The sequence below is a fragment of the Melanostigma gelatinosum genome (assembly GCF_949748355.1).
Source record: "Melanostigma gelatinosum genome assembly, chromosome: 19".
Classification (NCBI taxonomy): domain Eukaryota; kingdom Metazoa; phylum Chordata; class Actinopteri; order Perciformes; family Zoarcidae; genus Melanostigma; species Melanostigma gelatinosum.
This window is the reverse complement of record NC_136652.1, coordinates 5,074,277-5,143,853: the sequence shown is the minus strand read 5'-3', so window position 1 is coordinate 5,143,853 and position 69,577 is coordinate 5,074,277. Positions and strand designations below refer to the sequence as shown.

The 69,577-nt window shown below is 43.8% G+C and overlaps 4 protein-coding genes across 5 annotated transcripts in view; 2 read left to right on the top strand and 2 right to left on the bottom strand.

The window, feature by feature from the left end:
- Nucleotides 1-4,101: 4,101 nt before the first annotated feature.
- Nucleotides 4,102-7,020, top strand: tcf23 (transcription factor 23; the record flags this gene model as incomplete). The annotated part of the gene is made up of 4 exons (XM_079291132.1): nt 4,102-4,278; nt 4,978-5,124; nt 5,973-6,125; nt 6,883-7,020. The coding sequence occupies 4 exons, from the start codon at nt 4,102-4,104 to the stop codon at nt 7,018-7,020; spliced, it is 615 nt and encodes a 204-aa protein (XP_079147258.1).
- A 7,360-nt stretch (nt 7,021-14,380) lies between these two features.
- On the bottom strand, nt 14,381-32,284 carry slc5a6a (solute carrier family 5 member 6a). The gene is made up of 18 exons (XM_079291382.1): nt 32,233-32,284; nt 25,794-25,895; nt 24,504-24,756; nt 24,193-24,414; nt 23,287-23,352; nt 21,793-21,844; nt 21,579-21,646; nt 21,133-21,287; nt 20,890-21,030; nt 20,336-20,465; nt 20,137-20,225; nt 19,862-19,974; nt 19,711-19,778; nt 19,537-19,623; nt 19,270-19,454; nt 19,032-19,135; nt 17,912-18,039; nt 14,381-17,800 (listed from the first exon to the last, which is right to left on the bottom strand). Exons 3-18 carry the CDS (start codon nt 24,627-24,629, stop codon nt 17,603-17,605), a joined length of 1,932 nt encoding a protein of 643 aa, XP_079147508.1. The 5' UTR covers nt 24,630-24,756; nt 25,794-25,895; nt 32,233-32,284; the 3' UTR covers nt 14,381-17,602.
- A 1,017-nt stretch (nt 32,285-33,301) lies between these two features.
- On the bottom strand, nt 33,302-37,910 carry rpl7l1 (ribosomal protein L7-like 1). The gene is made up of 6 exons (XM_079290903.1): nt 37,846-37,910; nt 37,279-37,387; nt 37,014-37,177; nt 35,641-35,778; nt 35,457-35,566; nt 33,302-34,223 (listed from the first exon to the last, which is right to left on the bottom strand). Exons 1-6 carry the CDS (start codon nt 37,863-37,865, stop codon nt 34,015-34,017), a joined length of 750 nt encoding a protein of 249 aa, XP_079147029.1. The 5' UTR covers nt 37,866-37,910; the 3' UTR covers nt 33,302-34,014.
- Nucleotides 37,911-63,721: 25,811 nt separating this feature from the next.
- Nucleotides 63,722-69,577, top strand: part of LOC306793725 (uncharacterized protein) — a 6,688-nt gene continuing 832 nt past the window's right edge. Inside the window, exons 1-8 of one of the 2 annotated variants that reach the window (XM_079291460.1) lie at nt 63,722-63,950; nt 65,958-66,002; nt 66,144-66,332; nt 66,477-66,661; nt 66,762-67,018; nt 68,740-68,860; nt 69,066-69,201; nt 69,328-69,577. The exon at nt 69,328-69,577 is cut by the window's right edge and continues 832 nt beyond it. In XM_079291460.1, the coding sequence (XP_079147586.1) occupies nt 65,963-66,002; nt 66,144-66,332; nt 66,477-66,661; nt 66,762-67,018; nt 68,740-68,860; nt 69,066-69,201; nt 69,328-69,518 (1,119 nt within the window). In that variant the 5' untranslated portion in view covers nt 63,722-63,950; nt 65,958-65,962 and the 3' untranslated portion in view covers nt 69,519-69,577. The remainder of the gene's footprint in view (nt 63,951-65,957; nt 66,003-66,143; nt 66,333-66,476; nt 66,662-66,761; nt 67,019-68,739; nt 68,861-69,065; nt 69,202-69,327) is intronic. The other variant, XM_079291461.1, reaches the window with a different exon arrangement.

The window sequence follows — 69,577 nt, the reverse complement described above, 5'->3', positions numbered from 1 at the left end:
TTTTTTAATCTATAAATATTGCAAATGATTTTAAACTTGAAAATTGCTAAAAATCCAGTTATAAAATAATAGATAAACCTGGTAGAGAATTTATTTCTGTTTCATTTTGTGTTTCTGCTGCTTAGAATTAATAACAGAATCCAATCAAAGTTCAGAACGCTCTATCAGTTCATAAATCTATAAGTTTATTCTGATAAGAAATGTTGTTATTCGTGGAACATATCATGTTCTGCTCTTTGTGGTGTAACTGCTCATAGTCACATCAGATAAGGAGTCAGTTATTAGGACATTTGCAGAGACATTCAGAATCTTCCCTATTGCAGCATTAGAGGTCAAAGGTGAACTTCTGTTCCCCTCATTTCATGAAAATGTGACTGGTAGATATATTATACAATTTGTTTTACAATGACATATGACTCCATGATATTCTCTGTAGGTTACCCTCTTTTTCTACTTTATGTTTGAAATGGTGACGAATTGTGACGATGCAGAGATGAAAGAAGAAGTGACAGCATTGTTTCCAGTAACCAACAATTCTTTATGAGTGAATGAGAAATGAAATGGAGACAATTTATTTGAACAACCTAATTAACACCAATGACTGCTTTCACAAAAATAGACTATGTACGGGAGATTTAATGGTTGTATGGGCTCATAATTCATATTCATATTCAATATTTTGGCAGTGACAATACCCGAATAACCTTAAAAAAAACCGAGGCCTACTTACGAAATGATTCAAAGTGATAATAATGACTATAATAGCAGTAATATAGCAATAGTAATAATACAAATGATTAGAAATATAATTATTATTATAATAACACACAGTTTAAAGTTACACTTGGAACAGAAATTACTTTCAGGCAAATGAAAATCAGAACACAATGAATCATAATTTGCACAATTTGTTTTATTTATTTAAGATGTGATTTATTGTCAGATTTCTGAATCATGTATGAAATATGATATTGAGTATGATACAAAGGCATACATAGAAAGTTTGTCTGCATTGTAGTATCCATGAGATAAACAGTGAACATGCTGTACATAGTTCACACTGTCACACTATTCTGTGTGACAAACGGAATACATTTGAACCTTTTAGAATTAATTCTCGTGTGGGATCAACCTGTGGATTATTTGTATAGCTTACTACTGAATGCACAATAAAGAGGTATACACGGCACGAATTCTGTTTAATATAAAACACAATTTTATACAATATATATAGTCGGGGGTCCCTGCTCCGTCTCTCTATCAGTTTGGGGGTCCTTGGCCTGAAAAACGTTGAAGACCCCTGCTCTAAATGATGTTTCATATTTGTTCACAAATAAATGACAGCACTTCTCAGCGCCCCTGCCTGGAAGATAGAAGAAGAGATAATCTGGAACTAGTGACGCTCTGTTGAGCCATTCTTTCATGCTATTTGACGTCATCTTGGATTTCTACAACCGATGGTGATCCTCTCATCAGCCTGTAGTCCTGACCTGACTCTTGGCTGACTGACTCTTCAACGGTCCTGTGAGGACCAAATGTATATCGTTCATTTTGTGCATAATCGCGGTTGTTAAACAGCAGATACAGACGCTCTTATTCGATTTCCTGATTGGTTCGGAGTTTAGAGTTGTCTTTCTTTTTCAATTCTACTGGAATGGACTGAATTGTTCTGAGTTGTATAAAAAACAACAGCCAAACAGAATGTTGAGCGAGTGGACTGAACTGTAAGACTGTGAGACACTCAACTCACACACACACCAACTGTTGAGCTCCCTTGGTTGAGTTCACTTCTTGAGAGTTGACCTGAGTCGTTGTCCATTTGTTTTTTGCGATATATTTCGTTGCTACTGTGTATTTGCTTTGTTGCATCGTGTGGTTTGACTGAAATATTTTCGTTCTATTTTATCATTATTATTTGACAGACGCCCCCCTCTTCACTTAAAAGGGTCAAACCCGCTACAAGCTGATCCACAGCTGACCGTGAGTGTCCATAGCAGACGTTTGATTCTTTATATGTGTCCCCACCAATGTTGAAACCAAACCTATAGGCCCTTGCTCAGAACGTCTCTCAGCCTTGTAGTATTGAACAGCTTAAAAGCAGCTGCAGATGGTGGAGGTCGGGGGGGGGGGGGGGGGGCACTCGTTATTGTGTTGACAGCCTGGACAAGGTGCCAGACATTCCTCTAACTGATAACACCAAACCTCTGAGCGTGAAGATGCTGCCACGTTATCGCCTTAAACCTCTGAGTCATGCTTGATTTTACTCTATTCATGTCAGACGTGTTCCAAACTCATTTTAGTTGTTTAAGAGCGTTGATGTCTTTAATGTGTTCCACTATCTTATTGATTTATTTACGATGACTAGACAGACTGGAAGCGCTGCTTACTGTGTATTCAAGGATCATTTATTGTCATTATGCTACACAGGGTTGCTCAACGATGTAAATGTGTTTATATTATACATATATACATATATATCTATATTGATGTAAGCCTCCGTCAAAGTTCTGACGTTGAACATTGCTGTTTTACATTCAAACTAGAATTGCCGCCTCATGGTTGGTTGCCTTCGCCAACCGGTCAAGTTGCAGTTTACGTCCATAGTCTGTCCAAAAATGTCTTCACGTCATCATTTTATCATATCAGACATTTGGGCGAATTTGTCGTTATTTCGGACAGACGTACCGAATGCGACGCCTCAGAAGAACAACAATGGCAGATTGTCAAACTGGCCAGCATCTTGGTTGAGAGTTAAAAACTAAAGTGAACCTGTCTTATAGCAAGTTAGCTTTGGGGCATCAGTTGCCATAGAGACATAGACTTCCATTGAACCTGACTTGTGGAACAGGGGCAGGTGATCTTGGATTTCACAGATGGGGTTCTCTGTTATTTGTTCTCCTTTCTGGAATATGACTCTGAAGTTATTCTACATTTGCCCAGAACGCTTTTTAGCAAGTTCTGATTCACATAATGGAGTTCATGACGTTCAAAGTTGCTGCTCAAGTGAATGCGATTTTGTGTGGGAATTCAGTTTTTTGTTTTTGTTTTTTTTACAGTTGTGCATCCGTCCCTTCTGAGAAAAGCTTTGAGAGAATTTCTTCAAATTTGTCCACTTGGACTCAAGGGTGAGCTGAAGATCACTGTGACCTCACAAAACACGTTTTTTGGCCATAACTCAAGAATGAATACGCTGATTATATCAATTTCACACAAACGTCAAAAGGGATGAAATGATGAATGACATGTTGGACAGACATGGATGTAAAACTGCAACTGTAGTTCTACTTTCTGTCCTCCTCATCCTCATCATCACAACGAGGCTGATAAGATGCCCCGACTGTCCTGAACCAACCAAAGGACTCTTCCTTCTCTCTTTGGTAATGTTCAATGTCGCACTGCCCCCGAGCTTCCAGTCCCACCCCTGTCCAGTTGTTACCAGAGCTTTTCAGTTTCCCAAGACCCCCCCCCCCCCTCCCCCAGTGCCCTGGCTCGGGACACCCTTTCCCAGTGCTGCACTCCCCCGGGCCTGACTGCCTGCCCGCCTGCTCCTCTTGGCAGCCAAACAGCCAGGGGAGGATCAGGATGACCGGGGCGGCTGAGATAAGGACCACATGAAGTTCCCCACGTTACCTCACCCGATAAGGAAACAAGCAGAGGCAGAGAGAGAGGGAGAGAGAGAGAGAGAGGGAGAGAGAGAGAGGGAGGGGGGTCAGACTTGGAGGACGGTGATGCGCATTGAGGCAGACGGGGATTGTGGGTTTTTTTGTGGGTTTTTTAGGGGAACCCACAGAGGAGAGGAGCTTGGAGATGCTTGAGCAGAGTAGTCGGGACAAAATGAGAATAGAATGTCTGAGATCAGATGAGTGATTTGATGTTCAGCCAGTATTTATATCTCCATTTACAATGCTTCGATGGAAAGATGACCTCAGGCTGTGTGTCCTGTAGTGTAGGCTCCTACTTCCCAAAAGCACTGAGTGGATGATATTTTCACGACCATCTCCAACGCGGGAAAGCAAACTTCCATCCAGCCAATGAAAACAGACGAGACAGAAGTGAATTAAGGTCTTCGGGAGAGTCCTCTACAGCGCCCCGGTGGCACCCATGGCGCTGAGTCCCCTGCAAGGTCTGATGGCGGTGGCGGCCAACCATCAGCTGGTCTCCAGCTCCGCAGCCGAGCCACAGAGGCAGCAGCAGCAGGAGGCCCGTGCGGCCGGCGCTCCGGCATCCCTGCACGGACACAGGCAGAGCACACGCATCAGCCGGGCGCCCAGGAAGTGGGTGAGTCTCACAGCAATGAATAGTGCTGTACTTAATTCATAATGAATCAGGGAAAATGCCATGGGTGCCACCTTGTATTGTTCTTCTATTCTATGTTTAGGTTTCTATATTTTTGCAAGACTATTTTTTAATTCAAAATATCTTCAAAATATTCTTAAAAACCTTGTTTATGTTGTGCACCAATACGGCAAAGTAATTGCCTTGTATGTGAAAACCTACTTGGCAATGAAGCTAATTTGGATTCTGATAATCTCACACAGATTAATTCCAAACACTAATGCACCTAATAGTTAGTAAAAAAAACAAGTTATCTAGTTTCTTCATAATTCCAAATCATTTCTCTCAATAACAGCTAGTAGATGTCCTTTTGGTAAATGTGTGTGTGGTATTAATAACTATCTCTGTCCTAAGACTCAAATGAAAAAGTAATATAATCTGATAATCTTAAATAGAAAATGACAGATTTTCACATTGAAATTGTCAAATGAACCATTTAACAGAATCTAACAATTTAATTTGATCAAAGTAAGTAGAAGGAGCATTTTAAAATTGCTACAGTGTAAAATCCATTTAATTCATTCGAATGTCTCAATGTTTCAATATTGTCGAACTTCCCCATTTGGACAAAACAATCCAAGCCTGTTGAATGTAATATGATTTGATTGCAGTGCCAGGCTCTAAACACGTCCTCTGCTGCAGATGCAGTCGGTGTGTGGGTCCAGGTCTGGTTCCGGTTGTGAGTCTGTGGTCCAGTGCAGTACACTGAGGGGTCAGCACTCCCCAGAAAATGCAGCGCGGGAGAGGAGCCGCGTACGCAACCTACGACAGGCCTTCCACAGCCTGCAGGTATACCTTCGTCAGTTCCCCACCTGATCAGTGCAAAACATTTATTTGGTAGAAAAGAAAACGCCTGCATGAAGAGGTACAGTACAACCTTGTAACCGCTAACAACATGTAAACATGCCACATTCCAAATGTTTAGAATCTGTGAATTTAGAAGCTTTTACATGTCTAAAAAGAGGCGGTTGCTTATTGAGACGACAGAGGGTGTCGAGGACATTTGACATCATCACGCCGAACACATCCGGCTTAGCGGAAGTCACGTGACCATGGTGTGGTTTGTTTTATAGCCTAACGTTAGCTTTTTTGCTTCTGCCGATTGCGTTCACGCTTCAAAAAGTGTTTCGATTGTCGTGCTGGACAAAATGTGTAAGTATCATAAACGTGTGTTTGCCCCAGAGCTTATTGATAATATGTGAATTTACCAACTTACATTTTTTGAACTGACTGAAGTGGATAAAAGAATACTGCTGTATGTGCTGTTTTGGACCTGACCGCGTCACACTGACAAATCATGTGAGCAAGAGTCCGTGGTCTTGTTAAATACCCAGTTTCCAAAAGCTGCAAATTACTCAGTTACTCAGTTCTCATCTCGTTTGCTCTTGTCAGGCAGCGTGGACAATGGACGTGCCTTTTTCTCCCAGCAAAGGCCTTCTGAATGTCTGAAGTGCGTCCTGTAGCCTACCCCTACCTCTGTCAAAAAAATCTATCTGAAATAAAATAATCTCTTTCAAACTGAATCCATCTTGCCACCCCTCCATTTTCAGCTCATTCAGTTAAAGATGGAACTACAAAGTTAAAGGTCTCACTCTCAGATTTGATAAGCTCGTCCGTCCTCCTTCCTCTGTCCTCAGGCCGCTCTGCCCTCAGTCCCACCAGACACCAAGCTGTCCAAGCTGGATGTTCTGGTTCTGGCCACCAACTACATCTCTCACCTGACAGAGACACTGGACCAGGGAGCGACGCTGGCCGAGCGCAGGCCGGGCGGATACCTGCATCCTGTTAAGGTGAGGACAGGAAACGACAACGCACTGCTTGTCATGCTGACAGTCTGGAGTTCCAGGACATTGATCTGCTGTCCTCTCCCCCGGCGGTTCCTGAACTTGGTTTATTTTGTGTTCCCAGCTTCGATGCCTTTGTCTGGCTTGCAGTCTATCTTATGCGACCAAGAAGCTTCCTTTGGTTTGTTTTTAGTTTGCAGACAAAAAGAAAAGGTCAGGGTCAAGGGTTAGAGTTCCTCTTCTTCTTTTTACCGCCACCTTCTGGATTGTAGGGGGTTTGAAGTCCACAACATGACGTCGCACTAAATGGGCCATTTACGTGACACTCCCACGCTGCAGCACAACCCTGCCCTGAGCGCTGCAACGCCCCATTCTGGTGTGAACGCAGCCTACGGTTGGGCAGCCAGCGTGCAGCCTGAGAGGTTTAACTCGGGCCTGAATAGCATATTTTTGAATTCATCCAGATGAGTTTTGACCACTAAACTAACGGCTAATCGTTATCATGAACGGGGAAACTAGCCACCAAAACCGTCTTTGTACTAGTTGTTGTAAACATGGTTATTTCCACTGTAAAGTTGTGCATTTTAATATGAGTGTTTATGGGGATTGGCTCGAGTATGGAGCCACTGAAGAACTGCAGTTTTCAGCAGTTCCGCGTGGGCTTCATTCCTCCGTTTTGACTGGTTTTGCAGGTTCGCCACATATCACGGTGCTAATCACGTTAGCATGAGGAGCTAACCCAGTGTGCTGTCTCCCTCCTCAGAAGTGGCCCATGCGTTCCCTCCTCTACTGCGGCAGCGTGGGAGAGCTGCTGTCAGGAGTCCAAGCCAATCAGACGCCTCCACCTGGACGGGACGTGACACAGCTGCTGACCCCCACCTTGGAAGCAGAAAAAGAGTGATAGCGTGGGACATAACTTTCCGCCTGTTAGCCAATGTTAGCTAGCCATGTGGCTGCCATGGACAGCAGGAGAAGAATCTTCATCTGGAGACAGTGATCGGTTACGAGAAGAAGCTGTTTTCAAAGTTACGGCTCGGTGACATAGTTGCTGAAGTTTAATTTCAGCGAAGCAGAAACTTCAAATTTTTGCCCGCCAAAAGTAAAAAGTGAGGCAAACATTTTAATATTTTGGATCTAGATGAAAACAATGAAGTTGCAGTTTTTGGTTTATCTAACACTGAAGGACAGGGTTTAAATCAACATGCAGCTACAAAGACAGCTACAATTTGTATCTCTAGCAGTCAAGACGTTTTGAAAGTCAAGTTGCCTGCGTTTGTTTTTTTCATTTCATTTTTTCCTCCAGAAACCAGTTGCATATCATAGTAAAAACAGCTTCTTTGGTTACTGTGACTAGTTTGTTGTGTATATCCACAAAGGCCTTGAAAGTTGTTTTTTCCACCAGGGATCACGTGCACACACGCACACGCACGCGCGCGCGCACGCACACACACACACACACACACACACACACACACACACACACAGGTACACATATTAATGCACAAAGCACAGAGAGGTTTAGATTCACTCTTGTTGATAATATTCCTTATTAATTAATCATTATCTGAGCTTCAGACAGGAACGGATTTAATGCGAGGAAATGAAAAAGCTGCTTCACTTGACTAACAACGCCACAAATCACCATGCGGAGGAACGGCGTGTAGCCTGTTATCTTGATTTAAAGGTTGTACAGTGTTTTATTTTTTTCAGATATTACTTTTGCTGCCAGGAAGAGGTCGGTCAGTTAAGGAAATATAAAATGTATTTTTGTGAGGGTCTAGCCCTTTTTTATTTCGATGTTTGCGGTATCTCGTGAAGTCTGTGAGCGTGTGTGTGTGTGTGTGTGCGTGTGCGTGCGTGCGTGTGTGTGTGTGTGTGTGTGTGGGAGTGAAAGGATGGACAGACAGATGGGCAGTGAGGGAGGGATTGTTGTGGGAACACAGCTGCTGTCTGATCACTTCATATCTCGGCAGTAATGACCACTTAGTTCTCATTACAACCCTGCCACAGAATGTAACCTTCTACTTTTGAGTAAAACACCATCTACAATAACAAGCTTGTGTGCATTTGTTATTTCTGACAAAGTGACAAACGTTTTAAACCGCAGTGGACAGAGTGAAAACATTACAGCTAGAAATGAGAATGAACATCAGAAATGCCACAGAGCCCAGATCGTTTTAGATCAAAGCTTCGTGGACTGATAGATCATTAAAATGGTTGGCTACTCATTTGAACTACATTCTGGTTTCTTAAGTAGTTGCGAAACCATTTTTTTCTTTTCTTCAAAGAACCTCCTCTAGTTTTGTCTTGTTTTCTTTGGCTGCATGCACCTGGCACTGTTTACTTATGAAAGAACCCAGTACACATAAAACCCACCAGACACCATGTATCTCAGTATGGTATAGTATAGTGTATAGTAGTATTTGTAAAATGTAAAGAAAGATAAAAGTAAATAAATATATCCAACTGAAATCATTTAAAAAAGCTATATATTAACACAGTTTAGCTGGACAGTTAGTGATAAAAACGAGGAAAGGTTTGTGGTTCTTCACAGTACTTGTACTTTCTGTATTTCAACTTTTTCTGCTGTATGATTACACAGTAATTGCAGAAATGAGAGCTCAGAGCTGAAATCCAGTCTGATAACTCATGTAGATATGTTTGTAGCGTTGACAGAAGAGACCAGAGCAACTGAAATCCTCTCCTCCTTGAACAAGATGGGCTCAGCTCCACGAGCAACAGCCCAGCGTTCAAGGCTATCTCTATAAATCTGTCCAGAGGGGGCCGAGGGTGGCGGTGACTAATTTGGAGCTGCTGGATTCTAAATACTAAGGCGGAGGTTAGAGAAGGACGCTTTGGTAAAGCAGCTCTGCAACAGAGACAGACGGACATAAGCAGAGAAAATGTGTATTAAATGATAAAATATACGAGGCGACCGTGGCGCACTGGGTTAAGAGGTCGTCTGGGAACCGGAAGGTCAACGGTTCGATCCCCGAACTGGGACGTGTCACGTGTCGAAGTGTACCTGAACACACTGAACCCCTAACTGCTCCCTGGGTGCCTGTCATTGGCAGCCCACTGCTCCCTATATACAGGGATGGGTCAAATGCAGAGAAGAATTTCCCCTTTAAAGGGATAAAGAAAAGTATAAATTCTGTTCTAAAAGGTTTCTCAATTACAGACAGCTCAATCATTTCAACTCCTTTCAGTGCTTCAACCTCAGTTGAATCTACAACTTCACTCAGCGCACGTTACATTGACACGTCAATGTAACTTCATCTACAACATTTTTGCAGAACTCCCACTCTAAATGTTGCTTCGTTCAACTTCTTTCACTCTTTCAACTATTTCCAATGTCAAACTGCACATTTTGTTTCGAAAAATGACTTCAGAACTTCCGACAACTTCATCTGAAACATCTTCCTTCTCTTTATACATTGAAGTGGAACACATTTATTCGAGGACACCTCAACCTCAATTTATCACCTTTATCAAAACAAATTCGACTTCTTTCAGCACTTTCACCTCAACAGACACTTCAGCTTCACTCAGCACCTCCACTAGACTGAAGCTTAAGATTATTTCAGCACCTCCACTCAACTGCCACTTCAGCTTCTGTCATTTCAACTCAGTACTGACTCCTCAAGGCCTTCACTTAAAAAACAAAAAATATAACCAAAATGCAGCTTTTCTAACTCCCATAATGTCCCCTGTTCGTTCACAATTCGACTCCAGGTACTCCACTTCAACCATTGCAGCTCTATTCAACTTCAACTCCTTTCAGCGCTTTCCCTTCAGTTGAATCCTAAACTCCTTTCAGCGCTTTCCCTTCAGTTGAATCCTAAACTCCTTTCAGCGCTTTCCCTTCAGTTGAATCCTAAACTCCTTTCAGCGCTTTTCCTTCAGTTGAATCCTAAACTCCTTTCAGCGCTTTCCCTTCAGTTGAATCCTAAACTCCTTTCAGCGCTTTCCCTCTAGTTGAATCCTAAACTCCTTTCAGCGCTTTCCCTTCAGTTGAATCCTAAACTCCTTTCAGCGCTTTCCCTTCAGTTGAATCCTAAACTCCTTTCAGTGCTTTCCCTTCAGTTGAATCCTAAACTCCTTTCAGTGCTTTCCCTTCAGTTGAATCCTAAACTCCTTTCAGCGCTTTCCCTTCAGTTGAATCCTAAACTCCTTTCAGTGCTTTCCCTTCAGTTGAATCCTAAACTCCTTTCAGTGCTTTCCCTTCAGTTGAATCCTAAACTCCTTTCAGTGCTTTTCCTTCAGTTGAATCCTAAACTCCTTTCAGTGCTTTCCCTTCAGTTGAATCCTAAACTCCTTTCAGTGCTTTCCCTTCAGTTGAATCCTAAACTCCTTTCAGTGCTTTTCCTTCAGTTGAATCCTAAACTCCTTTCAGCGCTTTCCCTTCAGTTGAATCCTAAACTCCTTTCAGTGCTTTTCCTTCAGTTGAATCCTAAACTCCTTTCAGTGCTTTCCCTTCAGTTGAATCCTAAACTCCTTTCAGCGCTTTCCCTTCAGTTGAATCCTAAACTCCTTTCAGCGCTTTCCCTTCAGTTGAATCCTAAACTCCTTTCAGCGCTTTCCCTTCAGTTGAATCCTAAACTCCTTTCAGCGCTTTTGCTTGAACTTCACGTGGTGCCGTCGCTTTAATTGACGTGTGTGTGTGTGTGTGTGTGTTATTGCTCATGTCATGCTTCCATGTAAAGACAGCTATTTATGCCACTGGAACACATTCAAGAAAGCGTGTATCCAAAGCGCCTGCCCCCTCATCCCCGTCGTGATGGCAGATCATCAGCATATTTCCTCTATCTCCTGCTCATTATGGCCGGGACACGCTGATTACAGGCTGGATTTATGGAGCTCTGAGGCCGACTCTCTCCCCCCCCCCCCCGCTTTGGCCCGCGGGCCTCTGCTGGAACTGTAGAAATCAAGACAGAGGATGACAGCGGGGAGGAGGATGAAGAGGGGAGGGTGGAGGAGAAGAGCGAGAGAGAGACAGGAGTTGGACTGTGGAGAAAATAAATATTGAGAGAATAGGAACGAATGAAAGGAGATGACAGGAGAACGAAGGCGAACAGGCGGAAGATGAGGGAGGAAGAGTCAGTGGAGTAAAGGAAAAATGTGTGTGTGTGTGGGGGGGCTTTCATTTGTTATTGATAAATCATATTTGATCAGTCTGAGATAAAAAATGATGCTTGTAAGAGTACGCTTGGCTAAACATTCTAACACATTTCAAACAACATTTATCCACTTGTATTCTTTTTTATTGAGGTTGCCTTGTTGGCAAAAGGTCAGCGCTGGCTCAGTGTGACATTTCAGTCAGTAAGAGGAGCATTCGAGGTGCACTGTGTAATGCAGAAAGCCACATCCAAAGAAACAGGGGGCAGCATTTCATCTCTCCAACTGGATCCATAGAATCTACATTCACAGTCATCAGTCACAGCAGGGAATGACTCATGTTGTGGTTTGGTCCTCCCTGCTGACGGGCGACTGCTTTGCCAGGAGGAGTATGATGCCTCTGGGGAAACGGAGCTTCAGGTGCCGGCTGTGGTGGTACAGCCCGTATATGAGAAGCGGGCGTAGTCATGGTGACGTCACTCATTGGTTTGTGGACTGACACTTTGAAGCCTCGAGTTTGGCGAGTTCGACGTCGCCAACTTGCATTACGGACGTTGCCATGTTGGTTTTTTATGCAATCAATGAACAGATGTTACCATTTTTGGAATGCGGAGGAGTGACGTAGACACACCGTATACGTCTCTAGCGACAGAGACCTGTCAATCACACTAAGCCCGCCCTAAAGCATCCCCTGCTTTATGGTCTGTTTGACTCTAAATGGACCATCATGTACCAAATGAACATCATGCTGTATTGAAGAAGACTTGAAACTAGAGATTGAGACCATAAACTCATGTTTACAATGTTTACTGAGGGAATAAATCAAGAGAGAAGTAGAGTCATTTTCTCATAGACTTCTATACAACCAGAGGAGTCGCCCCCTGCTGGTCAGTAGAGAGAATGCAGGTTTAAGACGCTTCCGCATCGGCTTCACTCTTCAGAACAGGAGGTTGCTGCCTGGTGGCGGGTCAGAGTTGGTTTGTAATAAAACCCAATGGCGGGAGACACAGTGGGCTGGTGGAGCAGTGGTTTAACCTGTGTAACGGCAAATACAGCTGATCTGGCAGGTTGATCAGACCTCTGGAGCTGGAAGTCTCATACATACGTCATCACGTATGGAAGTTTTTATCGGAGACGATCCACAAATGTGCACCATGATCAACAAATATTTCACTGATCCAAGTGTTTGTATTCGTTATTTCTGTGGTGTAAAGTCACATCTACAAAAATACAGAGCGGTTTGAAGCAGTGACAATTGTGGAACTGACAAATAGATGTCGAACTCCATTAAGTTGTTGAAAAGTGGAAACAACAGCGAATGCAGTATGTTTCACAGATTCATTGTTTGTATTAATATCTGTTGACTATCGAAATGTTGAGGGAGACATTTCTGCAGCAATGGTGACTTTATGTTCATGACAATACATAAAAGGTATGGAAGGGACAGAAACATGTCACATTGTCTTCAGACTAGTTGGTCGGTTTATTTTATGCTCCTTTCTTCAGATGTATTTAGTAGTTTTGTGCATACATTTATTTCTAAGGTGTCTCTCCTGTGTACATAATAACCTCTGTAAAAATAAACTAATGCTCTTTAGCAAGGATTCATTTCATCCTCTGGGTTTCACTTTCACCAGCGCAGTGAATGATAATATGAGTTTGATTTACTGGTGAATCATGCTGCTGTGTGTAAACATCCTCTGAGAGATCATCTCTCCCACAACAGTCAGCAGCCATGAATATGTTACAAACATGACTATTGGTGCTGAGAGCTTTCTGTCTCCAGCTGCAGCACGAGACACACTTTGTAACAACATGGCTGTACCTCTGGAGCCACCCTCAGGCCTGGTGTGTAATAGCTTTCTCTCCTCAAATCATTTCAAAATCTTCTAAATGAATGTGTAAGCTATTTATAGTCTCGAAAACATCTGTAAGTTTCATCTTTTTCTTTTTGGACTGTTCAAAAAGTTACTTTCTAAGAATTCTCTTTTGCTTAAGACTTTATTGTTTGGGTGTGGTACAGGTGGACACAAGCGATGGATGACAGAATATGACTTAAGTTAAATAAATATATAAATAAATGCATTAAAACATATATAAATACAGAACTAAATGTATTTATTTATGTTATTTTTCGTCCTCATAACAAACAGGACACTGCTGCTGAGGTCAATTGGTCAAAATATAGTACGTTCAAAAACAGAAGTCATTGTATAATACCTAGGAAAATATATTAAAAAGTAATCCTATAGGTTATAGATTATGACATGTTAATGACGTACTGTACGGTGACATTCTTAGGGCAGGATGCTAGGATGTTTTGTGACATAAGAGCTTTTTACTCTGACTTCAGTCATTCTGTCCCTGATCTTTATACAGCACAGACGTACAGCTTGACTTTTACCTCACAGGATACTTTGACTTTTCTGAGGAACTAGACTACGTTTTTCATGTCTTTTGTTGTTACTTTTGGACTTTTTAGACTTACTATAGTTTGTATATTACGTTGAAAGTTATAAAAACATCGTTGTATAGTAAGTCAAAAGAAAGGTCACGAAAGAGATGTGTAACTTTTTGACATCCTGTTTATTCCTTTTATCACACTAGTATGACTTCTGTTTCACTGTTTAGACATCATGTACTATGACTTTTTCATGACTTTTTCTAAAGATACTGTAGTTTGGATTATGTGACTGTGATGTATACACGACTCTTTTCGGCAGACGATACTTTGAAGTTATTTTTTTAACTGTGCGAACCACGAAACTAATACTTTTGACGAAGACTTGTGGTACTGTGACTATTGTGTAACTTTTCAACCAACTATACTACTACGTCTCTAGGATTTTTTCAACATACTATCCTTTTTTTAATATACAAAATGACTTTTCTTTGAGAACGTTTTTGAAAAACTATACTTTTCTGACACTACATACTGTGACTTGTGCCATTTGTTTCAAATTCTGACTTGGCTGACATACTATAGGATTGTAGAAGTTGAGCAGAGCTGCAGAGCTGCAGCGCTACAGAGAACAAATCACACGTCTGTTTTAAAAAGAAACAACAAAGGCAAACATCACTCTTTTACAGACACAAAAAACAGCTATCGTATTTGTCATCGTATATTTTTTAATATCATCTCGATCCAAGTACATCTAATTCATAAATCTAATAGTCGTAGATCCAAACAACAGTGAAACATGTCAACAGATTAAAATGCAGTCGGTTCATCTTTTCACCGGATGAACAGGAGCACGAGCCCGTTCTGGCTTCATGCTCCTCCATCCTCCACCGGACACAGGACTCTTCTGAGAGACAGACGCACAGCCGAGGATGATTCACTGCTATTCCTTCATACATCTGGAGTCGGCACACTCCTGGACAGATGTTTGGGACTGGGCTTATGTTCACGTCAATATCCTTTTATGAATCATCAGGATACAGAAAAAACAACAACACATCACAAAATGAAGGCACAGCCAAAGCAGAGTCATCATCTCGCTGAGTGCCGAGTTGTTTTTGGAATGCTAACAGGAAGAATTCTTGTGGATGAGAGAACAAATATAAAAAATATTGTTTTAAAAAAACAATATTTATTGTTGCTGGAAATTACTAAGTGCCATGCTATTTCTTTCACAAACTGTATTCTGAGCTCTGGTTACTGTGCAACCCAAACTGATTTAAAAAGGCCACTAATGAATCGAATAAGCACGTATCAGACATATTAATATCAACATGATTGTGCTTTATTACGTGTTGGTGTTCACTAGGATCACAGTGCTCCACTGGGTCTATAAAAGGACATCTTTAACAACATATGTCAGCACTTGAATTATGTTCCCTCACATTATAAAAAGGGGGCGGGGTCTATCTGAGTATCATTAAGGTGACATTACAGGCACACACTTCAAGTAATTTCAAGTATGACGGTATCATGAATCATAAATAAAAGTGCACAATGTCACGTCATTTCAAAGTAGTTCAAAACATTCGAGGAAGCGTTCAAATGTCTTGAGACGTGATTGTGGAGGCCAGCATATGGGATGTAGCACGAGAAGAAGAATTAAAAGCTCCCCGTGTGAAAGGCAGTCTCAGGCAGAGGACGCTGCGTCCCAATGCTGCCGGACGGTCACCACAGAGAGGAAACACTTCATGGTTCTTGCATATAGAATTCCACATTTCAACAAATGAAATGTGGCTTTTTATGAGAATTTACAAAAATATACACAATCTCAAATATATCTTCTGTTGGTAAAAAAAAAAAACGAAAACAAATGAAAATATGAAATAAATTCATATTCTATATGCTTTGGATAAGTCGAAGTATTTGAGTGTGATGGCACAGACACGATGGGCCGGTGCTCAGCAGACGGGGGAGCTCGTGGTCCGGACCGTTCAGCGGCTTCTTATCGGACACTACGCTGGGTCTACCTTGATTCTCTGACAAGTACCTCAAAATACAACTCCAGGAAACTCTTAACCCTAAGCAGAGATGCCTCGACTGTGTAAATGAGATGTAGGTAAACATCTGGATCAATGCACTTCATATGGACTCTCCCTAAACTGTAGGAAGCTCTTTGGAAACATGTCAGACTGGGTGTAGCCGTTACCAGCTTTAAGTAATAACAATAAGTTCATCTAAATGACTCTAAGTCACGTGTCTGTCGCCGAGGTTAGTGAATATTCTCACCATCACCAGCAGGCGGCGCTAACGAGCGGCTATTCGTGGTCTCTGCTCGTGTTGCTCGTTAACGGTTTTCTGTGTCTGAACAGAGAAAAGAGCGACGACTACAGACACGACACTGAGCTAACACAGAGAACACACCTGTGACTGCTCCCGGCCACAGGGCCCACTCATGAGTAGGAGATCCTGACTAACTAATGCAGAACAAACGCAGTGAGTCACGCGGGTCCATCGTCAAGAGCACAGACGGCACTGATGCAGAAACACTGTACACACACACACACACACACACACACAACACCTCTCTTCTTACAGTGACGATGGATGACTTCAAACGTTAAAATGAAGATGATCAAGAATTCTGGGATTCCAAAACACAGGACGACGACGATAATATTCAAACATACACACTATTAAGCAAATCAATCACATACTGGCACTGACGACAACCTGAATTAGAGAAAAACAAAAAAACCCACAAAAACACCAGCGATGACTGAATGATGTTTACCTTGAACCAGATCAAGTTCCTGCCTCATGGAGCTAAAGGTGGTCTGTGCCTCAGGCCCAACATGGCTCCTCTGTGTGCTTCAGAGCAGTCACATCAGATGGCAGCAGGTAGACCTGTGGGCTGCTGGTGCACCGCTGACTCCATCGGTTAGTCCGTGTGTCTGAATCTGAATTAACCTTTAAAAACATCAAAGTCGCACAAAACCACAAGCTAACCGATGGAGGCAGAGGTAACTATGTTGGTCTCTTCAATGGAGTGTGGGGCGAACATCGATGGATACAACGGCCTTAGTTCCCTGTGAGAAAGGGCCGGCTGATGGCATGATATTTTAAACACGAATATTTCTGCTGCTGCTGCCTGCGTCCCCAGCAGGTCATCACTTTGTGGTAACTCCTGTCTGCTTCTCTAGTCCGGGGGCATGCAGTCGTCACCAACTGGAGGCACGACGCGTTTTAAGAATGACTGCACTTCATCTGATTTAACTGCCACTGCAAGACACCATCTTTGCTCTCATCTGAACACACACACACACACACACACACACACAAACACACACACACGACTTTGCTTTCGTATTTAGACATCTATAGTAGCAGCTAGAAGGCGACTATGACTACGAACCGAGGCCATGTGGGGACACTACGCCATGCCTCCCCTTCCGTCCCTCTTTTCTTTTTATATTATATTCTTTTCAAACATATTCTGGGATTTTATGGCTCCGTCTTCTCTACAAAAATAACACATTTTTGTTCAAATCATTTAAATCTTGTATCTCTTAATGACTACCTGATTCTTTTTTAAATTATTGTCAAACAGAACATCTGGGTCCGGACACAGCGGAGCGCCTCATTGTGCATGAGAGCTACCCACTCTCGTTCACATCCGGAGCGTCTAATGGAGATCGATTCTTCTTCTTTGACTGATGCCAGCCTGGCAGAAGCTGAGTTCCCCCCCAAAAAAACAAATAAAAAGCGGGAGCAGGTACCAATAAAACACCTGGTCCCCATTAAAGTCCATAAGCCTTTTCTATAACCAGATTCAACTGATTTTGACATTGTAAAAAAACAGCCATACTTGGCGCTGCAGACCTTCTCCGTAGTGATGGCCTTCACATCTATGATCCTCCCCTGAGGAGCTGCAGGAGCTGGCAGCTTGTTTACAAGTAGAGGATCAAAAGACCGTCTCCTCAACCGTGTGACCCGCCAGCTGGCACGAGGGCAGAGCCGCCCTCGTCTCCAAGTCGTCCTCCTCCTCCGTCTGGGCTCGGTCGCTCTCCATCTCTTTGTCCTCGGTGACCGTGTCCTCTTTGCAGAGGGCTGCTCCGTTGCCGTCTTTCTTGGCCATCTGATAAGGCTGGATTTCTTTGGACTGGCCAACAAGGATTCATTATATTATGTGCTGCTGTTGAAAGCTCGGGGTTTATTATGATCAACAAACAAGGAAAAAAACAGGCAAGGACGAGTGTGGACACGAGGTTACCTCCTGAGGGGTGGACAGAGGAGTGACGCAGCAGAGCTTCTCCTTGTAGCGCTCGGGCAGGAAGAAGAGCAGCGTGGCCATAACGGGAAACACAGTGCCGGGGGTCAGATCCTTCTCCTTCATGGGTCCTAACATGTGGACAGAAACACTTTTAAAGATGTGAGGAATCAAAAGGGCAGTTTTCAATCAGTGTGGGCATCACATGTTCTTCCATCACTGGGCCCCTAAGCACTGTATTTTGGACTTTCTGATTCAAGCAGTCACTAGTTTTTATATATTTAGTGATGCAGAATGATTGAGGAGAGACTCCTTTCCCATTGCCAGAGTAGAGTAGCCTCTCTGTTTTTGTCTCTGGTGTGTCACATGGGACGTCACAAAAGTGTTTTTAACAGCACTTTACACGTGTTACACAAAGTCCCACATGCTTCCTTCAAATAACCTTTTGTTCCTTTAAACACTGCTCCAGTTCTTCAAAGGACACTTCAAATGTAAGAGCATAATGCCTGCTTCCTTCTTGCCACTTGTATCTATTTTGAGCACTTTGAGCCATAGACATTATGAAATGTGCGATACAAATAAAGAACATTATTGTTTCTTTACATCTGCTACTTTTTCAAACTCTCAAACCAGAGTTGGTGATTTTTTTTTTGTAACTTGTTAAACTCACCAAGACGGTTGTGATGAGTTTCATACGGTTGCTGTGGACTTTGAATGAAGTGTGTTTTACAATGATCAGTGGGGTAAATGGAGTGCGGCAGCTTAGAACAGCTGTTTCCTTCACATTTAACTTGGTGAATTAAAGGCGCTTTGGGAGCAATTTCTGTTGTCAACAAAGCAACGAACAGTTCTGATAACAGCACACACAGAGGGAGACTTCAGACATCACTCCTCTCTAACTTCACATCGACAATAGTTGTTTGCTGCTTTATTAATGGTCTGAATGTTAAATACAGCTTCTCACACACACACACACACACACACACACACACACACACACACACACACACACACACACACACACACACACACACACACACACACACACACACACACACACACACACACACACACACACACACACACACACACACACACACGGCAGAAAAGTGAGTGTGTGTACCTGTTAACAGGCTGACCAGCAGTCCCACCACCACCACAGTGGTGGAGTTGTGAGCGCTGTACCACATGTAGGACAACGAGTAGAGCGCCTCCACACCCGATCGCCTGAAGGAAGGGGGGGGGGGGGCAAAGCGGTGGTCAGACCTCTCTGAGGACCATTAGCGGACTGCACATCTGCAGTCTACCTGGAGTGCTCAGTGAAGGTCTTTGAGGTCACTTCTTTGGTTCTCATGTGTTACCTTAGCCTGGGTCTGGTGGCATTGACCAGTGTAGTCATGACAGTGGCGGTCATGTTGTCAAACAGGGGCAGGGCGGTGGTGTTGAGCGGTGGCACTGGCATGGAATCGGACATGCGCATCAAAAAGCTCCCAATGCCGATCCAGAAGGCCATGGCGAGGCCCGCTACCAACCCCACCACTGCACCCTGAGGAGGGACAGGGACAGATGTTCCAACCTCCACTCAAACACAGAACATTTAATCACAAATCAAAATCAAAAACACTCACAGTCGAGTTTGCCCAGGGAAAGAACATCCCCAGACAGAAGAGGCCCAGCAGGGGACCACCCACCATCCCGAAGATGCTGAAGGCTGCCTGAGGGCGGAGGACACAACATTTCATCACGTGTCACGCTTACAATTAAATACTTTTTCTTTATTTGCATGTCAACAGTTTGTTTACCTGCAGCACAGATCCCATGATGGAGGCGAGGTAGGCCATAGCCAGACACACCAGCCCATAGACCAGAGCTGTGGGGCAAAGAGATGAGTGGTTACACCCGCTGCAGGGTTACAGTTCATTACACAGTGCACCTTTAAAGCAGCGGTCTTACCAAGTCCCTTGGATAGCAGCGTAGCTTTAGCCTCAGTCATGTTTGGAAAATAAGGTTTGATCAGGTCCTCCATGGTTACAGTTGCTAGGGAGTTAAAAGCTGACGAGATGGTGCTGGAGGGAAGAACAGAGATGGGATTGAATTGCACATTATGAAGCTCGTCTGTACAGCACAGGCCTTTGGGATAGAACACGAAGACGGTAGTGAAGTTCAAAAACATGACTCAGCTTCATTCAACAGCAGACGATCCTCTTCTTTAAGACGGGTTCTCTTACCTGAGAGCTCCGCTGAAGAGACAGGCCACAAACAGTCCTGCGAGGCCGGGCAGATCCTTGAAGACGTCCATCACAAAGTACAGCACCATCTGCACAAAGCAGCTAAACATCAGCCGATAACCTCCGGAGCCAAGACAGAAGAGATGACACTGCCTATACACCGACATCTGGGGAACCATGAAGGCAACTCGATGCTCACCTGGTCGTTAGTTTTGACGTAGCCCTTGTCCAGAGGGCTGTCCTCTCCGTAGCGAGCAAACATGACGAGACCCATCAGGCAACCTAAACACAAGACAATCTGCTGGCATGGGAAAACGACGTAGCAGGACCTGGAAGGACAGCAGAGGTGAGGGCAAACGAAAACACCGTCAACACTGGAGACAAGATGACAGACACCATAAGAAAGGTACCGATGACAAGGAAAGTAACTGTATGGATACTGAAGAATACTTCAGACAATAGTTACAAATTAACCCCCAGTTGGACTCTGTTCTACTTATCTCCGAAACCAGATTATGCATACGGTCGCTGATGCGCATGAGTTTGTCTGTCCAGGGCTAATCTCGCATACTACTGGACCCACTGGCCTAATATCTATAGTGCTCATCTATGACTGCATGCTCAAGGACCTCGTGGTTGCAGTGATTCACACATATTCTATGTGTGCATCCAACTGGCTTCGCACATGACAAACTGAACCGGGCGCTGACTAGGACAAGGGTTAGTATGTTGTGAGACTTTGACGGTACTCACATGACGGCCTCCTTCTCCGTACGAGCACTAAGGTACCTCTGGACCTGGGCCTGGTTGACCCCGTACAGAGCCAACATCAGGAAGACTCCTCCCACACCCAGCGTCCAGAAGGTGTGGCGCTCCAGAGGGTCGGGGTTCAGGCTGCACGGGCAGAGAGTGAACACGGTATGATCGGCCCCTACCGTCATGCACTACAACATGTAAAGGTCATACAAAGGAGGAATACTTCATTCCACAACTCACTCCAGTCCAGAAATGCGGCTGCCATTAACTGCCTTCCTCCACACCTCTGCCATGCCCCCCGCCTGACTGGCCCCCACCACGATGACCGCCAGCTGGCCCGCAAACATCACCACCGTCTGGAAGACATCGGTCCAGATCACCGCCTTCAGACCCCCCTGGGACAGAGCAGCAGTGGATTCACTTTAAATTCAACATTAAAAATCAGAGGCTTCACATACTGACAACAAAGGCAATGAGTGACATTTATGATCCTAGAATGACCAGAGATGACACTAGGAAAAGAAATAAAGACGTCAGAGAGAAGAGAAATTGATGAGGAGAATTTCCAGTCAGCAGGTTGTGACGTTGTGATAAAAACTACAGTAACATCCTGAGTACTGCTAAGTTCTTCAAACACTGTAGTCAACTAATGCGTCACTGTAGTCATTGATGAAATGAACACTCACCAGAGCAGTATACAGAGTGCACACCAACCCCATGGCCAGCACCGCCCCCCACAGGTCAAAGCCCGTCACTGCAGAAGAACAGAGTAGAAGCATTACAAACCTCAGCACACTCCAGGGTTACTCAATCTTCTGATATCAGCAACTGCTGGCACCTGTTTGTGTAACAACGGTGTGATAGTCCTGCGGTAAAATATGAGAAAAGAATAAGTCCTACCTGCATTGAGTGCGAGGGCCGGGGCATACAGGACCACCCCCATGTAAATGACCTGCAGAGAAAGAGCAGAACAAACACTGCAGAACAGAAGAATCACAGAACCAGAGCTGAGCTCACACCGATCAGATTAGACCTGTGAAACGGCCTGTGCTCGGCACTTTTTCAAAATACATTTAGAGAGAGACAGATCTCACTGACCTCAAGATAGTCAAATAATATGACCGCGTACACAATTAACCCTTTCAACCCCAAAACCCGACAGGAAGTTTGAAAGGCATGTTTTCAAAAAAACAATTAGAAAAGATGTCACTAATCATACACAGAAACTGTAAAAACACAACGTGTCGCCAGATTATTTACATTCCTGATGGTCCTTGAACACATCATGTGTAAACAACACCACCAAATCTGAATCAATATTAGTCTACGTGTGTTGTTTAAATAACAGTCACATGACAATAGCTCAGTGAAACTTGGTTGTTCACACAGAGCACAGCGTCGAGCACAAACCAGGTTGTAAACATGTAAATAGCTGTGTCTGCGTAATATGTAATATGCACGCGGAGCCTCAATGTTGGTAACACTTGTGGGCACTTAGAAAATGTTGGATATATCGAAGGCATTGCTTTCAAATGTTTGTAAAATAAAGAAAGAAATTCAACGCGTGTTGTTTTCTTTACAATGTGTGCCATTAAAAGACACTTTTGAGTTCTCCCTACTTTTCGCCATCATTGGGCTGTTCCCAGAGCTGTTCCCACAGAGCTGTAAGAACTGCTTACGAACAAGCCACGGTGAGTAAAATGTGACCGGAGCAGAAACATAACAAGCTCTCAAACTATCTGGGGGTTCAGAGGGTGAAACTTTGTCTCTCAAGGTCGTCTGCTGCTGAAAAGACAAAGCAGCCTTTGAGCAACCCGCCGACAGTTCACAATATACTTTAGGGACATTTTTTATTTGTTTGTTTATTTATTTTGCCGGGGCAATGCACACCAATTAACAGAGTGAGCCAGAGAGGCCAGATGTTTGAAGAGACATTTGTATCGATTGTCTTTGAGAATAACTATTCATATCATGTCATCGACTCGTGAACGCTTTTATTGGAGAAGTTTTAGGCAAAACAAACCCTAAGAGATATTTTACAAGGGTCAATGTGACATGTCCAAAGTTTGACTCAGCCTGTGATATAATCAGCCAATGAATGCAGATAGGACGATAAACAGCGACAGTGCAGATTTGTTTTTGCTCATCTTCACTTAATGTTTCACTGCATCACCTGATGACCTCAGCTGCCAGCTTGCTGAACTAAATTGGAAGTTACCATTACATTATTATACATAATTTCCTTATGATAGTCTTTACTAAGTATCTGCTTCGGTGACGTGATACGCAGCGTGGCGGTCATTTTATCAAATCAGATCCCCGATTCCTGTAAGTGCTGCCATGAACACGGCCCAGAAACTAATGTAAAACAAAGTATGACGCAAACAAAGATACCATCTGAAAGATGAAGGTCACCGTCCCACATATGCGAACCGTCTTGTTGAAGCGCAGCTCCAGATACTGCCGAGGGGAGTGTCAAAGGGAAAAAACAGAAGATTAGAAGTCATCGTGTGATACGTGGTCATTAGACCCACACTGTCAAAGCCAGGGGCCGAGAGACTTACCTTAAAGCCAAAGGTTTCCTCAAGATACAATCAGTTCTTAAGTTTCCTGCTGAAGGTTTCAGGTTGGTGACTTAAGTATTGAAGGTTTTCTCCTTATCTTGGTCTTATACTTAAGGAATCCCTTAAAGTTAAAACACTTTAGCAACCACAGTAAGGACAAAAACCGGAACCGTCATTATTTGAGGATCACATTTACTTTTTATTGCGATCCTCTAGAAGGCTTATGTCCTTTTCCTCCTCTGTCCAACTTGCTTTTCTTGTCTTCTGACATTTATTTATGTTACTGTCTATTGGCTAACTCTGTGAGGTATAGCAGTGCAAGCAAAGAAACCTCTCCTTGGAAATCTGTAGGATTTTACTGCTGTAGAATCTCCTTTAAAGCCTTGACGTTTTCCTGAACTACAGAAACCCTTAACTAAGGAGAAAGCAAACCTTACGTGTCACACTTAAGGAGGAAACGTGAGGTGTTTTGTGTAACCGGCCCCTGGTTTATAAGTCACAAGTCATTCTTTGTTCACAGGACATTAGCGCAGTGCTGTTCAGCTTATCCCACGAACCCAATAAAGGCCGTGTGAAGATGTTCAGTCTTCAGACGTTTGTTTCTGTTGAACGTTGGATAAGCAGATAAGAGGACAGATAACAATTTTAAACTCCGAGATCATAGTCGAGAAAAAAAAAGAAAAGTGAAAACTGCCGAGAGGGGACAGATTCGTGTCAATTCTCGACTTGTGCGTACCTCGTAGGCGCTGGACAGCCGCAGTCGGTAGAGGACTGGTATGAAAACGTGGGCCGGGATGAGCAGGCCCAAGAAGTAGGAGCAGCCCAGGAACCAGTACTGAGTCCCAAAGGTGTACACCTCAGAGGGAGCGCCCAGGATGGCCACGGCCGACTGGAAGGTGGCCAGCAGGGACAGAGACACGGGCAGGCAGCTCATGGAGCGATCAGCCATCAGGAACTCCTAGAAGAACAACACAATGTCCGTCAGATATTTCTAAAATAAAAACTGAGAGTAAGGGAAGCATCGTGAGGAAAGAGATGGAAGTCGACCTGTGTTGTGCGCTGGCGCCCACCGGAGAAGGCGTAGAAGAGGCCGATGCCGGTCGAGGCCACCAACAGCAAGGCAAAGATGACGTAGTCCGCTGTGGTGAAGTTCATGAGGACCACGTCCCCCATGATGGCAGTGGATGTGGCAGGGGAGGGAGGAGGCTGTCGGGAGAGGGAACGCTGCTGGAAGCACGGCCTCCGGGGCTGATCACGTCGTCAGAGAGAGCCGCTCGCCCATAGGGAGAGTCGCTGAGAGCTGCAGGGAGAACAACAAGTGAGGGGGTGGTACTGAAGCAGGAATACAACCTCCTTCAAGAGCGCTGCGTTTAAACGCATCACTGCCGGCTGTTCTGTAACGGAGGAATCACAGGAGTCTGTCAAATGTGTTCTTGCATTATTAAATCAACTGAAGCCAGAGACCCTTTATTGTTGAATTTAAAACCAGATTTTACACAAAAATCAATGCAAAGTCAATATAATTTATGATGAATGTGCCTCAGGGGGCTTTACTGTACAGCGTACGACACCCTCTGTGCTTTGAGCTCTTGTTCACATAGCGTAGTTTTTGGTGAAAAGGGAGGAAATGTTTTCACATAATATGAAATCGATAATAAAGAGGGAACTGTGGCCTGTTGAACTTGCTGACACCAGCTCTAAGCAGCTTATAATGCATCATTAAAACTACGAATGACAAAATGTTATCAATAAAAAAACTATCTTTTATTTCCAAATTATTTGAATGGCGTTGTTTTTATGCAAATAAACACATTGACTGTAACAACGTAAAAGGATAACATTTGGAGTTTTTGACAGTTTGCACAGACTTTGGGGCAGCTGCAAAAAGATCTCGGGATAGTGGTGATGACTAAATTCTCTGGAGACTTGTAAACCAGCTGCTACAACAAAACAACAACAAAAACAGTCGGTGTCGGCCGAAATGGCTCGTCCACGATTGGCCATCGGTACCTGCTGCAAAGAAGCGGGATCGGGCCGTCACTAAAGGTTATACATGTACTTACGTTACATTTTCCCGCTGATCCGATCTGCGACATGGTCAGAAGTGAGTTTCAGATTGCACCTTTACCATAGCACGACAACAGAAGCTTAACAGCACGTTTCTTTATCGTATTAGCTCGGAAACACACACACGCACACCCAGCCGTCAACATAATAAGGACGGCATTGTGTCTGAACTACAGCTGGACAAAACCTCATTATTACCAACGGCAATGTCTAAGTTGACAAACACAACAACAGCACTTGAATATGACAAAGAAGCAGCACAGGACTTACTGTAACTACAGAGTCCACGCTGCTGCTGCTGCTGCTGCTGCTGGCACACACCGGCCGCTCACACTGAAGGCTCACTGGAGACGAGTATCTTTGTCACGATCACTGTAGAGGCAAGAGGAGAAATTCAGCTCAGCCATTCACCACACACACGAAATGCAGCGCCTGTCGCAATACTGTTACAAAGGTTCAAGACCCAGCGCAATGTTCTCCAAAGAAACAGCGGTGTCGTCTCTTTTTGGGTCCGGATCATTTCAACCAAACAAAACCCAATCCCTCGCTATGTTTTGACAAGAGATGCACAACGGTGTTCTTTTGCAGCGGTCACTCCTCGCTGTGCTCATCGGAGGATATTCCACCTCACACGAGAGCGTCTTCTCCTTCACAGCGTGTTGTTTGGCTGCGGTCTCCAACACTACTTGTGATCGACGTGATCTCGGCACCGCCTCAGAGTACAGCCATGTCTTCCAGCTGGAGCTCTGTGGTTGTTGCCATGTTGGCATCTTCTTCTACGGGTCAGTATTACACTATTTTTTACGAGTATCAGAATCGGTATGTTTTTAAATCTGCGCACTCTGTGTGTGCCCTTGTGAGTAAAAACTCACACCGAGCTGAAATGAAATAAAAGTGCACACAACATGGGTAAATGAAGGTAGCGGAAGGTTTCGGTGTCACGTCTAATGTGAGATTACGATCATTGCGTCGGAAGCGCTCTGTACCGACAGGCCCGTCTGTGCGATGCTCCGTGCTGCAGTGATCAAGCACTGGCCGAGAACAATGACCCCGTTAAGTCCTCTTATCATTACGCTTATTATGGCTAATCGACCACGCTGTATGACAGGTCGGGAACAGAAGACACTGCCAGTTGAAACTGGTCCAACTTCAACAGCAGCCATCAGGTGGGTGTTTTAACAGATAGACTGTAGCTCTTTAACTAACGTTTAAGCCAGTGAGCACAATGAATGCGTCACTTTGCACGTGCTATGCGCTGCAGTTCAAGGCCCGCTGGGAATACATATCCAGCGGTATTTAAAAATCAACCATTTGCCGCAATGCTTGTGGATTAGGCATGTCTGGAGTCTGTATGGTGCACACCTTGTTCTGCCGTTTCACACGAGACTTTGCTCCTGCTGAGAGTTATGGGATCAGAGCCAACGGCCTTTTGTTGCAAACCCCTACTGTTTGGATGCCATTCTAAAAATGGGCTTTATGCATTGAAACCCAACAGGTTACATAAGGGCCCTTTGATTAAAACCCTGCAGAGCATAAAGCAAGAAGCCCAGTGGTTTCACAGTGAAACCAGAGGTACATGCCATATCAGGACTCAACTGGTTCTGCCTGTTTTATCAGGATTTGTTTCCTCAAAGTTTTTTTCACTCAAAAATGCCACTTTAACGCGAAAATGGCGTCCCAGTAAATGCTACATTTAAGATTCATTAGACCAAACCACAGTTGCCGGATTGTTGGAACAGATGAAAAAATAATAACCGTTTCTCTCCAGTTTGAAGGAAGTGGGTTTTACAAATAGTCTAGAATTAGAATCTCTATCACTGAACTAAGACAAATGTGAATAGAAGGTATACAGTTGGATTTTTGTCTGAATATTTCCCTCATTGCTTTGTGAGGTTTTTTTTGCTAATTTATCAGCCTTTGCGCAATGCATCCTGGTACATGTAGACAAAGCTGACACGCCACCCGCAGCAGGATAAATCAGTATCTCGAACAACACAGCAGATAGTGGACACCTATGAATGTATACATTTAAATTGTAAAGATATATCTGGTGTAATCCCACATGGGCACACTGCTACTGATGGCACACAACCCCACAGGCGACTGAAACGGCTCGCTGAAAAGGACAGTGCTTAAGAATGTACAATACAAAGAAACATGGCTCACAGCAAACTATTTGCTTCTGCACCAATTGGCCAACTACAACCGTGCCTTTCCACCGCACGAGTGTGCAAAACGGTGCCGCTCGTTAATCGCTCACATCCAACACTACCCCACCGCCTCGGCCCCAGGATTCAACCGACATTTAGGCCTTTTTCTGTTGAGTGGGGTAAAGCTGCAGTCCTTTTGCTTGTGTGTGCAGCACTGACTGTGTTTTTGGCCAGGCTGCGTGCTAGGTGGTGGTGGTGGGGCTGTCACGAGCATCACAAATCACACAAGGAGGTCAGGGAGGCTGCGGTTGCCTGGCAACACAGGGACAATGATTGCGCGTTACACGAGGTAGTGAGAGCTGAGCCGATGGCACCCCCGTCTAGTGTGTATCTGGTGGACCAACAGAAGACCGCTGTTTGATGGGGGGGGGGGAGCATGGGAAGGTTTGCAGCTGCAAGGGACAGACTGCTATTACGCTTATCAAGGTGGTTCAAAGCAGGCCGCACATTGTCAACCCCCTCATCAGACAACCAGCACGAGCTCTGCATTTAATGTACTGCGTGTGAGCACTCCGTGTGACTATCAACAAGGATTAGAGGGGCCAACGAGAGATACACTTCTAATTGTCCTTGACAGAAAGCTACAGAACCAGTGTTATTGTGCATCAGTCAGGGTGAAAACATTCGTCTCAATCCAAGGTTAAACACGGCCATTTTAGCCGAGAGGACTCTAGCAATCCATCACTCTTCATCCTGAAAGTTTAAATGAAAAATGCAGTTTGACAACACTTCCAATAAAGCATAAATCTCACCAGTTTGTTAGTGGAAGTTCGTTCTTGAGCGTGGAATGGGCCCACCGTGGCTCACTATAACTGCACAGGTACCAGCGGGACGTCTTTCTGTCCTCCAGCCTCAGTGGGCAGCGATGAAAAACAATAACACTCTGCAGTGTCCTTTCAGGAGCAACACAGAAAGGTGAGATCTCTCTCAGAGGTGTTTTCAATCTGTATTTTGGAGTTTTACAGGAGACGAATAGGTTGTTTAGACAATGTATGCACCTTCCCAGAGGTTCTGTCACTTCAAATATTTTGTTCATTGACAATTTAAAACTATTGTTAAAACACTCGGTCAGTCTTTAGCCTGTAGATTCCTAATAGTTTATTACAGCCCTTTTGCTCCAGGGATTATAGTCATTCTTCTTCTCTGAAGGTTTAACGCTTAAACGGGTCAACGCAAAAGATAAATATTGGCTTTCGACAGGACAGCGTTAGGTTAGTCAGGGAATGACTGTTAGACGTAGGCCTATTGTCTGAAAGGTCAGGTGGATGAGACGTGGGTAGTAAATACTCTCTCTTTAGTAACACTGAGAGCAAAGATATTCTGGAATACACTGGCTATCGTCTGAAGATGATTTCACTTTGTATTGGTTTAAAATGAGCTTGGAAGACAGCCACTTTGGGCTACAAGCCGGTTGTTCACATAGTCCCTCATCTCCAGTCTCGCATCCCAAGTTGCGAATGGGAAAGAGGTTGGTCCGGATCCGCTGGCTACACTGGAACCCCCAAAAATACAGCTCCTTGACCCCAGAGACGTATCCGTCGACAGACCGATAGCCGGTGGGTTCCCGAGATTGGTGAAATTGAATGCACACCATAATATTTTCAGCAAAACACATGGGTGTACAGTGATCCCCATGCTACCAACTACATACACGCGTGTGCGCTCTGCATGCTTACATACGGGCTCAGCTGGTCTCATGCGAGTAATTATTAACCCTTCAGCTGAACCCTGACCTGCTCCGTGAAATAACTCCACAGCACACGCTGTGAGGTAGACAAGTGCGATGCATCTTGTTTCCACAAGCACAGAGATTAAGTGCTGCTGACAAGTGAAACACAAAACTGCCACCGCTGATTAACGAGTTATCAGTTCTAAAAAAGATAGTGTTGTGAATGAAGATATGCACGAGGCTGTTCCACTGAAGGCCGATGATACCGAGCGGAAGAAGTGACTCGACACAATGAGTTAGTCTTTTGTGACAATTGTTAACGTGATACCAGAAAATACTAAAACAGGAGATTGCTGTGTAATCATTAGCCTGCAGAAGGTGCGGGAGTTCCTCACAGCAAATAACTGGAAGTCATCTTGACCCTCGCCAGATGATCTGGGTAAATACACAAAACACTTCAAGTGGAACTGTGTGTGTGTGTGTCAGTAAATTTGCTCAGTGACAACCTGAAGTAGTGTTAAAATAACTGCCTTTTATTCAAATGCTGCAAACAGGACCGTGCGCCCTGAAATACATTCATCATCTAACCTGATGTCGCTTTATTATCGGAACATCTTCCAAAGTTTGTCTTGTGTCCCGAGACATACACAGTTCCACATAAATACAAACACCACATTCAACCAAACAACAAAATCGGACTACCAAAATAAAACAGCGCCTCACATTGCGAAAAGAAAGTGTCTGCATCGCTCCCTTTTACAGTCAGTGCTCCGTTGGTACAGTGAGGCCTACTTAGAACCCAAACTCTGCTTTCACAGTGTGACAGACTGAGAAACAGAAGACTTCAGTCGAGCCTGTGGGACTCTAAATCGTCTGAGTGATGGCAAACGCTGATATTCTTCAAATAAAGTGTGTAACGGGTCTGATGTAATACAACCAGCCGTTTTGACATTTAAAAGCTGGACTAACAGAAGTTCTTCCTGGTCAAAATAAACAGACATCCACGGCATCACTCATACTAGAATAAATGGCGTTACTCTTGCCATTGATTTGTATTGAAAATAAAATTGAAAGCCCAACATACATCAATGGCAAATGTGATGTCATCTGTCCTCTTAAGTAAGTTATCGTGCGTATCTGAGATGTTCTTTTTGACTTGGGAGTCTTAAATTACAGATATCTGCAATATAAATACAGTGTAGCTCTTAAATGTCAAAGGGCCACATGCACTTTGAGGATAAATGTAGTTTTGACTAGTACAATCAAAGCTGTAGATATCTAGGAAATACAATTTCTACTGGTACGAATGCTATTGTGGCTATCCTTAATCACCAGTCTGACTAGGAGAAGTGCTATTATGGATATCTCAAATGTAATCACAGATATGTATGTGGTTCAATTAAACGTTGAAACATTTAGAAGATACGCAGTTTGAAAAGTTGACCAGTGAAGTGTTTGACCCACAACCTTTGAGCAGATCCGTACACAGCAGCCGAGCCAATCCAGCTTCACGCTGAACGGAGAGACACCCGTACCGTGCACCGATTCCACGCTGCATACCACTTTGTATCACGGACTGGAAACGGGTCTCGATTCACGAACGGGAAGAAGCAGTCAATAAGAGGGGCTTATAACTATGTGGGGCTGGGGAATGTGGCTGGATTGTAGCCAATAGTGTTTGGAGTGTGGCTTGTGAAAAGGCTTTAATCCGAGCACCAATGTTCTACCTCACCAAAACAACGAATACAGCGACCTCAGCTTTCCATCTGCTCCGTGAGCTGACAAGCAGCCAGCGAGGAATGGGCAGAAATAAGTTTCAGACATCCAGTGCCTCTATTCATTCTCCATTAACAACATCTGTGTCGTTCCTTATTACACTGATGCAAAAAAAGAAAACCAGAGGAACTGAAGGGACACCTCAACCAATCACAGAGCTCTATTTTGGATATGACTAACCTTACTGGCTCTTATCGAAATGCAGCAACCTGATATGCATTTTCAATGGTGACCTTATGAAATGTTTTTAAATAACTATAACCAACTGGAGGGGTAGTTTATACTAATTTAGCAAAAATAAATAAATACAAATGTTTTAGTGTTGATTATATATACGAGTGGAGTAAATATTCCCCACGTAATTAACGTTCATATTTAATTGTTATTACATAGACACATTACAACCATTCTAATGGACAGTTAAGTCTTCGGAATATGACCTTGTCATCAAAGAGTCATTCTTCTTCTTCGATGGTTTCACGCTCAAACAGGTCCATTCAAACCACAAGCTGCATACTGGCTTTACACGGGAAGCAGCCAAAAGATATTGGGTCATGCGTCAACCCCGACATCATTCACGAATAAAAGCCCTCTAACGCTACGTGTACCGACACATAATTCGTGCATAACGTTATAAGAACATATTCATATTTTTAAAGCAACGTGAACATTAGAGACAGACCTGCTGCCGATTCGGCTAATTAGTCCCCGCCCGCTCCGACATGTCATTCATTTCAGCTGTGCGAGCTCGCCAAAATCGCTAACATCGCTGCTGAGCGGCTTGGTGCAGTTCACGTAACGAGACGCGACACCAGCTGCTTCGTTACAAACATCTCCCCATTACAACCAGAAAGAACCGGGACGCGAACACGTTTTGGCATTTAACGTTACCCGCCCTCATGGTCTTGTTGGCCAATCCAAACGTTCTTCTGCCACCGCGTGCGCCGACGTGAAAGACTACCCGGTGTTCTCCGAGCCTTCGGTGACAACGACACACATGCAACGCTATTTAATCCAATTCATATGATTAAATAAATAGGTAAATTGGTTTTACCTTTGACCACCTGACTCTGCCCTCCGCTTGAATCTGCTCGTGAGCGGCGCTCGTGGGGCCAGGAGGTGACGGACCGCCCATTCTCCTTGACACTAGATTGGCTGCTGCCCTCACGTGCTCCTCGTAAACTACAAACTCGCCACAGTAAAAACGAATATGTGCCAACAGTTGTGTAAACCGTTGCCGTACGTGTAGCGTTTCAATAGTTGTATAGACACTTACATAGTCTATGTAATGTATTTGGTTAGTAGTGCTGCTTTTGTTCAGCTCTCATTAGTCACATTTTCAACAGTTACGACCTTTCGGATTGTTTATGAAGGCACCACAACTCGTGCTCCGGCAGTCTGAAATATAATTATATCGATTTGTGGGGACAAGTTTTTCCTGTCAGTGGGACCGAAACAAAACTGAACTAAATTCTAAATAAATTGACTGTGTAACGCGCATGGCAGCTCTGTTTCCCGTTGACATTTTGTTTCGTGCATGTTGTCAAAAAGGATGACACCCTTCTCGCTGTATACACACACATGTAGTCTATGGATGACACCCGTCTCGCTGTATACACACACATGTAGTCTATGGATGACAGGATCCGGTTCAACGTATTCATTGAACCGGCGTCAATCCCTGCGCTGAGGGCAGGAAAAACAATCGTCATCGTGGTAATTAATCACCATGGCAATGGTCGCTGATTGATTTTTTTATTTTGGTGACAGTATGCGTCACTCACCCTGGATGACACCGAACACGGTTGCCTCGTTTCCTACCGGTTTCTTTTCAACGATTGCAAGTGAGCTCACTACATCCACCGCCGCGCGCACTCGTAGCGGGTTGAGGGGAACACATCGGTGACATTCCCCGACGACATCCTCCATTTCTCCCAGTGCGCACTCGACGAAAGCGCCGCTGCATATGTTGCCCCCCCCCTCTCTCCTCCACCTACGGCTGGTGACTCATGTGTCTCCTTGAATTAATAGTAACACAACTGAGGGGTGTTATGTTTCCTGTGGAAAGCAGTGAAAGCATCTTTTTGTAATTTCTACATCTGTTTAAAAAAAATCGCTTCAAAAGAAATGGATCATTTTTTTTATTGTAAAATAAAAATCAAAGTATCAACAGTGAATCATAAATCCAGTTCATCAAACTGATTTTAAAAGACATGTTTCCACACAGAACACGACTGAATGTAGTGACTGAATCAGCTGTAGGTGGGCATGAGGCTCCTGCATGCATGCAGGATGAACCATCCCTAATTACGGTACTGTGATATTATACCAGCACAGTGCTGAGCCGCTCCTCTGACAAACTGAGGAATAACACGCGTCGCAAGTAAGCACCCTTTAAAAAGGACTCCTTCAACCAAAAAAAAAACGTACATTTGTACATCAAACTACACACACTGTCACCTTGAATTCTTCTCTGTGGAGCTAGGTGAGAACACAGTAACTGATGTACAAACATATTTTGTGGGGAAAGTTTTCCTTTTAACAGACAATATCTTTTCAAAATATTATTTTTCACCAAACAGCTTCCATCAGTCCGTAGTCAGGGGCACTACATGGTAAATATTTTTTTTAAACGCAAGTCAATGAGACTCCACTTCAGGTCCTTCTGCTCCCAGCTTGTAACCACGACAGAAACGTGTATTAAATACGACTGTGGGTGAAACCGTGAGCTTCTCTGCTAAAGGAACAACAAGGAATATTTTGTCGCTGGCGTTAGCTCCTCGAGAAATAAAGCATCCCCATAGCGCCCGAGTGTCCGCCCTGCGGCGCTCCTCCCTCAGTTCTGCTGCCGGATGATGGCGTTAATGCCCGTGTTGCGAAATCCGGGGTTCCCCAGGTCCTTCAGGAGCCCGGCCTTGTCCTTGGCGGCGTGGCGAGCCACCGACAGCCTGAAGGGCAACAGGAAGTTGTTGGCGGCCCGGAAACTATTGCCGACTGCGTAGATCTCGTGTATGAGGTCCTCCAGGCAGATGATGCCGTATTTACCTGAGAGACGGGGGAGGTGATGGGAAACAGGTGTCAGAACCGGACAGATGTTCTGTTAAAAATTACAACTGGCACTGTGAGAAAACGCGTCTGCCTTATTTATGCAACTCATAAATTCAGTGGCATTGGACCTACACTACTACACTTACCTCCCACACAAGGAAGTGGAAAACAGAAACAAGCAGATTATTTTAAATCATTCATTTTAGTGTTTCATGTCGCCTCAATGAGGTTCCGCAAAAGGAGCACATGACTCATTCATCTACACGCCAGGAGGAATGACCGACCTGTGTTCCTTCATTCCTTCACCCAGAAATGGGATTTATTTTATAAACAATTTAGATTTGTTCTTCCAGTGAGATATTTAGGACTTTATAGTGACTTTGCTGTTGAAAACATTACTGTTGCCACTCTAGAAACAGTATTTAGTTATATTTAAAATATAAATAAATAAATAAATATGAATCCTGCTCTAATTATGCATATATTTGAAAAGCAACTATTCAGTCATGAGAAGTAACGGATTAGAGTATCGATAAAATCCTTAAGACGCCCGTCCCTGCTCTGAATTGAGGTGGTCTGCTGGAAGAACACGACAATCAGATCTTTTTCTCCGTGAAGCAAACATTGTTCCACTGGAGAATGTTACCTGGTCATCCTATGTTACCGTTTGGAAGCCGGATCCAAATTCAGTGCAACGCAACCTTTTGTAAGGAATTTGTTCATTCAAATAGACCTTCGATAATGCTAACACTTGAACACACTGCTCCCCTCCATTACATCTACAGGATCTACTTTTCCTAACAAACAATTCAGGTAACATGCAACCTCCCCCATCATAACACACAAGTTTGCCTTTGTAAATACTTCAGATCATAATTAATAAGATACCGGTAGAAAACGTAGCATCCTGCTAGTGCTTTTGGCTAGGAGAGCAGTAACTTCTTCATATTCACCAAGCATGAGCTGAAGTATATACAGAATGAAATAGTATGACGGTGAGGCTTCTTGATGACACTGACCTTAATTATTTTACGTTACTTTGACATGGTTTAATTAAACGTTACTTGTATTATATGTTCAAAAAAGTGTATGTTTTGGTGAGTCATTTCATTAAATGTATTTCAACACCTACAACTGTGTGAAAATGTTTGTCGGAGGCTGATGGCACACGTTTGCTTTGGATTGACCGTTGAGGCTTCAGCCAGACGCGACACCGTGGGGGAGACTCACCCATGTGCTGCTCGATGACGTTGTTGTCCGTGAGGGGGACCCTCCTCCTGCCGATCCTGGTCTGTCCTCTCTTCAGGATGAGCTCGCGGACCGACTTCAAGTTGGGGAATCTGGTCGGAAGCATTGCGTTTAGAACACGCAGTAACAAACGTAACGGGTTTGGATTCGAGCTAAAGCTACTCACCCCCAGGCCACGTAGGGCTCCACAATCTTCATCATGGCCATGGAGCCCTTGTTGATTTTGACGAAGGCCCCGCTGAAGATCTTCCTCAGCCTTAGCATCTGGACCACCTTCAACACTTTGAGGCTGACGCCTTTGATCCTAGCGGGAGAGAGGACGAACCGCGTTGACCGGACTGGAAATTGTGTTTTCATTATGTACACGTTTAAACGACCACAATCGGGTGTTTCATTCACCGGAGCACACAACATCTGATGTTATCAAAGAGACAGCTCTCTATCTCAGACCTGGACGAGTTCTAGATGTGTAGACCGCAAGACGGTCCCTAGGAGAGATCTCCTCCATTCAGGTAAATTCAGGGATGTCCCGATCCTCAAAGATCAGTATCACAGTGTATTTTTAACAAATCGATCAGCAGATGATCGAAACCAGATGTCTTTTTATAGCTGATCGGCCATCTGTCTCATATTTCAGATTGGTTTCAAGAGCCAAAGAGATTACAGCAAGGGTTTGTTCATTTATAAGCATGGGTGACATATTTTTGTCGGCCAACCCGTGAAGCGTCACACTGGTACCCTTGACAAAAAGCCAATGGGATTTCTCAATTGGATTTTGGATTATTGCAGAAAATAAACTGCGTGACAAACAAACGTTTATGATACTCTCACGTTTTGTTCAGCAAGTTAATCTTTCACAAATTACCACTTTTTACGATTTTTTTTAAACCGCAAATGCAAATGAGTAAAAAAGCTAACGTTGGGCTGTAAACCAACAACACCTCAGTGGCACGAGTGTGAGAAGCACAACGAAGCGGTGAAGGCGAAATAGTCTGCGTGATGACGATTAGAGGCCTCATTTAGCAACCCCCTTTAAAACACGTGAAAGCTTCAAAATTGAAGAGTGGGGCATTCCCATTACATGTTTATATTGTAGAACAAAACTTTAAAATCTCTTCAGCTTGTATTAACGAGACCTTATTTCAGGCATCCAATTCAAAACCCAATCAAAACACTCATTGACTTTCAGACGGACATTCTTTCCCCCATTAAAGGAGTGTTTTTGGTGAGTTTTTTTCTTTTCCGATGCAAGGTTAGTTAAGTCCTCTGTGGCAAAATTGTGATACTTGGCTGAATTTTAAAAAATGGAATTGAATAGAGTAGATTGTCTTGATGCCAGTTGCCTTGTTTTGGAGATACCGGCGTAGAGACCCGCTCCTTTTCAGGTGAACTGTCCCTTTAAAAACAAGCTGATTTTAACCTTGCTTCCTTTTGATTATAGTCACTCATGAATTCCCATGCAGCCCACCCCTGTATACGCCGGCCGTGACTATAGAGAGACATTGTGCTCCAAACACCCTTCTGAGTCAAATCACTCACTCTCTGATGCGGACGGCGAAGGCCAGCTTGTTCTTGGCAGGAGGCAGAGGGGCCGGCGGCCTGTGCCGTAATCTCTCGATGCGGGTGTCATCGCGGTGCCTCCTGTGGCTGGCTTTCAAGAAGTCTTCCAAACGCTTGAACTTCAACGGTTTGCCTTTACATACCTGGAACCACACAGAAATACACGTGTAGCTAAATAGACTGCAGGATTTAATTGCACATTGAACACATGTGCTTGACCTCCTAACACTCAGTGATCACTTACCTTTCTCTTCTCAAGCAGCGCGAGCTTGGCTTGCGTGGCTTTGATGGCCTGGTACGCTTTCCTCTTCTTCAGGAGATACTCTGGTACCAGCTTGATCACTTTCTTTGATCTGATAACAGGAGCACACGGAAGCGTTTGAGAAACAGTCCAGCTAGAGGCTAGTACTCATCGTGCTAATGTAGCATTGGTCAAAGTAACAGTGCGTCTCAATCCGGACAGAACCAATTAGCAGCTCCGGTGTTCCGGCTTAGTGTTGGTAACTTTACTCCGTGAATATGTCACCGAAAACGTGAACGGGAGACAAAACTGTCATTTCAATTGCACACAACTAGTGCCAAATATTGGCGCCGCATTGCGCGAGCTGTGGCTATATCTCCGTAATGTACACTCGGACCCATGTGAAACCAAGCCCGCTAGAAACAGCCTTTTCTCACCATCAGCCCGATAAATATGAGTCTCGGTAGAATCAGCAATACGTATAATTCTTACTGAGACTTTAAACACAACAACTACACGAAGAGAAATAATGGATGGACTTGGATATGATACAAAAAAACATTCACATACTCAGCTTCAGTTTCGGCCATGGTGAAATCGGGAGACTCAAACGTCGCTCAGAGATGACGTCACAGCCCACGCTTGTTTTATTTCCGGCCGACTGTACGGGCTTACACTACTGCCACCCAGCGGTCAATAACAGACATACTATTTACTAGTATTGTGAAAGTGCTCATGTCCAATATAACCTTTTCATAATTTGTTCATATATCTATTCCAATAATTTCTTAAGACCCATTTTTACAAACTGGCATTTTAGTGGTGTTGTCTTTTTAGTGCGTTGCTGCTTTATTTTATTGTTGTTATTATTTAATTACATTTATATGTATTTCATTTCTCAGTTTGTTCTTATAGTAATAATTGGTTTTATTGTTTTATGTATTGTACTGTTTTATCAGGGTTTAACTCTTATCTTAGTTTGTCTGGCTTTGTTGGGCCTCACTGTTGAGATTTCTGTTGTTTTTATTGCATTGCTTTTGCCTTGCTTTGTCTGTCAAAGCACTTTGTAAACTCTGGCTTTAAAGGTGCTGTATACATAAAGTTATTATTTACTATTTGTCAACAGCACAATATAGGTATATGTACATACAACATGCAAATAATACCAACATGTATGAAAATATTTGTTAACCCCTGAAATACATTATTCTCCAGGCAAATATGTATCTACACATGCAGACTGACTCCATCAAAGTTCAAAGTTAGCTTTATTGTCAGTTCCACAATATGTAACGAACATACCGAGGAGTTGAAAAAACGTTTCTCTCCAGTCCAACATATAAACATATAAAGTGAATACAGTGCAAATAGATTTTTAAAAAAACCATTGAGACAACATATAATTTGGCAGCAGTCGGCCATAGAGACAGTCGGACATAGAGACAAGAGAGGAGGGAGAGAGTTCAGCTTCCTAACAGGGCAGGAGGCTGAAGAGACTGTGTGAGGGGTGGCTGGAGTCGCGCACAATCATGGTCACTTTGCGGGTGAGGCGAGTGTCATATATGTCCTGCAAGGAGGGGAGTGAGGCACCAATGATCCTTCCAGCTGTGTTCACTATGCGCTGCAGGGCTTTCCTGTTGTGGTCAGTGCAGCTTCCGCCCCACACAGTGATGCAGTTTGTCAGGATGCTCTCAATGGTGCCTCGGTAAAAGGTGCACATGATGGGTGGTGGTGTTCTTGCCTTCTTCAGTTTGTGGAGAAAGTAGAGCTGTCTCTGGGCTTTCTTTGCCAGTGATGTTGTGTTGGCTGTCCACGAGAGGTCCTCACTGATGTCCACCCCCAGGAATTTGGTGCTGCTCACTCTCTCTATGTCAGCACCATTGATGGTCAGTGGTGGGTGTTGAGTGTGGCCTCTCCGGAAGTCAACAATAATCTCCTTGGTCTTGCTGTTATTCAGAAGGAGGTTGTTGTCTCTGCACCATCAGCTTAAGCTGAAGCGCCACAATGAGGTTCACGTTTGTGATTATGGAGAAGAACCTTATATTCACAGATGCATTGATTTAGTGTTTTATTTAAAGCCGCGGGACTATATATAAAGACATTATCTAAGAAGCTACACATTGTTCATCTGATGTGACTATAAATGGCCTTTAAATGACAGCAGAAAGGAATGTAATCCCCTCAGTCTGCACCTGAACCTCGTTAGTCATTCCCCCCCCCCTTACATTTAATGTGCTGCAGTACAGAGGCAACGCAACCAAAACGTGTCACGTCCTTCAACTCGCCGTTTGGAGGGCGAGCCATGTCGTGTTCTGTAGTACGGTTTGACCTACTTGGATGAGAATGAGAGAAGACGATGCCAACCTCTAGTGGCCATAGTAGTTATAACGGGAGCAAAGGAGGAAGTCAGAAAACAAAGTATTGAGACCAACAAAGCCAGTATGAGGTGGCGGCCGGGGGTGATGGATGGGTCAAACCCAGGCTGTAACTTCCGGGTACTGAAAAGTGAAGCCAATGCAGAAGTGTCTTAAGCTGACATTCTCTCTACTGACCAGCAGGGGGCGACTCCTCTGGTTGTATAGAAGTCTATGAGAAAATGACTCTACTTCTCTCTTGATTTATTACCACAGTAAACATTGTAAACATGAGTTTATGGTCTCAATCTCTAGTTTCAAGTCTTCTTCAACACAGCATGATGTTCATTTAGTAAATGATGCTCCATTTAGAGTCAAACAGACCATAAAGTGGAGTATGTTTTAGGGCGGGGCTACCTTGTGATTGACCGGACGTTACTGCTACCAGAGCAGAATAAAGCGTCTCTAAGTCACTCCTCCGCAGTCCAAATATGGTCACCTCTGTTCACTGGTTAAAAAAAAAACAAAATGGCGATGGCCAAAACGACTCTAGGCTTCCAAACAAAAGTCCTCAAACCAGTGGTAGATGTCACAACGAAGTACGTCCACTTCTTATATCGTCTGTGGTCAAACCAAAAGTCGACATTGGCTTTTTTTCCGTAACTTTTATACTTCACTAACGCCATTTACGTAAATTATGTAACTTAAGTACTTATTTTAACCCAAAACACGATCTTTTGCCAAACCTAACCAAGTGGTTTTGTTGCCTAAAACTTAAGTTGTTTTGCTTCAATTCACAACGTTGACTTTCACAATGTGGTAGGTGCAGTTTGGCCCGTCTGAAGCGTTAGCATGGTAGTGATAACCACTGATAACGGCCATTCAAGAAGCTGATACCATTGGAAATGGGTGGAGGTCAAGGGTTGGGTTGCGAAATTTGGACTACCTTACTGTCTGTAAAAAAAAGTGTCGATGTCAAAATGACGTCACGAATAATCAGGATCTAAATACATTATTGTTCGTGATTGTGTCGTCTCTTTGCTTTGAGACTGCATTTGTCTTCCACCGGTCATTTAAAGTTCATATTAGGAAAACTTATTTTACAGGAACAGGAACTACACTTCATGTTGATCAGAAATATGACCCTGTCAGCACGTACACACACACACACACACACACACACGCACGCACACGCACACGCACACAGATACACAAAGAGATAAAAATAGTCTTTGCTGCACACTGCCTGAGATCATTTTTGTTTTTGGGTTAACATCGCTAAAATATTCCACAAAGGTCAGTGCAGGGTCTCATTATGAAGCACAATCGTCACTTTGAGCAAGCATCAAAGAAAAAGCTGCGCTGAGTTTCATCAACGTATTCAGGTTCAGGTCTGTGAATATATGAAGACAGAGAGGGGGGCATGAAATAGTGTGGTTTTAAAAAGTTAATTGATTTTAAAGCCCTTTTGAAGTGTGTGAAGCATTTTTCATTCGGTCCAATTCACCCCGCGATCTTTTCTTCAGTTTTGCTCTTCGCTCTCAGTAACATCTTGTCATTTTTATCCTATTCTGTCCAGACTTCCTCCTTCTCCCCGCCAAAGTAAAACCCTTTCACATCCTTTAATTCTAATGCAGTTACCACTGGTTTACGAATCACCACTGAGTAACTGATCATCTCGCTGCAGTGAGAACAACTAATTTACATCTGTGCTTTTCCTATTGTGACAAAATGTCTTCTGCGCTTGAGATTATAGGTGGCCTCCGTACCAAATTTCCCACACATGATATTGTTTACGGCTGCACAAAGCATGTCAAGGCCGCATGTTTATTATATAAAAGTACAGAGTTTTGCATTCAAAGGCCTTTGCACACCAAGTCTATATTTTTTTCACCCAAAATTGTCATACTTCAAACAATAAATACAACCTCATATTGTGTCTATTACTTTTTCACATGGTCAAGTTTCTTCCGTTATTAAAGTTTTCGGAACGGGTTTGGATTTTCTGCATCCGTCAGAGTTGTTTGACCACTCAGAGCCACCGTAAGATGCAAACGTCATCATGCATAATGGCGTCCTAATGAGCTGATAGACTTTGTTCGTTCGTCTCCCAGCACAAAGCGCTTAACGACAGAGTATAAAGCAGGAGTCACCAACCTTTTTGAAACTGAGAGCTACTTGAAGGGTACCGAGCAGTACGAAGGGCTACTTGTTTGATACAAACTTCCTGAATAACAAAGTTGCACAGATCACCTTTTAATAATAATATGTGTGAAGAGACTGTCTGATCACATGTCAATGTTAATTATTCCTCACAATAATTATTAACAATGATTTCCACAACATGATGGTAGGAAACACAGATATATTTAAACATTTATTTCTGTTATTGTTTCAACATTTGAAAGTCAGAGGTATCACATACATTTTTGTAAATGTCTTTCTTGACAGTTTTGTGTGAATAAGCACATTTGGAGCATTTGGTTCAAAATCACACCTGAAAATGATCACTTCTAACATTTTTTATGAAATCATTAACTGTCATATCTTCACATCATGTCTCGTTGGTACTAACCACTTTTGTAACATTTTTGAACAAATCATGATCACAAATCAACTCTGTCCCATGTTTATACAAATCATCAGTTGTGAATATCCTGTGTTGTTTGGCTTTGGGCCTCTGGGTACCCAACTCTCTTACGACAAGAAATATTGTCATTTTAAAATACACAACAATGCAAGCATTTTTGATTGAAAATGAACAGCAACTAATGTGCTATTTTTAGAACATGCCTTGCGGGCGACTCACGTGGTCCCTACAGGTGACCAGGTGCCCGCGGCCATCGTGTTGGCGACCTCTGGTATAAAGAATACAGAGACGGGGAACTTAAAGGTAGATTGTGGCAGGTGAGGTCACAAAACAAAGGATGTAGTAATGATTAGACAGTAGTGATTGTGCTCTAGGAAGCTAAACGATAGCTCGTTAGCCCTGTTTGGGACGAGCGCTATCTCGTGAAAATGTGCTTTTGGTTGCAGTGTGACAAGCGGAGGATCCCTGTGTTTTTTGACACTTTAGTCAGCGCACGAACAAAAGTCGGCATTCCAGTTTAGACCCTTTTGCTGTTTTCGTCTCACACAAGTCCGCTAACTTTATGGAAGTGTAATACGAAATCTATGTAGTAATACGAAATCGATCTAGTGCCCCTTTAATGTTACGTAATTACAACTTAGTAATGTAAATATTTCCAGAGCAAACGTCTGTTTCAGTTAATTATGTTTTTATCTGCAGTAAAATCAGATGCACTTTTGTGTTTTCTACTCCTTTCCCTCCTCACTTTATAGGAGTAGAAGCATCCGACCCGTTCTTACTCGATGTATCCTCAATACGAAAACATTTCCCCCATCAATGCCAGCAACGGGTGTAAGATCCGTCCTCACACAAAACAACGCGGTAAAGTTTGAGGCGACAATACTTGGTTATGTTGAGGAAAAGATCATGAATGACTTAGTTATGTTCAGGCGACAAAACCACTTTATGAGGTTTAGGAAAAGATGATGGTTTGGCTGGGCTGTTACTGACAAAATAAAATCTGCGTTGACTTGTTGTTTCACACGGGGAACAAACAGCGGACTCCTAGGTCAAAGGTCATGGTTTGTAGGACCAGTCTGCCGTTTTTTTGTGGTCTTTATACTTCCCCGTTCATGACTACGTGGGATAGCTACCAATTGGCGCATTATCTTTCCTCGGTATACGAATGCTGGAAGAGACCAGCCTTGTCTCACTAGAGGACCTTTATATTGCAGTAAATAGTCTGTAGTTTACAGTAAATAGTGTTGAAAGCTTTCTTCGGTCAATTTTTCGACATCGTTCCCATGTTTTATTTTTTTGTCTGTCAAAGTGACTGTTGGGGGAAAACAATTTTTGAAATTGCTCCAGTATTAAAGGAGCAAGTTGCAGATGACAGCTGCTAAACGGAACTGCGATGTAATTGCTGTGGGAAAACAGACGCTGTCAAGCGTTAGGTATACAGAAAAAAAGCTTTTAGTTCTCTGCAGGTTTCTTTCCAAAATGTTGTCAGGCACAATAATATAATAACAATCCCGTGGTGGCAAAAGCGAGCACTTTTAGTGGACGCACATTGACAGGTGAGGAGCTGCCCCGAGCGTTTAGCGGCTGCCGACTGCAGCGTTCTCCCTCAGTACTGGACCAATTTCAAAAACTGTTGTCCCCATTAGTCACTTAGACACAACAGCAAGGGGGAATACGTTTGTAAAGTACGTTTGTAAAGTTCTACTCTTTAACTTCTGCTCTGTTTAAAAAAAATGAAATTCTTTCTTGAAAATTTGGTTTGCGGGCAAAAAAGATTCTTGGATGTTGCAGCGACTCCTCTCTGGTCCAGACCAATAAACAATCCCTGCGGTTGGCAGGTCAACTTACCTCAGCATCTAAGCACAAAATGAAAAAATAAATAGAATAAAAAGTCAGGAGGCTCAGCGCTCAGCTCATATATGTGTGTATGCGACACGATGATGGGCGCTGCAGGTAAACAGCTTAGACAGGATGCAAAAAGGCCTTCCCTGCAGTTACAGTGCACTGTGTGCAACTACACGCACACACACACACACACACTCACACACACAGGCTCACCTCACTCACATGCAACATGCACACATAGCAGATGGCTCAATCGGCCCGCTCGTCACTTTTATGCCTTCTGAAGACTATCTGAAGTGTCAGCGAGGTGGATTGCGCTGAATAATTTCAAAGGAGTGATTCGCACCATAATGAGGCGTTTGATGGACACATCTGTTCCATAAAATGCAGAAGCACCTTCAGCGTGACCTGATTTTCATTGCGTTTGATTCTTGGGATCTGAGCTAACAGCTATGTGAGCAAGAACCAACTGCCTAACCGTATTATATGATTCAAATCAGGCTGTAATAATAACGGGGTTCTTTTGTGGTGTCTTTAACTTGCGTGTTTTTCAATGATACTGACACAGTTGATCACTTACACCACTTATTTTTTTACAAGTTATCTGAAATGTTATGTTTAAATCATAGACTGTGTACAAGAAGTGGACGTAGTCATGGTGATGTCACCTATTGCTTTGTGGACTGCCATTTTGAAGCCTCAAATTCGACAATTTCGCCGTCGCCATCTTGGATTTCGTCAGTCGCCATGTTGGTTTTTTTTTGCAACCAGTGTGAATTGATGTTACCATGTTTGGAATGTGGAGGAGTGACATGTAGACACCGTATACGTCTCTGGTAGCAGCAGCTACCTGTCAATCACAGGAAGTAAAATCTCAAAATTGACCAGAGCATGAAAAACAACGTTGTTGCTGTGGCGTCTCGCCTTAAAGGGACAGTTCACTCTAAAATACACATTTTTGCAGGTAAATAGAATCTGTAGGTAAATAGAATGGCCTGGTTCTTACATGAAACTGCTCACAATAAAGTCTGTGGATTATCTTCAATAACATTTTACAATAACATAACGTTTTTTTGGTGCTTTAAGCTCCACAAACTAAGCACCATTTAGTCCAATTATACAGAAGAAGAGGCAGACATCTCAATGTTATCCCCAAGAGTAGGCAACTCAAACCACTACAATCTATGACTCAATCAATCACTATCTAGATTGATGAACGGCACGCCAGGTATTTTAGATTTTGGGATGAACTGTCCCTTTAAATGATCCCCTCCTCACTTCCCCCACCCAAGATGGCACAAGGGCAAGACAACTCAATAAAACAACAAAACTGAAAAATAGAACAGTGAAATACATATATACAAAGAAAAAAAAGAGTGAAATAGATGGTAAACTAAATACATTAAAAATAATATTAATTAATTCAATTTTAAAAACTGGCAAACAATGCAAACCACTGTGATGGTATGAACATTTGTATACAGACGATATTTCACACAGTCTGTGTTACATAACTTAATTTAACTTCCTGCAGTGCCTTGGACAAGGTGTCAATTATTTTTCCCTTCTCACCGTTGGTTTGAGCTACAGAGAGTCCCAGAGACATGATGTCTGATAATGAAAGAATCCAGTCGGGAATCTGAAGTGTAACGGGAGGCTTCCACCCTAATATGCACAACATTTTGGCGGCTGTCAGACCTAAAAGTAGTCCTCTCTGAGTTTTTGTAACATCCCTTAATGAATCACCAGGTAACTTCAAAGGGTCCCCACATTTTCAGAGGGTCGAGGGGCCCACATTTCCTTGGCAACGCCCCTGTACCTCTGTAAGGCCTACAGGATTGTCGATGGATCTTCTCTTGGAACCCCTGACTTGGGTACATTAACCCCTGTAAACACTGTGGGATGTACTACACACGTCCGTCAGTAGGTGATGCTCTAGAGCCATGCAGAACACAATGCTTTCCATTACCATGGTGATGATGGTGCGTTCATTAAGGTACAGCGTTGGCCCTGCAGGCTGAGTGTCCCCGTAGTTGATCTGGGAGGAGACATTAGCCATTAGCCTGGAGGGAACGATCAAAGTCTCTCCTTAAATAGGCGATGGTTGATTTGACGGGACCGCTTCAGCCGGTGCATGCATACTAGGTGCATGGGCTGGCCATGCTTGCCCGAGCATCATTACAGTCAACATCTGTCTCATAGCAACCCGCCCAGAAGGCCTGTTGTTAGCACCCAAAGCATCTCATCACAGAGGCTCTTTTAGCAGCAGGCTCTGGAAGCTTGAAGGCTTTTGGTCCCAGCTGTAGTTGTAAGAGGACTGTTGTCTATATAAGGAGTGAAGCAACAATGCTCGTGTTGACTGTATTTATTTTGCGCAGTGAGGATGCCGACATTAAACCGCTGGAATGAAACTCTTTTCAGACTTACTGAAATGAAAGCCCCACAAATCAATATCTCTATATCAATAAAATATCAAATAATTTATGTAATATGATGAAGTGATGAACCCAAATTGTATGCAGCCGAGTAATCAGTCTGAAGTGCCATTTAATTTCCACTCATTCATTAAGACTGAAAAATTCCAGCAACTGTCGTTAGCATTTTCTATGACGCCCATGTCTATAATTGATTGTTATAGTTGTCATTGAAAATGCCTTTTAACAATAACCATAACACATTATGAGGTCTAATATCATATATCATATCAATATCAGTTTTTGCAAGCCCATGTACCTGATATGGAGCAACATTAGCGTTCAGGAGTTGTGCTATACTCTCTTCATAGCTTTGGTTTTTGTCTCCACCAATTTCTGGTATTGGTCTGTAGCTGCTAGCTAGTTGCCAACTTTCCTGTCTGCTGTTTGTTGCTGGGCCGACACGTTCTCACTACTCGTCGTATGCGGACGCTTGGTCAGTGCCCCTCGGCGTCTGATACCTACGCACAGGGGCACTCTTTAGCGTCTGTGTGAGTTGACCGGGCTTCCAAATAACTCCAATGTAAGCCCATCAGTGTCTTTATTAGACGCTAAAAGCAACTGTCATAGTATGAAGAGCAAGAAAGACTGCAGAGGGCGGGTGGGTGAAGTGGCTTTTATGGGTCAAACAAACACAGGACTTTCACCCAGGAGACCGCTGTTCGTGTCCAGTGTAAAACCAAGTCAAGATTGACTTGTTTGACCTTGCTTGGTACTAGCGGCAGTTACGCAACAAGCATACTCATACGTGCTTATTTAACCCAAACCAACTCTTTTCCTCAACCTAACCAAGTACTTTTGTTGCGTGAGTGAACTTAAGGAGATTTTTTTGAAAAGACACTACGCATGTAACAAGCGGAAACTAACACATCCAAAACAAACAATGAAAGAAGTGAGAATATTAATGTAAGGAGTATCATCATTCAGGACCTTAGGCATCAACCTAAACTCTCCCGTCCTCCATACTTGCTATGCAAAGCATCATGTCAGCGATGCCCAATGGAACCTTCATCTGTACCTCGTGTATCATTCTTCTGCATGCACTTGCGTGTGTTTCAACTGTAGGTAAGAAAAAAAAAGAAATCTGAACCGTCAAGCGCTGACAGCTCCGGACTCCAGTCCTGACCTCGCCGCAGCGTCCCAAAGACTGGACGTGATCTTTGTCCTGTAAAACATTCCATGGAATCGATGTTAAAAAGGCTCATTCTTAAAGCACAGAACATGCCGTTTAGTACCTTTGGTCACCTGCGATACAAGACATAGAAACAACTTGCCATCATGGTGGTGTCCTCTAACGCCTCTCTGGTACACCATACTGGTCTTCCCATTCCCTATATGGCTAGAACCATAGACTGTATACAAGAAGTGAACATAGTCATGACGTCACCCTTTGGTTTGAGGACTGCTGTTTTGAAGCTTTGAGTTTGGCGACTTTGCCGTCACCATCTTGGATTTTTTTTTTACGCAAACCAACGGAAGATACAATATTTGGAATGGAGGGGAGTGACGTAATGACGCTGTGTACGGCTCTGATAGCGGCAGCGACCTGTCAATCACAGTAAGCCCGCCGTAAAGCACACTCCGCTTTATGGTCTATTGGACTCTAAATGGACCATCATCTACTAAATGAACATCATGCTGTATTGAAGAAGACTTGAAACTAGAGACTGAGACCATAAACTCATGTTTACAATGTTTACTGAGGTAATAAATCAAGAGAGAAGTAGAGTCAATTTCTCAAAGACTTCTATACAATCACACTTATTTTTGCAATCGGAGGAGTCGCCCCCTGATGGTCAGTCGAGAGAATGCAAGTTGTAAGACACTTCAGTATTGGTTTCACTCAGCAGAACCGGAGGTTGCCGCCTGGTTTAAACCTCATAAATTCCTTGCTGGCATTTTAGGATTTGACCTTAGTACTCCTTCAGCCTTTTCCTACTAATGAGACGTTATCCTCAGAATGTGCCCTCATAGTTACTCCTGCCATCAATCATCCTCTATAGAGCAGTTCCCGCGTACATATTGATGACACTGCAGATTTCTGATTGCCTAACGTCCGACACTGGGAAAGCAACATGTTGTTGCTGGTCCTGTCTGGGAACGTTCACCAACTGTCCCAAGTTGATGTCGAGGATCTAACTCCAGTGCACCCGCCGTGAATTGACTTACTGTCGCCATTTGCAGCCTGTATTGTGAAGTCAAGTCTTAGCTCATCAATAAGCACTTGGTGCACCCATCACTCTCACAGCAGCCGTTTATTGACGGGCGAGGTTTTGGGAGACACCGCCAATCCATGAAAAGCGCCATCTGATCATTGTAAGCTTTGATCCGATGGCCATTGTTAACAAACGCTTCGATTGGATACTTGCCATCCAAAATGAATGACCATCTGCTGTGGGCAGAGTGGATGTAAACAGCTTCAGATGGCTGTGTGGAGGGAGATGGAGACATTTATCAGCCCAGTCATCATCAGCTCCGTTCGCTCTTGCCCGCTTCTCTTCCTCCTCCCCTCTCTCTCTCTCTGCTTCTCATTAACTGCCTTCCTCTCTTTTATCTGTCACCCTCCTTCTGCTCTTCCCCCTTTTCTTTTTTGTAACATGAATTTATGCCACAATTTTTAATTATATACACATCTGTTCAGGTTGGCAAATGATTTTAACAGGCAACTAGGTTCCGTTGTTGGGGTGGACACTCAAATTAATCGAGGCGCATATGCAACGCACAGAATTAGTGTCATAGTTTAAGCAGTGAGAAAGACTGTGGGAGGGTATGTAGATGACTCAAACAAACACAGGACCTTCAACCAGGAGACTGGTGTTCAATTCCTCAAGTATTGTGAAGTTAAGGGTACACAGTTGTTCCCTGATGGTCTGAATAAGTCGCTAAATTTGTCGCTAGTCGCCTTTGAGAAATATATTCGCTTTATTCAAGTTGCTAAATCTACCGAGAAAGTCGCCAAAGTTGGGAATGCTGCCTGGCAACAGAGAATGTTGCCTGCTTGACATTTGGCCAGATCGGACCTTCTCCAGAATCGTCTTCCAATCCATGAAGGATCGAATATTATTCAGCTGCTTCATGTTCAGGGTGCTGGCATGGTGCGTGCTGGCTAGCTGTCTCAGTAGCCGTGCTTCCGTCCACCATCTTTTTATACGTATTTTAAAGTATTGCTTTTGAAAAGCTTTGCAGAAGTTTTTCATGCTTGTGGTGTTTTTTTTTGCATTCGTTGAAAACAATGCGTAGCCTATAGCGCCAACGACAGACCAAACTGCACCGTAGCAATTTTCTTTGCTCCAAAGCAGTTGATGGAAACGCGCCACAATTCTTTTTTTGGATTGCTCAGAGCTTCGCAGAGATTCACTTGCCAATTGATTGGAAAAGCGACTACAGTCATGACTCACTGGGGCACTTAAGAAGAAGGGAGCCATCGTTAAAGTCAGTAACACCTGTACCCGCTGTGACGAGTCAAAGCCCAATGGAGCTCTACGACACAGAAAGAAGCTGTATAGCCGGCTTGTGTCAGGCTTTGGATCCATTGGTGTGGCCCTTTCATTGGATCTGTTGACAGGGTGGAAAATATTGGACATCATCAGACTCACATTTAATGATTTTCAATTTGTTATTGTTTGTCTTAAAAAAACTAAAATCTGTCGTAATTCCTTGTATGACACTTCCCATCTGTATTTTGTGCTAATTTCTGCCTTTTTTCCCCTCTGTTGCACACACACACACACACACACACCTACACACCCACACACACACACACACACACACACACACACACACACACACACACACACACACACACACACACACACACACCCACACACACACACACACCTACACACACACACAAACACTGCAGCTCTCTGACTTCTCACCTCTGTCTCCCTCCCTATCTCTGTGAAGGCTGGCTAATGTAAGAAATTTGAGCAAAAAACTGTAGTTAGTAGATATAATAAAAGTGTTTAATAATTCATAATTAAGAATTCATAATTAGTCATAAACATAAGGGTTTTGGGAATGCATAATTAAGATAAACATAAAGTGATGTAGGATTAGGAGCTAAAAGAAATGAAGCTTCTGCCAAGTTGCAGAAGTGTAGCTTATATACTGAAGGATTATCATAGATCAGCGGTTCCCAAACTTTTTAGGCCGCGCACCCCCTTCTACATCCCGACCGGGTTCGCGCACCCCCCCCCCCCCCCTTAATAATAAATTTAAAAAAAGAAGCAACAGAGCCTTTTAAGCCTTCATAGCCGCATAAGAATCGGACCAATGAGAGAACAGTTTGCTCGCGCGTGGCGTTTGTTTACAAGATTTAGTCCGCTGTTAAATGTTGCAGTGTGAACACAAACCGAACAAAGGAGCAACTGCAACATTGTATCATATTAATCACTGAATCAGAACAAAGCCAACAAACTGAAGGTGTGAAAACGCCCTGAAACACTGCAACAAAGTTTCAATAACTTTCAGTGACACAAGGCGTCACTTTTAAAGAGCAACACGGATGCGAGGACACACGCACAGGCTCAGAGGCAGATTATCACATGTAATTTACAATTAATGAGCGACTAATGTAGCCAGGATGTCTTCGGACAAAGCATCGATGCAGCGACACAGTGTTGTTGGACACCGGGATCATGTCCAACTTTTTTGCTTCTTTCTCCCCAATCATACATTCCACCATCTCTCTGGCAGCTGGCAAGCTCACGTCTTCGGCGATTGTGTGCGGTAGCCCCTTTCTCGCTATTCTGTAACCAGATATGAAGCCCGTAGTGCGTCATTTATAGACCAACACATGAATGAGACTGCAGTTGTTTTTGGCTGTTTTGTAACTCCTCCAATTTCGACATAAACAATGTAAGGGGCTTTTGACTTGCACTGGCATGCTTGGTATTCAGGTGGCGATGCAAATAAGAGCTTCAGACTGTTAGCCAGAACCTCACTGCACACCACGCACTGTGGCTTTGGGGAATCTGCGTTGCCAATCCAAGTGAAGCCCAGACACAGATACTTTTCATCATTTTCCTCTTTTTTTCCCCAGTCTGATGCTCACCCCCGTTTCCTCTTTTTTCACCTTGACTCCGCGATGGGCCGATGTGCTCCCGATTTGTCTGTGCTATCCCTTCCTCCTTTTCGGTCTCCTCCGTCTCATCTTCCTCTGACTCCCGTTCGATTTCTTCTCCCGGTCTCTCCCCAACGCACCTCTCCGTTCCCCTCGCCTCCGATTCCTCTCTCTCTCTCTGTCCCTCTCCTCTTTTATGACTGATAGCTTCAGATGTCCCACCTGACAGTTTTTAAATTAAAATTACATTTTTTTTAATATTTAATATTATTACGCCATCAGACGCCATTACACTTTTCCTCTCGCGCACCCCCTAGAGACAGCTCCACACTTTGGGAATCCCTGTGATAGAAGGAATTAAGCCATAACTGGGGATTGAATGTGTTAGCGGCTCAGGGAGAGAGATGTGGAGATAGACGGAAGGGGAGGAGTCGCGAACGAATATGTGGGAGGTTTGATTTAAAAGACTTTTTTGCTCTCTCGTGTGAAGGCTCTCAGACGACGGACGTGTTTTTTATACCTGAGGAGCTGAGTTGAGTTTTTTGCAAATGGGGTTTTATTGATTTAATATTTCATAGGAGTATGTACTCCAATGTTTAACTGTAATCGTACTTGCATCAGTGGAATTAAATTCCTTATAATTGTAAACCAGTCTTGGTAGATTTCTTATTGGAGCGTGTCGACTGCACAAAGCAGCCGGACACGTGTGCTCCGGCCTTCTCTCTGTTGGGTGTGAGATTCAGCCTCGACACTAATGACACTCTTACAGATGGCTTGCTTCTGTGTATGTGTATGTCTGTGTGTGTGTGTGTGTGTTTGTGTGTGTGTGTGTGTGTGTGTGATTGTGTGCTGGCCAGGTTTTGAAAAAGCATCTTTCATCTTCCTCTTTCTCTGACAAAAGAATCGGTCCAGTCAGCACAGCTGTCTATCTGCCGTCTCCTTTCCCTGGCGCGCGTCTCCATTAATCCCAGCGTTTGTGCTGCGCAGCTCAAGTCTCGGCCCCGCGCTCTCCTCCACCACTCCACCACTCCACCTGTGCGCCGCGTCTCACTCTCTGATACGGTCTCATTCTCTCGCTGTTCGTGCTTGCGATCTGATCGTACAGCACCGCTCCTCCGGCCTGCTGCAACATTTTCCTCCAGTTTCTTCTCCCCTTTAGCCCTTTCGCTTTCTGTCTTCCAATCTCCTCTGTGCCTCTGCCTCCTCCCCTCCCCGCACCATCCCCAGTCTTTTGGTTGCTGTGGAACAGAGAGTGACATGTTTGGCAGCCCCCTCTGCTCTCTCCCATCATAAGGAATCACTGTCCTGACCCACTTCCTCGTGCAGCCGCTGCCAAACACATAGGTACGCGGCTTAATGCAAAAATCCCTCTATGAGTGGTGAGCTGTTCGCAGAAGCATGATGAATGAAGATGAATTCATATACAATCCTAACTCTCAGTGTCACATAATGGATGTCTTTGCTATTGGGAAAACCTGCTTAGAATTATGAAAACTTCATGACTCAATATTTGCATATGATTTGTGATCCTTGTCGGCGTTACGTCTTTAACGGCGATGAAGACCAGAAAAGGACCCTGGTGGGTACAATGATTCAAATATTTAAATCCCCTCTCTCATTGCTCATACAGTACGTGATTACTCTGTGATTTTGTACCTCGATCTACATAGTGATGAATGGAACTTTTGCATCTTAAAACAAAGCACAGCTGAAAATGTTCTTGAGCTGAATCCATCATTTTGGCAGAACCAACAAGCCTCCCAAAGCTAGTTATTCGACGAAGCATTACATTTGCTACACTGTACTCCTTTGTATTTTTTTGTTGATTCATTATTAACTATTATTATTTATCATAATAATAATAAAAACATTATAATATGAATAATAATTATTCAAATTGCCTCTGTTATACACTGATGTAACTCATTCTTTGTTATTACTGGCAACTGCCACATCTCTTACTTTGTGGCCTGGACCGTTCAAATTTCTTCAGATACTTTCAGGTCCGTCACTTTGTAGTGAAACACTTTCCGTCATACCCTGACCTCCCGTGCAAAACACTTTGGGAAAGCCTACTGGACACACATCCAACTCCGAAGGGACCGATCTCTAAAGTTTACAACCAGATCATAACTACAATAGATACATCTTCTATAATCAAAACCAAATGGGAAAGTGAGTTGAACATGAACCTGACAGAGAATTGGTGGGTGGATGCACTGAACAGGGTGAATACATCTACGTCTTGTGCCAGACCTGGTCTCATTCAGTTTAAAGTGGTCCATAGGATGCACTTTAGTAACAGCAAACTAGCTCAAATATTCCGAGGTCGCGACCCAGGATGTAACCGTTGTGATCATCCTCAATTTACTACACATGTTTTGGGCGTGTCCTAAACTTGAACACTTCTGGTACTATGTTTTTGATATTTTAACTATAGTTTTAGGGATCAAGGTACAACCGTGTCCTCTTCTGGCAGTCTTTGGAATCCCAGCCAAATCCATCCTATACAGTACCAAAGAGAAGGACATTATTACCTTTACCACTCTTCTGGCGTGTCACAGAATACTTCTTGCTTGGAAATCTCCAAGTTCACCATCTCTTTCACCAACAATTTCGCGAAGAAATGGCAACCTTTCATTTCATATTTTCAGAATCTATTAGTGTTGCCCACCGAATGAGATATGTCTGGTAATTTGTAGTGATTTATCTGGTCCTCTGTCCTTCCCTTATCTGTCTGATTCATTGCAATTTAACCTCACTACTGAACTATAGTTTTACAATGATTAACATGATAAGGGCTCTACCGCCCCAGTCCAAAGCCAGGTGGCCACAAATGCTTCAGATGCTGACGTTCTGCTACAACTGCACTGAACACGAGACAACAGGTTTTGCGCCTTTCCTTCTCATGTTTGGGAGGATTCCGCGTCTGCCTGTCGATGTTGTGTTCCAGCATGCCCTCCCTCATGGTGCTGTTGTTGACCACCATGAGGTTGTCTCTCGCTTGAAACATGACCTGTCTGAAACGGCACGCATTGCCCGGCTGAACAGTCGGACAGAACAGGCTCGGCAGGCGAAGAACTACAACCGCAAAGCAAAAGGGTCACCCCTCACTGTTGGCGACAGAATCTTGCTTGCAAATCGCGCCGAGAGAGGCAAGAGGAAAATTGCAGACAAATGGGAGTCCACAGTTTATGAAGTGGCATCTGTGAGGCCTGGAATCAATGTGTACAGCATCAGAGATCCTGCGACATCAAGGGAAAAAGTTGTTCATAGAAACCTCCTACTCCCTGTGAGTTTTCTCCCGATGGAAGGTGACGACGCCTTGGAGTCAAGCTGCTCTTCAGTTGCTGGAAGTGGACAATGTGATCCAGTGGTTCCTGTTGCTGTACAGGACAGTGTGACAAAGACAATTGACTGGCTCCTACAAATGGATGATGCAAGTGACGGGGACACTACAGCCAGCCAACCCGGTTGTTCTCTTGTTGTGGCTGTGACCATGTAGTTTGCGCACAGCCGCCTCCACTTTGCACTAGGGCAGGTAGACCTGTAAAACCTCCAGTTCGACTCATTTGTGAAATGAACGAACAGATTGTAGATGACTCAGTGTCATCAGTTGATGCTTTGTTTTCTTTTGTGAGGAACATGTTGTTGGGATCTAAAGGAGCGTGTTTGGGTTATCAGCATTTAAGAAACTGAATTCTTGACATCAATAGAATTATTGATGTATGTAACAATTATTAATGATTATTAATATAAACGGGGCACCACCCTGCGAACAGGGACCAATAACCAAACGATAAAACTAAGTCTCATAATTAGTAGTCACTCATAATGTCAATAGTCTGCGTATGACTATACATTCAGTGACAGTGAAGGTTTTTAAGTTCGAGCACAGGCTACTACATACAGTCTTATCAAATACATATGCACAAGTAATCACAGACGACTGCTCCTTAAAGTATAACAGAGTTTATTAAATCAAAATAATAAATGATCAGATCAATTAATATTGCAACCAACAAACGTTATCATACAATTTTATATGCCTAAACTAAAGAATGAATAAAGTGGATGAGGGTGTATGTCTGTGTGTGTATGTGTATGTATGTGTGTGGGTCTGTGGGTGAACAGGAAGGAGTCTTACAGCTACGCTAAAGACTACAAAGATGGCGGCGTCGAGTGACGCTGGCCAAAGGGGAGGGGCCTTAAGAACTACAGCTAAAAACTACAAAGATGGCGGAGTCGAGTGACGCGGACCAAAATGGCAGTTAGGCTGCTGTATGTAATTCACGTGTGCCGATGCAGCACGTGTGTTGTGCGCTCGTTTGAACGAGGTTCCCCAGGGGTAGAGCTAGGAGCTGTGTGTGTGCGTGTTTCGTGAAAGGAGGAAAGAGAAAAAAGGAGCGAGAACTCGAAGTGAATCACGCTTCGGCGTGCGATGTGGTAGGGAGCCTGAGTGCTGGTTCTATCATGCATAAATATACCGCTGTCGTCTTTGAACTGCCGGTAACTTATGCCGTGATAAGCCACGCACCTCAGCTCACTCACCGAGTCGAGTTAATGAAAAGAGAACTTCCACACGGAGTGGAAGACAATGAATGAAAATGATCCCAAAGAAACAGTCATAGCTGTTACACCAATACAACGGAACTTCTCTGTTCCGTAATGATTGCGCAATATCTCGATATCACGCGACAGTCTTAAACACACAAAAACACGGGAATATCAACATATAAATGAATGGCCTGAATTAAACTTAAGTTAATTTAAGCTAAGCTATGCCCAAATGCCAAGAACCTTACTTGTAGATGCTTCGTTGCACCGTGGAAGGGTTCGTGGCAAAGCTGTCCTTTTTCTTCGAGAGGAAAAAGGGGGGGGGGGGCAGGCTGCTTGCAGCGCGGCTGGTAGCGGGCGCTGTGTCTCGCACGGCTTTTGCTGGTGCGGCTTCGGTCCGTTGGCGTGGCTCTGGAGCAAACGCAGGTCCGGTCTGTACTCGCTGCAGGGAGAACAGTTAACTTCGGATGAGACGACGTGTCTGCGCGTCTTGCCGGGAATCCTCGGTCACGAGAGGAGCGAGGCTTCGTCGGGCTCCTCTGTGCCGGTTTGTGCACAAAATAAAAAGAAAAGCGGAGAACGGATCGCTGATGCGGGTTCGTCTCGCGGGCTGAGTGGAGCCGTACTCAACGTGGAACACTGTCGTTTCGTCCAGCAAAACGGCTCGTGACCTGACAGGGTTTGAGGGTTTGAGGGCCGTTGTTTCCTCGTGGCCAGCGTTGCGCTGGCGGGGAAAGTTGGTTCTTCTGTGGCCTGGACGGGGGGTGTCCGAGCAAAGAGAGCGTTTGCGTGCTCCCTAACTCAACCGAGGTCGAAGGGGAAAAGCAAGGAGGTGTGATCTGCAGGCACTTTTGTTGGACAGTGGTTGAACCACAGGGGTCCTGGGGTCTCTTGGCCTTCGGCCAATGAGATTGCAGCGGTTACCATGGTTATTTGGGGGGGGGGGAAATTCACACCCTAGTGTGAAATCCCTTTGCTCTTATCAACTACAAATCAGGATGAACCCTTTGCTCGACAAAGTGAAGGCCAGATTCTCTTTGTCCACAGCACATGTTTAAGCCATAGGCCAGAGCCCAACATCCCCCCTTTGTTCTGAAGAGCGAGGTGTTGGCTTCGGTCTTTAGAGCAAACCAAGGGCTGGCATGTGCATCCATGTGGTGGGGAAACCTGAAGAGGTGAGACAGTCCAAGTGTTCCTGAGACCAAAAGCAGTGGTTAAAACAGGCAGTGTTCATTGTTCATAGAGTTCAAGGTTCATAGTGGTCAAGTTCATGGTGTTCAAGTTCAGAGTTCATTGGCATCTGGGCAGATGACTAAGGTGGCATCTGGGCAGATGACTTTAACTACTTCTACCTACATCTACTATCATACACAATTCAAATCATAGGTGAGCAAAACATTATTCCCAAATAATTCAATTGCTATTATGATGTTGTGATATTCTAGCATTGTGGCACAGTGTCAAAGAAAGTAACAACCCAAATAAACAAAACAAAACACAAAAGAGAGAGAAGGAAAGAATAGAAAGACAAGAAGCAGGCGAGGGGCAAACAGCGGTTACTGGTTCAACTCCTAGACAGGACTGGAGTCCGTCGGCGGAGCAGTCGTAGGTTGGCTACGTGGTGTTATGAATAGGAGGGAATCCAGTTAGTCTGTCGCTTCTGGATCTATTAGTACATGATATGTGCGTCTACCTCTCTCTAATCGGTAGATTTAGAGCGAGTCCTGTGTCTAAGTTTTGGAATCTATCGATATTGGAGTTGCGTTGCCAAGACTATAGGCCAGAGGTACCTGTGAGGGTTGCATAACAGTAGTGGTAGCAGATTTACAGATTTCATTAGCACGGCTAGTGTGACTAGCTAGGCTGGTCTCTCGCTGCTCCAGCTGTTGACAGCTGAGCCTTCTCGGATGAGGTCCTGGGTTAAATCTGACTGCTACGGCAGAGGTTATGTCCTCTTTGGTTACTTCTGGTAGAGTCTATAAAGCATGCAAAGGGTTCTCTATGAGAGTGGAGCATCAGTTTACAGTCACAATGGTTTGTCAGGTCATGCAACTGTTCTGGTTGAAGTTGGCTGTGTTAGCGGTTAGTGCATGTCTACAGGGTGAGTTGGAGCATGCAGTTAAACGTTAGTAGTCAATAGTAAGCTGCCATTCTGCCGGTTGGTTTCGGCACTGGCAAGATTAGAGTGTACTTCCTGTGAAGTGCATCTCTCTAAGTTTCTGTTGTCAGAGAGCCCACCCCCCTCGCGCTGTTCAAGTGGCGAGGGCGGATATCCCACGTTACCGTCAGCACTCAGGGAAACGTCGCGAACAGTTTCACTCTGGAGTGTGTCATGACGGGCTGGTGATATCTCCCTCCCCCACCCTCCTAATTAGAGATGGAGACAGGTCCGGCGCACAGGTCAAGTTCAGTTACCTACGGCACTGGCGACTTGACAGAACCGGGAGATGACTCGGCTGAAAGAAGGCGGTGGCTTCGTTGAACAAGCTGGAGGTGGCTCATGCTGACAGAGCAGGAGAAGAAGGCTTAGTTGACGAAAGATCTTACGAGCTAGGGTGCTCGAAAGGGCCTCTAAGGTTGTGGCACCCTAGAGGTGTATGCGAAAAGGTGGGGGAACACATGAGGCTCGTTTCTGACCCGGAGTCGGGTAGAGCAAGAGTGTTATGACCCCCCAGTAAGACTGAAGAATATGTAGATATATACATAACGGGCATCGCCTTTGCGAGCAAGGTCTCCCAAGAAGGTTGAAGAACGAGGTGCGAAATGGGAGTCTCTTACTTGTAGATGCTTCGTTGCACCGTGGAAGGGTTCGTGGCAAAGCTGTCCTTTTTCTTCGAGAGGAAAAAGGGGGGGGGGCAGGCTGCTTGCAGCGCGGCTGGTAGCGGGCGCTGTGTCTCGCACGGCTTTTGCTGGTGCGGCTTCGGTCCGTTGGCGTGGCTCTGGAGCAAACGCAGGTCCGGTCTGTACTCGCTGCAGGAAGAACATTTAACTTCGGATGAGACGACGTGTCTGCGCGTCTTGCCGGGAATCCTCGGTCACGAGAGGAGCGAGGCTTCGTCGGGCTCCTCTGTGCCGGTTTGTGCACAAAATAAAAAGAAAAGCGGAGAACGGATCGCTGATGCGGGTTCGTCTCGCGGGCTGAGTGGAGCCGTACTCAACGTGGAACACTGTCGTTTCGTCCAGCAAAACGGCTCGTGACCTGACAGGGTTTGAGGGTTTGAGGGCCGTTGTTTCCTCGTGGCCAGCGTTGCGCTGGCGGGGAAAGTTGGTTCTTCTGTGGCCTGGACGGGGGGTGTCCGAGCAAAGAGAGCGTTTGCGTGCTCCCTAACTCAACCGAGGTCGAAGGGGAAAAGCAAGGAGGTGTGATCTGCAGGCACTTTTGTTGGACAGTGGTTGAACCACAGGGGTCCTGGGGTCTCTTGGCCTTCGGCCAATGAGATTGCAGCGGTTACCATGGTTATTTGGGGGGGGGGGAAATTCACACCCTAGTGTGAAATCCCTTTGCTCTTATCAACTACAAATCAGGATGAACCCTTTGCTCGACAAAGTGAAGGCCAGATTCTCTTTGTCCACAGCACATGTTTAAGCCATAGGCCAGAGCCCAACAATGTTTTCTGGTTAGAATGCTGACTATTTTGAGTTTTTTTTTACACTTAACTGAGGTATCTTACAGTTGCCTATGTCATAGAGCAGTGTTTACAAAATGAGAGGTGTACACAGCATCTTTTTGTGTCTATGTTGGTGGGGGGATTGGCCAATCCCTTGCTGACTTAATTCCAAGTGAAAAGTTTCTAACTGACTGAACTGGTTATGCTCTTATGACTACGCAACTGGAGTTTTGTAAATTGTATCTTTTGTGTTTTTTTTTTGTCATTCAATGTGCCCCAATTTAGCAGAATTTAAGGGGGGTGTATGTAACATAGTTGAAGAGGTTCAGGTTAAATCCCGCTAAATGGGAAAAGTACGCCACCTGCTGTTGTAGATTTGTACCTGCACTGAATAGTAGACGCAAAGGACTATGGGTAATCCTGAACGCAACGGAGGATTTACTGAACGGTAACGGGTCCGTGATAACTAACTTTAAAAGTACAGAAGAGTTGAGCTGGCTTTATTTTGTTGAATATTATTTGTCTTAGATAATATTCGCCATGTTTTTATTAAGTTAACTATACGTTTTTTATGTGTTTTATTGCCAGTAAAAATGTTGCCAATACAGCGAACGTTAGCTAATACTAACTTGATGCCGTCTTTCTAGACAGAGCATGCGCAGTTGTCCGCAAGATGACCCATTCTTCCATGTTGTTCTTTGTCATAAATGCAGATGTGGAATAAATCTGCTGTTACCACAAGCCTGACCAGCCCCGAGAGATTCATTTAGCCAGGAGACATCTCCACAGAGGTTACACAAACAGTCAGCTTTTTGTTGAATTTGAGTCCTGTCGTGGTGGGAAAAGACCCAGTAGGATAAGATAAGATGAGATGATCCTTCATTCATTTACAGTATGAATAAGTAATAAAAGAGTAAAGAATATGAAATAAGTAAGTACAGTTCCCAGCAGCCTTAGGTGTGCCTAGCTGTTTCCTAAATAATATATATTATTGATTTATTTTGGTGGGAGAAGAGGACCACAGCGCCCACGACCCGGGCTTCTGCACCTCCAAGACCGCCCCCCGGTGGACCGACTCCAGCCTGACCGAGATCCAGACAGGATTTATTTCCTGATTCAACAACGGCAGAAAGCCAGTGATGACAGGGGGAGCAACTCAACGCTGATAGGCCATCGCGCCACAGCGTCACGCGATTATGTCGCTGAAGTTGAAAAATTTCAACTCGCGCGTTGGCGATTTTGCGGCGTCCAACGCGTCCACCGCACTGCAATAACGCGTCCAACGCGCCGCGCCATCGCAAAATCGCGGCGCCCCAGTCTCATCGCGTCTGTGCATAGACTTTGTATGTAATCTCGACGCGCGTCAAAAAATCAACGCGACCGGTGTGAACACGGCATAAGGCTATATCCACACTAGTCCAGTTTTGCGGCTGTCTGAAGCTACAGTTAGCAATAAATGCTATTCAGAGCTACAGCTACAAACAGACAACACAGAGGAGACGAGTGAGAGACGAGTGATCGACGCTGATTCGTTTTACTTTTTCCGTTTGGTAGCCTTGAGAGACCTCAGTCTGCAAGTATTTCTTTATGAAAATATGTACGAAGATATATTATATTCGCTAATGCTAATCGCGGTTAGCATTTCCCTATTGGCGGTAATGTTAAAATTAGCTTACAAGCTAGCAAGTCGGAGCTATTGCATGATGTTGTACCCTAAAAGATGGAGCAAATGCCCTAAAGAATTGATAGAGGGCGAAGATGACGTCCCTGTTTTCTCTGCTTGGTGAGCCAGCTTATCCCCTGATGCCGTATCTCATGAAGGAATACCCCAATGGAGCTAACGTTACATTCATCAGCCCCCACGACAACAACACATGGAAGCGAGTGATCGACGTGTGTTGACCATATTTATGGACCATAATCGAGTAAACGTTTCCGTGTAAGTTGGTCAGCTGGACCCCCACTGACTCTGTCATCCCCAGGACAATTTCCCACCGGTCACTCCCCCGCACATCCCTTCTATTACACTCGACACTTTTACACTACACTTACATCTCACTGGTTTATAGTCCTGTTATCTGTTCGTTTGTGCACTCTACTTTATTTAATATTTTACTTTATCTTATATTTTCTGTAAATTTAATTTGTTTCTACTTTGCACTGTTGATTGTTGTTAAATGTCACGCACCTCCCGTCATGTCAAATTCCTTGTATGTTCAACATACAATGGCAATAAACGGTTCTGATTCTGATTCTGAAGTATAAAAGTGTTGCAGCGCTCTCTCCTCTCTGTATCTCTACCTCCTGTTTTTACTACAAACACACCAGACAGAACCAAACCAACACGCTCATCACTGGAGAACACTGCCTCGCTGTGTCAAGAGGCTCTTTGTAAAATATCAATCTGCAATGTTAAAAACACCAGAGGAAAACAAACAACTTGAATATGGTTGTGATCAGGATTAAAGGAAACACAGAACACAGCAGCTGATTGTGAATATATGGAATAAACCATCATTAGAATGAGCAAACAGGTAAAAGCAGGCGATGAGAGAGATCTGTGTTCTGGTGAAGCTCTTACCATGTGGATCCAGTAATTAGACGGTTCCTCTACTGAAGAAGGATTGTAATTATCTGTAAACTCATATCTCATATTCATAAACTACTTCATCACTTTTATACAAACCCTGTCAAGAAATAACTATTAAATGTATAATAAAGAAACAAAGGTTGAATATCCTGTCAACTATTTGATTTAGCTGATAAATATTTATTCACATGTTTAACACTTCCTGTTTCAAAAGCTTCTAAAGATGAATTGACCTTCTTTGTAAAATCCTCAGACATGGAAATAGTGTTTTAATCAGTGAAATATTCATGAATAATTTCAGAGGTGCACGACCAAGTCACGTGATCACTTAAAGACCCTTCACACATGACGCCAGGCCGTAATTATGTCACTTTCTGGTGCCGGCTTCACTACAGCGAGTGTTAATTCAGTCCAATAGAGGGCGGAGCCTGTGTGAGTCAGAACGAAGGTTACAATATTGTAACCCTAGTTCTATAAACACAGGCTACGCCTTCTACCAGAGGGGTCCTGTCACTACTAAGCCCACTGTGCAGTCTGCATGTTTTCAGGTAGGCCATGCATGAATTTTCCTAAATGTGTCTCCAGGTAAAGACAACAAACAGCTGTTCTTGTGTGTAGTTTTGATCAGTCAGAATAAACAGTAGACTGACATGTGCACATATTTCAGCAGTGAGTCAGCGCAGATTACAATCAAACTAGTTTCCTGGTGATGATCAAATCTGATTCAACGGAACATGAAAAGACTCAAAGGCTGAAAAGACTTTGGCCATTAAGTTACATATGACAGAATATGAGTGAATTAATTCAGGTACAAAGAGTAAATGTCAGTGCTGAAAGAAGTGATCACTGCTCTCATCTACAAGTTTATTGTGTAACAAATGTCAGCAGAGCTCCTTCATCAGAGAGTCTAAAGATACCTGTTAAAGTCACTCACCTGTTAAAGTCACATCCAGATGAGGTCAAAGAGACTTTCTACCTTCGTCTGCAGACACCGACAGTAGCCATCGCGTCCTCACACCTTCAAATCCACGTCAGGACTTGTGAGCAAGACATGAGAGCAGAAACCCGTTCTTCTGTGCTGTAGTGCTGGCAGTAAACAGAAGGTCTGTTTCACACACACACCTACACACACACACACACACACACAGTCAGTAGACCTGGCGGCATAACATGGATTGATGCCATAATCTGTGGATGCCACATTTCTCTGGGCTCTGTGACATTGCAGAAGTCGTGGCTCCGGGAGTTTCACACCAAGCTTTCACTGTCTTGCTCTGTGTTCCCACACTGCTGTACCGGCAAGTGTTTCATAGCTGCTTTTATGTCAGGAGAGAAAGAGAGTGCTTCATATGCTGCACACCTCCCTGTTTCAAAACACAGGAAGAGCTGAGTATTTTTGCAGTGCTCTTTGTGATGTGATAAAGTATCATTTTTGCATCTATGAAATTGCGTTTTAAAGCTCGTGGAGACACAGACGGCCACAGGGCTTCTTCTCTCTGACTGAGGGAGTGTAAAGGAGCCATTTAACTTGCATGCTTGTGAGGTGAGCACAAAGTGGACAGACATCTGGAGAATCAAGTGTTGTTGTTAAGGTAAGTGGAACCCAGCAGGTGGAAAAAAGCTTTGAAATGAGCTTCGTCCTGTCTTGGGATTTTTTTTCTTCATCTTGGATCACCTTTCAACTCGAGTGGGAGGAATTGAATGCACCTCAGGCAGTTCAGTTAGTGGAAACAACCATCAGGTTTGTATGTTTCTACTGATGAAAAGCCGCTCTGTGCTTTGTTTTAAAGCAGGGGTGTCAAACTCATTTTCACTCCGGGCCACATCAGCATCATGGTTGCCCTCAAAGGGCCGGTTGTAAATGTAAGACTGTGTAAATGTAACTACTCCTAACATATTGGTAAATAACTGTCTCTGCATTTGATTATTGTTTATTCGAGTGTTAAGATATTGTACATGCAGTTATATAAATGTAAAAATATATTTAAGCACATTTCTGTTATTATAACTTAAATCCTTTTAATTTAGGGTTAAGAAACCCACATTACTCTATCAAAGATCAAACTATTAAAGAAAATATCAAACACAAACATCAAACACAAGTTATTATAATAACTTTGTTCAAAGCTTCTTTCTGTTATAACTTAAATCCTTTTAATTGAGTTTAATTGAGCCTTGAGTTTGACACCCCTGTTTTAAAGTGACACTGCAGTGTGTGGCCCGTTGGTTTTTTGTTGCTCTGCTTTCCTCTTGATATTTGAAAGGACTGTCTCTGAACACAGTGGGCTTTAAAACGGGATGAGCTGCAGATAAATGTCCACATCTCTCTGTATCATTTAAGAAACACTACCTTTTTTAAATACTGTTTACACATCTGTCGTTTTAGTTGGACTTGTAAGTTCCAATTATTTATGGAGACCATAACTTACCCCGTTTTTATTCAGAGATTATTTAAATACTGCACTGCATAAGAGTTATTGCAATGGATAACTTTTAAACTGCGGAAGTCGTAAACAGACACACATTGTGTGTGACCATATTGTAGCTGTATGAGTTACGTCCCAACAAACATTTATGCACACGTCTATGATCTATTTATATTAGAGTCGAAGGTTTTTACGTGATTAGAGAAGAATTACACTGACATGTTTGTATATTTTCCATGGGCTCTTTCACTATGAGTTAGGAGGAACATTCTCTCCTCTTGAAAGAAAAACAAAAGTGAATAAAAGATTGGCTTCCACTGAAGGAAATGGATACAAAAATACACAGGTATTGTTAAAAAATAAATAAACCTTGTATTATTCCAGCACAAATATGACACAAATATGGCACAAATTCGGCAGTGGCCCCTCGATGGCCATTCATAGCACTGCCCTCTAAAATCACTACAAAGTACTAATCAAGCAAACTTAGCAGCTACTTCATCTTACACAGGAAACAAAATGTGTCCATGCTGCTTAATACACTGATAGGGCAAATTAATGCACCAGAAAATCAGAAATCATCATAACGAGCTCCAGTGGCCCACATGGAATGTTTTCACTCCACAAGCATCGGCAAGCCGTCTGCAACAGTCATCGTTCCCAGCAAAACAGCGTTTTATATTGTACCCCCTTGTATATTCCAGCGGCCCCTTGACCTCTGAGCAAGCTCGCCGCTCTGAGAGACGGTCAAACTAGCTTGATTCTCACGGTGTCACAAGATCGCGATAGAAACGCGGGATCACATATCTGAGAAAAATCCATCTAGTCAGGCTTCAAGTGATACGCTTGTGTCCGGCGAGCCATAGCACGAACCAACCAGCGTCATGTGAGGAATTACTGTAAGCTAGAGGGCGCGGCTTAAGTGTGTGTGACGCGACACGGAGGAGAGGTGACTGTTCCTTGTAAAGAACTATGGCAGCTCCTGAAGAGGTTAGCGTAGATGCTGCAATATAATTAATTCTATCAGGACTGGAGAGTACTTCTTCATACAACAGCGATGTACAATACTAAAAGCTTTTCTCCATGGTAACGATTTGAAAGTTTCATTGACAGATGGTTTATCCAATCACCTGCCACATATATTTTTGAAAGCGCCTGCCCTATTCCCAACAGTTTCCATGACGGCTTCTCAGATGGTTCTGTGTAACAAACCACCTGGTGGGTCCGGTTCGCTTTTATCACCTGGTTACATAATGATAGAACGCCCTCTATAATTACAACTGCTTTCTCAATGTCAAGGCTGTCCCAAGGCTACCTCTCTCTCTCTGTCTCCTTCTCTCTACATTCTCTACACTCCAGGGGAGATGCAGCACCTGGCGTGGTTGATGCTTGTGATGCTATGGATGGTGCAGGCTGCGGAGGGCTGTCCCGATGTCTGTAAATGCTCCAGGAAATCCGGTCCAGAAAAGTCAGAGGTCAATTGTCATAAGAGGGGGCTTCGCACCTTTCCCTCCAAACTGCCCCCTGATGCCTGGATCCTCAAACTAGGTAAATACCTTGTGGTTAATCAAATCAAACCCTAAGATTGTTGTGATGCTCCACACTTAATAACGTATCGGACATTTACTGCTCGTACACGCATTGTGCGGCATGACTGCATCGGTATCCAACTTCCCTACTGCTTTGTTAAAGGTGAGAATGGTATCACAGACCTGAAGGCTAACGCTCTGAGGTCAATCCCAAAGATTGAGAGCATCAACCTGGAACGAAATGCTATCAAGTCGATCCACCCCCAGGCCTTCTCCGGCGCAAAGCAACTGATGCTCCTCAATCTCTACGGCAACCACATCACCAACCTTCCACCGAGGGGATTCCAGGTAAAGACTTTTTGGAGAGGAATCATTTACATGCACAGCAATCCCGATATAACGATCTGACCAGAAAATAACCTGTTATGCCTTCCTTCCATGTCTCTAGGATCTCCTGAACCTTCGCTTCCTAATGCTGGGACATAACCAGATTGGCATCATCAAACCTCAGATGTTTGCTGGAATGAGGAACTTGTCAGAGTTAGACCTTCCGCTTAACGGGCTGACAACGCTCCCGTCTAATGCCTTTAAGCCTCTGATCGCCCTCAAAGTTCTGGACCTTTCCCTGAATCGCATCCAGAGGATCTCTCCGAAGGCCTTCATTGGACTCAGACAGCTCATGTTCCTCAACCTAGACAATAACAGGTCATCACACATGTCCTTCAGTGGATTCTTCTAGATACCTCTTAATGCCAAACCTATTGCACTTGGCAATGCCATATGTGGATTGATTTTCTAGCGCGGGTTTTTGCATTGAGAATCAGACTCCTAAGCCTGGGATACTGGAATGTTAAGACCACCCCACTATCCATACATTTATGTTTTATCTGCATACATGCTACAACATGGCATGCACCTTTTATTTGCCAAGGCAGGTGTGGAGTTATGTCCACTACCAACAATTGGTGTTGATATTACCAAGATCAACACCTTTCCATAACCCCAAGTGTTTTAATTGCTGCTTAAATCCTTAAACATATTTTATTGGCGATAACGTTACCTAAAATCTAAATCATTACAGAGCCGGAGCAGGGGGGTAGTATTCCAAGAAAATTATTCGGAGAGTAAAGCCGTCAATTTATGACAAAAACCTCCCAAATTTGCGATAACCAATTAAAACATTGAGGCAAAGTTCCTGAAAGATACGTATACATGTCTTCTTTTATGGTCTCTCTTTGTTCTTTTATGAATATAATGCAGACATCGGTATGCATTGTATTTCATTCTCATGTTGGACCTATTGTACGTTTTATTTTGCCAGTGGGTCATCAGATAAATCCTAAGGATTGCCATTACAGATGTCCTCACTAACGTACAGCCTCTGAGCGAGGTGAATGTCCTAAAAGATACATACACTTGTTTTCTTTCATGTTTATTCTGTGTTCTTTTATGAACATAATTAAAATATTGATATATTTTGCACTTGGTGGCTCACATTACCGCAGTGTTTAACAGTGTGGTCTGTGGTGTGGTGAGGTTGATCCAACATTGCAAAGTGAAGAAATGTGGTTCCAAAAAAATGACTATTTTTCCAATTTTATTTCCTCGCTAATGTATGACTTTATAATCTTAAAGAATATTCAATTTTATTTTCTTGCTAATTTGCCAATCTTAGTTTTCTTTTGTTATGCTGCAATTTTTCTCAGAATATTACCCCCCTCGCCGGCTCCGTAGTTCTTTTTCTCTTCACATGTGGTCCTAATACGTTGTTGTACCTAACCTTAACTATACTGCAGTTGCCAAACATTAACATTTCTTAAATAAATAAAAATTCAGTCATTCAACGTTAAAACATCTTTATTAGGCATACATTCAATATCGATGTTCTGTCTAGGGATAGAGTTTGTTCAGACCAAAAAGTCTTCCAAATAAAGGATAATTTACATTCTGTGTAACTTCCCTATAGAACCACACATAGAAGAGTAAATCGGATGCACCTGTCAGCAGGATGAAATGATTTGTTCTTTGTCGTCAAGAACCGTTACAAATCCCTGTTGAAAAATAAATCTGTTACATGATGTGACAACACTGTTGTTAAGGTTTGGTTAGCTTGAGGCACAAAAAAACACTCAGCTAGGTTAAGGGAAAAACTCTGCTAAGTGACAACAAGTAACTACAGTAGCATTGTTGCAGATAAAGAGAAGTTATAGCAGGTCTATGACTGTAGCAGACAGTTTCATAGAGTTTTGTCTTCGCTGTGTTTTTTACACTGAGGAGACAAAACAAGACACAACTTAACAGCAGACAGGAGTTTGCCTTCATCACATTATGAGAGTGGATTATGTTTTCATATTGCTCAATAGACATTTACATTAGTTGTGCAGTGTATTGATGTTCATCAAGGAATTCTGACTTTCCAAATCCAGTCTGAAGAACGTTCCCGCTGGAGCATTCAGACCGCTGCGATCTCTGGAGATGCTGGTTCTAGACAACAACCTTCTGTCCACGCTGAGCTCCTCAACTCTGGACGGCCTGGGCAACTTGCAGGTAACATAAATAATCACATCTGGTCCATATGGTTACTGGAAATGTAAGAATGTATTTTTATCTAATGTCTGTAAATTTGAACAATCAGGTGACCTTACCATTAAACATTTTTATTTCCACTTGCAGATAGTTGTTAATATGTTCACTGAGACATACGTTTCTTACAGTGCATTGTGTACACTAAATGTGCTGAATATTGACATAGGAACTCTACCTGAGGAACAACGAGCTGGAGCACCTGCCACCTGATGTGTTCAGGAACATGGCCAAGCTTGCTCAGCTGGCTGTCAGTGGAAACCGCCTGAAGACAGTGGACGGAAACATGTTCGCCCATATGCCTGGTACGACTACCACCAGCCTGCCTTTTCCACAGACCCACTTTCACTGCAAACAAAGGGGTGACTTAATGATTACATTGTTTGCTGATGATTTAATCTTGATGATTTTCTTTTTCTGACCCCCATCAGACCTGAAGAAGCTCTCCCTCCACGATAACGCCTGGCAGTGTGACTGTAACATCGTCTCCTTGGTGCAGTGGATGGGGCAGACCAAGGCCACCTTGTCGCCCCGGGACGCCCTGAAGTGCACGAGTCCTCCGGAGCTCCGAAACAAGAGCCTCTCCAGACTCCAAGCCGACAAGTTGTCCTGCCGCGCCTAACGCCAGAAAACCTGTATGAGGACCAAAACACAAGCTCTGGGCATTCAGATGATTGACTC

Excerpts from the sequence above, each read along its gene's own strand:
- slc5a6a (XM_079291382.1), bottom strand. The coding sequence starts at position 24,629 with ATGGGGGACGTGGTCCTCATGAACTTCACCACAGCGGACTACGTCATC. Across the intron at positions 19,624-19,710 it reads TCATGGGATCTGTGCTGCAG|GCAGCCTTCAGCATCTTCGG; the intron begins GTAAACAAACTG and ends CTCCGCCCTCAG. Across the intron at positions 19,136-19,269 it reads GCCACCAGACCCAGGCTAAG|GCGATCGGGTGTGGAGGCGC; the intron begins GTAACACATGAG and ends CCCTTCCTTCAG.
- rpl7l1 (XM_079290903.1), bottom strand. The coding sequence starts at position 37,865 with ATGGCCGAAACTGAAGCTGA. Across the intron at positions 35,567-35,640 it reads GAGCCCTACGTGGCCTGGGG|ATTCCCCAACTTGAAGTCGG; the intron begins GTGAGTAGCTTT and ends GCTTCCGACCAG. Across the intron at positions 34,224-35,456 it reads CGTCATCGAGCAGCACATGG|GTAAATACGGCATCATCTGC; the intron begins GTGAGTCTCCCC and ends CCCGTCTCTCAG.